Source organism: Chlorocebus sabaeus, chromosome 2, assembly GCF_047675955.1.
Source record: "Chlorocebus sabaeus isolate Y175 chromosome 2, mChlSab1.0.hap1, whole genome shotgun sequence".
NCBI lineage: Eukaryota > Metazoa > Chordata > Mammalia > Primates > Cercopithecidae > Chlorocebus > Chlorocebus sabaeus.
Window position 1 is genome coordinate 536896 of NC_132905.1, and position 66510 is coordinate 603405.

Sequence of the window (66510 nt, forward strand, 5' to 3'; positions counted from 1 at the left end):
AAAACAACGTAGATGCTTATTTTATTTATTTATTTGTTTTGAGACAGAGTCTTGCTCTGTCACCCAGGCTGGAGTGCGGTGGCACAATCTCGGCTCACTGCAACCTCCGCCTCCTTGGTTCAAGCAATTCTCCTGCCTCAGCCTCCTGAGTAGCTGGGACTACAGCTGCCCGCCCCCACCCCTGGCTAATTGGATGTTTACTTTAAACAACATAGACATCTAACATCTGGGCGTGGTCTAGGTGGGAGGGTTAGGCCTCAGGGTCTCCCTGAGATGGCAGTAAGGCTGGGGCTGGGACTCGAGCTGCAGGTGGGCTGGAGGCCTCAGCTCTTCCATGGGGCCTCCCCACAGGGCTGACCCAGAGCCAGTCCAGAGAGCAAAGCGCCAGGCATGCTGACTCTGGGACCCGGCGGCCACTTGGCCATTCCTGCCATATCCTGGTTAGTGACAGAAGGGACTCGGGGTCGGAGCAACACCAGGGCCACAGACAGGTCCTGCCGGTCAGGGGACCCAGGCTTCCAGGTCAGCTGAGCCTGGATTTCTCCAGGGCTGATGGTGGAGTCACCAGGCCCTCCTGCCGTCCAGGGCCGGGAAGGGTCTCACCCCTTCCGCCTGGCACACCATTGGGGCGTCTCTAGTGTGTAAAGGGGCTGGACGGGGCGTGGGGCCCTGGAGGGGTGCGGGAAAGGAGCCTCCACCCCCAGCCATCCCCGCCTCCGACGGCACTGGTCCTTTAGGGAGGGGCGCCCTTCGCTCGCTGGCGCTTCCCCGAGGTTCCCTCTCAGTGGGGGCCGAGCTGTCGCTGGAGGCGGGGCAGGGCGGGGCGGGGCGGGGGGCGGTGAGGTAATTTCCGCGATCGGCGTCAGTGCCCGGGGCAGAATCGAAACTGAGAGCTCCTGGGCAGGCTCGCAGGGCAGGCAGCTCCAGGAGGGTGAGCGCAGGCATCCTAGGGCAGAGGGGTGCGGGCACGGGGGCCCGGGGGCAGCTCCAGGAGGGTGAGCGCAGGGGTCCCAGGACGGAGGGGCGGGGGCACGGGGGTCCAGGGGCAGCGCCAGGAGGGTGAGCTCAGGGGTCCCAGGGCGGAGGGGCGGGGACACGGGGGTCCAGGGGCAGCGCCAGGAGGGTGAGCTCAGGGGTCCCAGGGCGGAGGGGCGGGGGCACAGGGGCCCAGGGGTGGCTCCAGGAGGGTGAGCGCAGGGGTCCCAGGGCGGGGGCGCGGGGACACGGGGGTCCAGGGGCGGCTTCAGGAGGGTGAGCACGGGGTCCCAGGGTGGCGGGGCCGGGGGCGCGGGGGTCCGGGAGGGCGAGTGCAGCCGGGGGTGCGGGGTCCCAGGAGCCGCAGACCCAGCCCGGGACAGTGCAGCCCGCCCGGGACCGGTGTGCTCCACAGCAAGCCCCAGCCCCTGTGGTCTGTGCACCCACTGGAGCGCAGGATTTTGGGGTCTCGGCTCCTGTCCTTTTTGGACGGCAGACTCGGATGTTTTCTCAGAGGGGTCCCCGGGGAGTGCCGGGTTCTCATACTCAAGTCTGCCTCCAGTCTGTTGCTTTTAAACTTCCTCTTTTTGTTGCATCTCAGCTGCATTGGGGACCCGGGGACCCATCTCTTCCTGGCACCCTGAGCTCTGGTGAGCACTGCACCCTCCTCTCCCTGAGGCCCCTCCCCAGGTGCAGATGTCGGGACCTCTTTTCCTGGGGACCAGTGGTCACTTAACAGAAAAGGAGATTCTGTGTCCTTAGAAGAGTCAGGAGCCTGAGGCCCTGCGGTGCACAGGACCCCCGGCTGGGGCAGAGGGGTGCGACCTCCTGGGGGCGGCACTGTGCCAAGGGCTCTGCCCCCTCCAGGGCTCCACAAGCAGCCACCTTGGCTCCTTCTAGGCGGGGCCTAAGACCCTTCAGGAGGGAAGGTCTGTCTGTGTCCGGGTCAGTGAGCCCTGACTCCCTGACAGGACACAGCTGCTGCCAAGGCCTCAGCCTCAGGGTGGGCAGAGTCCCAGCTCCTTGCTTGGTGGAGGGGCCATGCTTCTCAGCTGGGCCTGGAGCAGATGTCCCCCAGCCTCAGTCTCAGTCTCACCTGCTCCTTCTGTCGCAGGCTTCGAACCGTGGCCAACAGTCCTAGTGGACCACGTGGACCCGTGAGCTCAGGCGCCTCGGACGCTGTCCCGGAGAGCCAAGCTGGTGTTCGAGGTGGCGCCTCCAGGGTCCAGCCTGCTGCCCAACAGCCCCGCAGCCACCAGGGGGCCGTCCCTGGCCCGGCTGTGTGCCCTGGTGGACCTGTGTCTGGGCTGCTCCCGCTGCACCCAGCGGCTCAATGAAAGCACCTACGTCCTCCGCAGGGTGGAGCATGACTGCTCCCACGAGATCCTGCTGGCCCGCTTCAAGCAGGCCACCAAAAGCAAGGTCTGGCGCATGGTGGGCTGCCGGCCCACCTTCCCAAGGCCCTTGTGCTACCAAGTCTGCCGCTACTATAGCCCTGGGCTCGGCTGCCGGCGCCACCGAAACCGGTGCACCTTTGCCCGCAGTCGCGAGGAGGCCCTGGTCTGGACCTTTGAGCGTCAGCACAACCTCCAGCGCCTGTGGCTGAAGGCGGAGGTGCAGGGCAGTGGGGCCCAGGGAGGGGCAGGCCGGGCGGCTGATGCCATCCTCACGGAGTTTGGCGGCCGCTTCGAGCTGCTCTGCTCCCTCTGCTTCAGGCGCTGCCCCCCACGTGTCTGTCGCGTGGACCCCCAGGGGCAGTGCCCTGAGCATGGAGCCTGCCCCTCCCTCCTGGCCCATGTGAGCGCTGAGGGCCGCCGCAAGCAACAGTTTGTGACGGTGAGGCCACAGCCCCGGGCTGGCCAGCCTCCCGCCTACTGCAGGTTTGTGGGGCGCGGGCAGCCATGCTGGCGTGGGGAGTCCCGCTGCCAGTTCGCACACAGCGCTGTGGAGATGGCTGTGTGGGAGGCCGAGCAGCTGGGTGGTCTCCAGCGGGGGGACCTGCTCACACCCCCTGCCCCTGATGGCGACGGGCGCACGGTCCCCCTCGGCCAGCCCCCTGGGGCCCAGCTGTACTGCCCGGCCTGCTTGGTCACCTGCCACTCTCAGGAGGCCTTTGAGAACCACTGCGCATCCTCGCAACACACACAGATGGTGGCCTTTGACCAGGCCGTGCCCTGGGAGCACCGTTCCCCACCCCCGGGACTCTCCAAGTTCGAGCTCTGCCCAAAGTAAGGATGCCCGGGGCAGGAGCTTGGGGTGGGGCATGAGCCCACTGTAGGCAGAGCCAGAGGCTCCCAGGTTCAGTGGACGGTGGCCTCCCTGCCACCTGCTGGGGGCTGAAACCACGGTGGCCTCTGAAGACCTGGATAAGGGAGGCTCATGTTTGGGAACTGCTTGAGCCAGGTCTTGTCCCGGGAGCACAGGAGTGGGTGGGAAGAATAAAGCCCCTGCTCCCTGCAGAGGCCAGTATTGGGCTGAGGGGGTCCCGGCCTTTGAACTCAGCACGGTGGCTGTGCCTCCATGTAGCCCTGCCGACCTCCCTGTCCCCCAGGCCTGACCTCTGTGAGTATGGCGATGCCTGCACCAAGGCGCACTCAGCACAGGAGCTGCAGGAGTGGATCCAGCGCAGGCGGGCTGTGGAGCTGCGGGGGCAGGCGGCCTGGCAGGACGGGCTGGTGCCCTACCAGGAGCGGCTGCTGGCCGAGTACCAGCGCAGCAGCAGTGAGGTCCTTGTGGTAAGTGGGCCCTGGGAGTGGGTGGGGTGGGGTCCAGGCCTCCTGCTGAAGGCTAGACTTCCACACAGCTGGCAGAGACCCTTGATGGAGTGCGTGTCACCTGCAACCAGCCCCTGATGTATCAGGCCCAGGAGAGGAAGACCCAGTACAGCTGGACGTTTGCCATCCACTCTGAGGTGAGCAGAGAGCAGCTTCTGTTGGGCAGAGGGAGCCCTGGGGAAGTGGTGACCTCAGCCCGGGCGGACGTCAAGAGTCTAGGTCATGGAGCTAATACCAAGGCACCACCACTTAGTGCCTGCGTGACCTGCGGCAGGTCCCTTAGCCTCTCTGCCTCAGTCTCCTCACCTACAGACAGGGGGGCCGGGAGAGTCCTGCCCTGGTAGGGTTACTCTATAGAGTAGCCGGGTTAAAACAAGGATTTGGCCAGGTGCTGAGGCTCACGCCTGTAATCCCAGTACTTTGGGAGGCCAAGGCAAGTGGATCACTTGAGGTCGGGAGTTTGAGACCAGCCTGGCCAATATGGCGAAACTCCGTCTCTACTAAAAATCCAAAAAAAAAAAAAAAGAAAAAAAAAATTATCCTGGTATTTGGATTATCTACTAAAAATCCAAAAAATAAAAATAAAATAAAATAAACTCATCATTGTGGTGGGTTCCTATAATCCCATCTACTCAGGAGACTGAGGCAGGAGAATCACTTGAACCCGGGAGGCGGAGGTTGTAGTGAGTTGAGATCACGCCTTTGCACTCCAGCCTGGCGACAAGAGCGAAACTCCGTCTCAAAAACAAAAACAAGGATTCACCAGGGTCTGGCACCTGGAGAGTGGGTGGTGAGGCCTCAAGCTGCCCATATTGCCCCACGGAACCTCCACAGGGGCCCCAGGAAGGTTCAGCGACCCCCATTTAGCACAGGAGGAAACTGAGGTTGACAGAGGCCAGGTGACCTGCTTGCGTTCCATCCAGGAAGTGGCAGGGCCGGGACCTGAACCCTGCACTTGGGCTACACTGGCCAGGCTGCATCTCAGGAGGGTCAGGGGGAGTCCTGGGCCCTCCTCACTGTCCGGCCTCCTCTCCAGGAGCCCCTGCTACATGTGGCCCTGCTGAAGCAGGAGCCTGGCGCTAACTTCTCCCTGGTGGCTCCCGGCCTCCTGTCGGGCCGGCTCTACGCACGGGGTGAGCGCTTCCGTTTGCCCAGCTCCGCTGCCGACTTCCAGGTGGGAGTGAGTGTGCAGGCCGCCTCCTTTGGCACCTTTGAGCAATGGGTGGTCTTCGACTTCGGCCGCCGGCCGGTGCTGCTGCGGAAGCTGGGGCTGCAGCTGGGCCAGGGGAGTCACCCAGAACCCTGCAGGAGTCTGGCGCTCGGCCACCCTGAGGAGATGGAGCGCTGGCACACTGGCAACCGCCACGTGGTACCTGCCGTGGAGCGGACGGCCAAGCAGACAGCCCTGATGGCCAAGTACAAGGACCCTGCCCTGGCCCTAGAGTTCAACCGCAGCGGCCTGGCCTCGGGCCCCATCTCACCAACAAACTATCGGCAGAGGATGCACCAGTTTCTCTATGAGGAGGAGACAGCTCAGCAGCAGCTGGTGGCCAAGTGAGCTGGGGGGCAACGGGAGCGGCTGAGGGTAGCGGGAGCAGCTGGGGCAACGGGAGCGGCTGGGGCAACGGGAGCGGATGGGGGCGTGGACTTGGCAGTAGGGCTGGCAGCTGTGGCCCCATGACCCAACCCAGGCCATCCTGCCAGGCTGACCCTGCGGGGCCAGGTGTTCCTGAAGACGGCATTGCAGACGCCAGCGCTGAACATGCTCTTCGCGCCTCCGGGAGCACTGTACGCAGAGGTCCCCGTCCCCCCCTCCCTGATGCCAGACACAGACCAGGGCTTCCTGCTGGGCCGGGCGGTCAGCACAGCCCTGGTGGCCCCCGTCCCTGCACCCAACAATGCAGTGTTCGAGGTGCGGCTGGAGAAGCGGGCCAGCTCAGAGCAGGTGCTGTGGCTGCTGCTTCCCACCCACTGCTGCTTGGCCCTGGGGCTGCAGCCTGAGGCCCGCCTGGTCCTGGAGGTACAGTTCCAGATTGACCCGATGACCTTCCGCCTCTGGCACCAGGCAGTGGACACGCTGCCTGAGGAGCAGCTGGTGGTGCCTGACTTGCCCACCTGCGCCTTGCCCAGACCTTGGTCTGTCCCACCCTTGCGGCGTGGCAACCGCAAGCAGGAGCTGGCCGTGGCGCTCATCGCGGGCTGGGGCCCTGGGGATGGGAAGCGTGTCCCCCCACTGCTCATCTATGGCCCCTTTGGCACCGGCAAGACCTACACGCTGGCCATGGCCTCCCTGGAGGTCATCCGGAGGCCTCAAGCCAAGGTGCTCATCTGCACACACACCAACAGGTAAGCCCGAGCCTGGCCTGCCCCCCCTCACCTGATGCCCGACCCAAGCCGACACTGGGCAGGCAGTCAGCCCCTAGGCATGCTGCAGTCCTCTGATTCTGCAGGGACCTTCCCTGTAGCCGACCAGCCTTGGACTTTGGCTTTATCAGACCTAGCTCAGGGCACGCAGGGTGGCCAAGTCTGCTGTCAGGTGAGGAGCTGGGTGCCTCTGCCGGGGCCCTGGCCCAAAGACAGAGTCACGGGGAAGGCTGCAGCATGGTCCACCCAGCAGTTCCTGGAGATGAATCTTGTTTTTGGTTTTTATAGAAACACAGATTTTTGTCCTAACCACAAAGTTCCCCTTTGGTTTATGTGGTTTCCTCGGGTCCCTGCCACCACCAGCTGCCCAGACCGGGGCCTCCCCATCCCTGCACAGTGGGGAGTGGGAGGAAGAGCCTGGGACAGTGGCCATACGTCCCGGGCTGATTTCTGGATTAGGGGTTCTGGGGTCTGGGAGGCAGGTGTCTGCAGTGTCAGAGGGGCTGCTGGGCTCGCCCAGGTGTTACCCAAAGCCCTCTGTGGCCTCTTGCCCCTCGGACTCCTGAGAGTGGGGACACCAGCATTTGCTGCTCACCTCTGACAGCCAGACAAGGGCTGTGCTCAGGGGCAGCTCGGCTGGGCACACAGTAGGTGCTTTAGCGGACAGCACTGAGGCCCCCATCAAGAAGCCCATGAACTCCTCCCCCTCACGCAGCGCTGCCGACATCTACATCCGGGAGTATTTCCACAGCCACGTCAGCGGCGGCCACCCCGAGGCCACTCCTCTCCGTGTGATGTACACGGACCGGCCACCGAGCCACACGGACCCGGTCACGCTGCAGTACTGTTGCCTGACCGACGACCACCAGGCTTTCCGCCCGCCCACGTGGGCAGAGCTGGCACGGCACCGGGTGGTGGTCACCACCACCTCCCAGGCCCGCGAGCTCAGGGTGCCGGTCGGCTTCTTCTCCCACATTCTCATCGACGAGGCGGCCCAGATGCTGGAGTGTGAGGCCCTCACCCCGCTGGCCTACGCCTCACGCAGCACCCGCCTCGTGCTGGCAGGCGACCACATGCAGGTCACGCCCCGGCTCTTCAGTGTTGCCAGGGCCCGGGCAGCCGAGCACACGCTGCTGCACCGCCTCTTCCTCTACTACCAGCAGGAGACGCACGAGGTGGCACGGCAGAGCCGCCTGGTCTTCCATGAGAACTACCGCTGCACGGAAGCCATCGTCAGCTTCGTCTCCCGGCACTTCTACGTGGCCAAGGGCAACCCCATCCACGCCAGGGGCAAGGTTCCGCCCCACCCCCGGCACTACCCACTCATGTTCTGCCACGTGGCGGGCAGCCCAGACCGGGACATATCCATGACGTCCTGGCTGAATCTGGCTGAGATTGCCCAGGCCGTCGAGAAGGTGCAGGAGGCCTACAACACCTGGCCCAGCTGCTGGGGTGGCCGTGAGCAGAGGCACATCTGCGTCGTGTCCCACGGTGCTCAGGTGAGCCCGGCCAGCCCCCCACGGCACCCCTGCTGCAGGAGGGGAGGCTTGCCGGCTGACGGACGAGCCCACTGCCTCAGTGATGCCATCTGTAAGAGGGGCTGCAGTATTTACCTCCCAGGGCTGATGTGGGGCTTGGCCCCTGAGGTGTCTGGAGCTTGGTGGGGGTGCCGTTTCCTGGTCGGGGGTGGCGGAGTCCTCACTGCGTCTGGCGCTCATCCCCGGCCCTGCTGCGTCTTCAGGTCAGTGCGCTGAGGCAGGAGCTGAGGAGGCGGGACCTAGGCCAGGTGTCTGTGGGCAGTTTTGAGATCCTGCCAGGTGGGTGACCAGCGGGGCCGAGTGCTGCCAGCTGCCCCAGGATGCCCCGGGTGGCTCGGCCCACTCCTCAGCCTGGCATCGGCGGGGGTGGGGTTGGTCCCATCGTCCGGCGTGCCCAGCCTGACCGCGTGCCCTCTGCAGGGCGGCAGTTCCGGGTGGTGGTGCTCAGCACGGTGCACACCTGCCAGAGCCTGCTCAGCCCCGGGGCACCGGCCCCCGAGTTCTTCACCGACGCCCGCGTGCTCAACACCGTCCTGACCCGCGCCCAGTCCCAGCTGGTGGTAGTGGGGGACGCCGTGGCCCTCTGCTCCTTCGGGGCATGTGGCAAGCTCTGGGAGAGCTTCATCCGCGAGTGCGTGGAACGGCACAGCGTCTGCCCCGAGGGCCTGTCCATGGAGCAGGTCGAGCAGGGCGTGGCGCAGAGACGGCGCCGGCCCCCCCGAGGCACACGAGCTGGGGCAGCGGGGAACTGGGAGGCTGCCCCGGAGCCAGTAGGGGACCCGGCCGAGGAACCAGCGACTGTGGTGACGGCCACAGTGAAGGCAGAGCCGGGAGATGAGGCTCTGAGCCCAGCCTCCGGTGACACCACGGCAGCCACAGCGCAGACGGAGGCTGCGGCAGCGCCAGCGGAAGACGCAGTGAAGGAGGACGCGGCGCCCGGGGCCTGCGCGGCGGGAGCGGCCGCTGCGGCAGCCGTGGAGTCCACGGAGCCCGAGGACGCGGAGGCCGACTTCTGGCCGTGGGACGGGGAGCTCAACGCTGACGACGCCATCCTGCGGGAGCTGCTGGATGAGAGCCAGAAGGTGATGGTGACCGTCGGGGAGGACGGGCTGCTGGACACCGTCGCCAGGCCAGAGTCCCCGCGGCAGGCCCGGCTGTACGAGAACCTGCCCCCGGCTGCACTGCGGAAGCTGCTGCGTGCGGAGCCAGAGCGGTACCGTCACTGCACCTTCGCGCAGGAGACCTTTGAGCGGGCGTCCGCCATCCCGCTGGACGACGCCTCCTCGGGCCCCATCCAGGTCAGGGGCCGCCTGGACTGTGGGATGGCCTTCACCGGGGATGAGGTGCTGGTGCAGCTCCTTTCGGGAGACAGGGCCCCCGAGGGGCGGCTTCGGGGCCGCGTGCTGGGCGTGCTGAAGAGGAGGCGGCACGAGCTGGCATTTGTGTGCCGCATGGACAGGTGGGACCCGCGCATCATGGTCCCCATCAATGGCTCCGTGACCAAGATCTTTGTGGCCGAGCTGAAGGACCCATCGCGGGTCCCCGTCTACGGCCTCCGGAAGGGCCGGCTGCAGCGTGTGGGGCTTGAGAGGCTCACGGCGGAGGCGCGGCACAGCCGGCTCTTCTGGGTCCACATTGTCCTGTGGCGGCAGGGCTTCTACTACCCGCTGGGCATCGTCCGGGAGGTGCTGCCTGAGGCCAGCACCTGGGAGCAGGGCCTCCGCATCCTTGGCCTGGAGTACAGCTTGAGGATGCCCCCGTCGGACTTGGCTGCCATCACCAAGGCACTGCAGAAATACCAAACGGAGCTTGGCCGGGTTGCCGGCCGCCGAGAGGACTGCCGCGCCTTCCTGACCTTCACTGTGGACCCCCAGGGCGCCTGCAACCTCGATGATGCCCTCAGTGTCCGAGACCTGGGTCCCCGGTGCGAGGTGGCTGTGCACATCACTGATGTTGCCAGCTTCGTGCCCAGGGACGGGGTGCTGGACGTGGAGGCCCGAAGGCAGGGTGCTGCGTTCTATGCCCCTGGCAGGGAACCAGTGCCCATGCTGCCTGCCAGCCTCTGCCAGGACATCCTCAGCCTCCTGCCGGGCCGGGACCGCCTGGCCATCTCCCTGTTCCTCACCATGGAGAAAGCCAGTGGCCAGCTGAAGAGCCTGTACTTTGCACCCTCCGTGGTCCGCTCTGACCGCCAACTATCCTACGAGGAGGCAGAGCAGGTGATCAGGCGGCACCCGGGTGCCGGCCGTGAGCTGCCAGCCCACCTGGACTCTGTGGACGCCTGCGTCGTGGCCGCGTGCTACTTCTCTCGGCTGCTGCGCCGGCACCGCCTGCAGTCCGACTGCTTCTACGAGCAGCCGGACGAGGACAGCACCCTGGGCTTCCGCGCGGCCCACATCATGGTGAAGGAATACATGATTCAGTTTAACAGGCTCGTGGCAGAGTTCCTGGTGGGCAGCGAACTCACGCGGACGGTCACGCCTCTGCGGTGGCAGCCAGCACCCCACAGCCAGCAGCTCAAGGCCCTGTGTGAGAAGCATGGGGAGCGGGTGCCCCTGTCACTGCACCTCAGCCACCACCTGCGTGGCAGTGGGGGCAGCGCCCCCGACACACAGCTGCACCTCCTGGCCTCCCTCTGGAAGCAGGTCCAGTTTGCCGCCCGCACTCAGGACTATGAGCAGATGGTGGATTTAGTCACCACGGACGACATGCACCCGTTCCTGGCTCCTGCAGGCCGCGACCTCCGCAAGGCCTTGGAGCGCTCGGCGTTCGGCCGCTGCACCTGGGGCCACCAGCAGCAGGGTGGTCACTACTCGCTGCAGGTGGAATGGTACACATGGGCCACCTCGCCCATCCGCAGGTACCTGGACGTGGTGTTGCAGCGGCAGATCTTGCTGGCACTGGGCCATGGGGGCTCCGCCTACTCTGCCCGGGACATTGATGGGCTCTGCCAGGGCTTCAGCCTCCAGCATGCACTTGCCCAGAGCTATCAGCGGCGGGCGCACAGCCTGCACCTGGCCGTGCAGCTCAAGGCCCAGCCTCTGGACAAGCTGGGCTTCGTGGTGGATGTGGAGGCAGGCTCCCGCTGCTTCCGGCTGCAATTCCCCAGCAACCGGGAGACGCTGCCCGATCCCTGCCCCGTCCCCTACAGCTCCCTGCAGCTGGCCGAGCACCCCCACGCCCTGGCAGGCCGGCCGGGCATGCAGCTCCTGTGGCGGCGCCGTGTCTACTCAGTGCAGGGATCTGGCCCGCCCTTGCCACTGCCTGGCACTGTGCTGGACCCACACACCTGGGCCGTGGAGACGGCTCTGTGGAAGCAGCTGCTGGCGCTGGTGGAGCTGCAGCGCTGGCCGGAGGCAGCTGCTCTCATCCAGGAGAAGGGTGAGGCGTCCCCACGGCGGGGGCTGGTGCAGGTGCAGCGGAGCCGCTGTGGCCATTTCCTGGAGGTGGCCCGGGAGCTGGGCAGTGGGGACACCTTGCAGGTGCAGCTCGGCGCCAGCCTGCAGCACGGCTTCCTGGTACCGAGCCCTCAGCTCTGGACCGTGGCACCCGGCTTCAGCCTCTGCCTGGAGCATGTGGAGCGGCCCGGAGACTGCTTCCTGGGCCATGTGTACCAGGCCCCGCGGGACCGCTATCGCGACGTGGATGAGTACACCTGTGTGTGGGAGCCATTCTGCGCTCTGGAGTCGGCCACTGGTGCGGTTGCCGAGAATGACGCTGTCACACTTCAGCACCTGAGTGTTTCCTGGGATGTGTCACGGATGCCGCAGGGGCAGCTGCAGGGCGCCTTCCGCCTGGAGGCCGCCTTCCTCGAGGAGAACTGTGTCGACATCAACCTCGGTTGCTGCTACCTCTGCATCCGGCTCGAGGGGCTGCCGGCTCCCACGGCCAGCCCACGCCCCGGGCCCAGCAGCTTCGGCCCTGGTCTGAGTGTCGACCCCGGCACATACACCTGGGTGGCCCACGGGCAGACGGAGGACTTGGACCAGGAGCGCCGGGCAGACCGGCAGGAGGCTCCTAGACAGGTGCACCTCTTCATCCACCACATGGGCATGGAGAAGGTTCCGGAAGAGGTGCTGAGGCCGGGCACCCTGTTCACCGTTGAGCTGCTGCCCAAGCAGCTTCCTGATCTGTGAGTGGCTTCCACCAACGGAGGCTGGGCTGGGGGACCACCCATGGCTCCTCCCTTCTGGGAGGGGGGTACCTCGTGGGGCAGCAGTCCCTTTCCTGGGAGTCCTGTTGGTTTTCCAGTGTCTGCCTTCACCCCCAGCCGCAAGGAGGAAGCCGTGCGTGGGCTAGAGGAGGCGTCCCCGCTGGTCACCAGCATCGCACTGGGCCGGCCTGTCCCGCAGCCCCTCTGCAGAGGTAGGTCTGCCCCACCCCTCCAGCTTCCCCTCTGACCCCCAACCCCACCCTGCGTGAGTGCTCAGGGAGGCCGCCCGGCTCTCAGTGATCCCCAGCAGGTTCCTGGAGCGGCAGACCTATGACATCCCTGGAGGCCGCCACAAGCTGAACCCCAGCCAGAACAGGGCGGTCAGGGAGGCTCTGGAGAAGCCTCTCACAGTCATCCAGGGACCGCCAGGTAGGGCCCACGCAGGGGGAGCTGCGGGCTGCCTTGGGCTGCCTTGGGCCACAGGGACCCCGGGGGTGGGCTACAATCTCCTGTTCTCCGGCTGCAGGTACAGGGAAGACGATCGTGGGCCTCCACATCATATTCTGGTTTCATAAATCAAACCAGGAGCAGGTGCAGCCCGGAGGCTCCCCCCATGGGGAGACGCAGCTGGGGGGTCCCTGCATCTTGTACTGCGGCCCCTCCAACAAGTCGGTGGATGTCCTGGCAGGTGTGCCGGGGTCGGCGGTGGGGGTCTCTGGGGTGCTGGCACGTGGGGCTAGACTCACGTCCCCCCACTGCCCTCAGAACTGCTCCTGAGAAGGATGGAGCTGAAGCCTCTCCGGGTGTACAGCGAGCAGGCCGAGGCCAGCGAGTTCCCAGTGCCGCGCCTGGGCAGCAGGAAGCTGCTCAGGAGGAACCCCCGGGAGGGGAGGCCGAACCAGAGCCTCAGGTGTGCCCGCTGTCTTTGGGGCTTGGGCCAGGTGGGGCCGAGCTGTCCCGCCAGCCCTGTGTAGGTGGGTCTCACTGAACTCTGCCTCCGGGATGTCCTGCGTGACAGGGCTCACTGTGTTCTGCCCACCAGGAGCATCACCCTGCACCATCGGATCCGGCAGGCCCCCAACCCGTACTCGTCGGAAATCAAGGCCTTTGACACCCGGCTGCAGAGCGGGGAGCTTTTCTCCAGGGAGGACCTGGTCTTGTAAGTGGCAGGGGCCCGGGGGTGGAGCTGCCTGCAGCGTGGGGGCCCTGGGGTGACAGGCAGTGTCCCTGTCAGGTACAAGAAGGTCTTGTGGGAGGCTCGGAAGTTCGAGCTGGACCGGCACGAGGTCATCCTCTGCACCTGCTCCTGTGCAGCCTCCGCCAGCCTCAAAACCCTGGATGTGAGGCAGATCCTTGTTGATGAGGCAGGCATGGCCACAGAACCTGAAACCCTCATCCCCCTGGTGCGGTTCCCACAGGCCGAGAAGGTTGGTGGGGCGGGGTGTGTGGGTAGCACGGGCAGGCGTCCCTGGCACAGTCTCGCACCTGAGGCACCCTGTGTGTGCAGACGTGGGCGTTGTGTGGGGCTGGGGTCCTTCTGGGTCTAGCAGTGTCAGGGCCAGGCCTGCCTATTCCTCCAGGTGGTTCTTCTTGGAGACCACAAGCAGCTGCGGCCTGTGGTCAAGAATGAGTGGCTGCAAAACCTGGGTCTGGACCGGTCTCTGTTCGAGCGGTACCACGAGGATGCACACATGCTGGACACTCAGTACCGCATGGTGAGCCTGCCCCGCTCAGCCCCCAGCCCACCTGCAGCCCCTGGGGGGCCACAGCCCCATGTGGCAGCTCCGGCACCTCTGACCAGTGCACATCCTTGCCTGCAGCACGAGGGCATCTGTGCCTTCCCCTCAGCGGCATTCTACAAGAGCAGACTGAAGACGTGGCAGGGCCTGAAGAGGCCGCCCAGTGTCCTGGGCCACGCTGGCAAGGAGAGCTGCCCTGTCATCTTTGGCCACGTGCAGGGCCACGAGCGGAGCCTGCTGGTGTCCACGGATGAAGGGAATGAGAACTCCAAGGCCAACCTGGAGGAGGTGGCTGAGGTGGTGAGTGTCTGGTGCCTGGAGGTCAGGGAGGGCTTCCTGGAGGAGGGCAGGAGAGGCACCAGGGTCCACTCTACCTGCCCCCTCGGCCCCTCAGGTCCGTATCACCAAGCAGCTGACCCTGGGGAGGACCATAGAGCCCCAGGACGTTGCCGTCCTCACGCCCTACAACGCGCAGGCCTCTGAAATCAGCAAGGCCCTTCGGCGAGAGGGCATCGCTGGGGTGGCTGTGTCCTCCATCACCAAGAGCCAGGGTGAGGCTGGGGGCTCATGGGTGGGGCCAGGAGGGTGGGCGAAGTGGCCGCAGGGCCTCACTTTCCATCCTGCAGGGAGCGAGTGGCGCTATGTGCTGGTGAGCACTGTCCGCACCTGTGCCAAGAGCGACCTGGACCAGCGGCCCACCAAGAGCTGGCTCAAGAAGTTTCTGGGCTTCGTTGTGGACCCCAACCAAGTGAACGTGGCTGTCACTCGGGCCCAGGAGGGGCTCTGCCTGATCGGTGAGGGCAGGGCTGGGCTCTTCCTGGTGGGAACACAGGTGGGGCCAGGGCTGGGCTGGGGAGCTGCCCGACTCCGCCTGACTCCTGCCTGACCCTGACCCCTCCCGTCTGACCCTAACTCCTCCCGCCTGACCCTGACTCCGCCCACCTGACCCTGACCCCTCCCGCCTGACCCTGACTCCTCCTACCTGACTCTGACCCCTCCCGCCTGACCCTGACTCCTCCGGCCTGACCCTGCCTCCTCCCGCCTGACCCTGACTCCTCCCGCCTGACCCTGACTCCTCCGGCCTGACCCTGCCTCCTCCCGCCTGACCCTGACTCCTCCCGCCTGACCCTGACTCCTCCCACCTGACCCTGACCCCTCCCACCTGATCCTGACTCCTCCCGCCTGACCCTGACTCCTCCCACCTGACCCTGACCCCTCCCGCCTGACCCTGACTCCTCCCACCTGACCCTGACCTCTCCCGCCTGACCCTGACTCCTCCCACCTGACCCTGACTCCTCCCACCTGACCCTGACCCCTCCCGCCTGACCCTGACTCCTCCCACCTGACCCTGACTCCTCCCGCCTGACCCTGACCCCTCCCGCCTGACTCCCACCCTCATAGGAGACCACCTTCTCCTGCGCTGCTGCCCCCTCTGGCGTAGCCTCCTGGACTTCTGTGAGGCTCAGCAGAGCCTCGTGCCTGCCGGCCAGGTGCGCATCTGCAGGAGGCCAACTATGCCTTCCTGAAGAGCCCTCCCCACCCGCAAGCTGCCAGGACTGGGAGGGCAAGTCCAGGGTCCCCCCAACCTCCCCACCGCCCTCCACCATCAGCCTGCCTGGGCCAGCCTGCCTCCTGGCCTCGGGCTCTCCCTGGGGCGGGAAGTGGGCAAACTTGGAGGAGGAGGAACAGTGAGGGCCGGTCCCCACACCCCTGCTTCTCCTGGGGATCTGGGGACAAGGACACCTCTCAGGGTGGCCAAAAGGGGCTTCTTTGGGACCAGTGCATGGTAGTTCTGCTGTCCCTGGGAAGTCTCAGAATCAGGAAGGAAAACCTATGGAGGCTGCCCTTTGACCTTTCGATGCCACCTGTGATCACTCTGGATGGCGTCTGTGGAGTTCAGGTTTATTCTGTATTTAAATGAACTCAAAGCCAGCATCCTGCCGGGCGTGGTAGCTCATGCCCGTAATCCAGCACTTTGGGAAGCCAAGACGGGGGGATCACCTGAGGTCAGGAGTTCGAGACCAGCCTGGCCAACATGGTGAAACCCTGTCTCCACTAAAAATACAAAATTAGCCGGGCGTGGTGGCGTGCACCTGTAATCCCAGCTACTTGGGAGGCTGAGGCATGAGAATTGCTTGAATCCAGGAGGCAGAGGTTGCAGCGAGCTCTGATCGCACCACTGCCCTCCAGCCTGGGTGACAGAGCGAGACCTTGTCTCAAAAAAAAAAAAAAAAAAAAAACCAGCATCTATTACTGGAACAGAGACCTCAGCCTAAGCTCAGGACAAGGAGGCCCCCCTGGCAGAGGGGCCTTTTTCCCACCACCACCACCTGTGTCCTTCAGGGGCTGCTGAGGGCAGCCCAAAGCCAGGGCCACCCCGCCCCACCCTGCCCTCTAAATGTGAAAAGCCTGCAGTCTTCCCTCGGGCTGCGCGGTGGGCTGGGGGCGGGGGGCCGGGGCGATGCTTCCACCCTGGACTCCGTGCTCTGGGACAGCCTGCTCAGCTGCATCTGTTTCTTGAGCGCTGCCGCCTCGGGGCAGCTCTGCCCCTCCTGCTGCCTCCAGTCCTGAGGGAGGGGCTTGCCCCACCTTCTACATTCCAATTTTTATATCATTGAATTATGTGATTAGATATTAATTTAATGATAAAAGCACTCTGAAAGCTCTTCTCACTCCTGGGTGTTTTGAGGTTGGCTGGGGGGCAAAAGTGGGTGGCTACTGTGCTGGGGACGCGGCCGTGGAGGCTGTCGAGGGCCCACTGCAGAGTGCTGGGCGCAGGGGTGTGGGGAGGGCGGCGACCCCCCCTGCAGGGCTGGTGGCTTGGGCTGCCTGTGTCAGGAGGGGAGGGCCGGTGCCTGGTGTGGTGAGGACAGGCCACAGCTCCGGAGCTGCTCTGGTGTCACCAGACTGGCCAAGTCCAAAGTCCCTGAGGCCACCAGCCTTGACTGTCCTGTTGGTCCCACTTTTGAAGCTGCTCCCCAGGACCCCCTGGCCGCTGTGAGCTGGGGTCCCTCCGCACCTGGCCCATTCGTGACCACAGGGGCTCCCGTGGTCTCCCAGAGCCAGCTCGGGGGTCAGATGTTCGTGGGGGCTATGGTCACTGTGGGAAAAGAGGTTCTGGGCGTCTGTGGAGGGAGGGGCACAGCATGGAGTCTCCAGGACGGTGGCCTCCTTGGTGTGCTGGACGGGCCCTGCCTTGAAGACCACATCTATTCTTGGGCCGTCATGAAATAGTAGTTTGCAATAGCTTGAGAAGTGCCTGCAGAGAGGATGAGAAGGCACCTCTAGCAAAGGGGACTTGGGGACCTCACCAGCCTGCAGCCAGGGAAGGCTTCTTGGAGGAAGGGGCAGCTGTGGTCCTGAAGGTGAGCGGTGGGGGAAGCAGAGGCTGGACGCCTAGCAAAAGCAGCTGATCCTGGAGGAGAGAGGGAGCTCGGGGCTGGGACGGCCCTTGAGGAACAATCGGTGGGCGGGGCACGGAGGGGCACAGCTGAGCTGCTCACAGCCAGGGATCCCCGGTTGTGCCTGCTGCTGCCTCCTCCGGGGTGCTGGGCTGGGGCTGGGGTGGTGGGACGCACTTCGGTCTAGAAGTGTCATCCCCTTAGGGAGGCCCCCAAGCCAGGAAGTTGGGTAAGGCAGGCCGGAGCTCGGTCATGGTGATGGGTGTGGCGAGGAGAGGCGGGGGCTGGGACCGCCCTGTGGAGCAGCTCTCGTCATGGGAGGAGGCCCCCAGGTTCAGGGGCTGGCACTTCTTGCTCCAGGTTCAGCTGTCGTGGGAGGTCCGGCCTGGGGCTTGGCATGTTTTGAGCCAGGAAAAACACTGGTGGCTGCTGCCTTTAAAACATAAATAGGTTTGTGTCTTTAATTCCGTATGTGCATTTACACTCCTCTTTATTAGTGGATAAATATTAGAAAATCATCTCTCGGACAGAGTGGCTGAGGGTGGGCCCCTCCAGGGGCCCCGGCTTGGTCTGCAGGGTGAGGCTGTCCCTCCAGGGCTCGTACACCAGCGTGGAGGTCTCGGCCCTCTTGATGGTGAACTTGTAGGAACGGTTGGGCAGCAGGTTTCGGACGTCGAAGGTGCAGGCAGCCACGGGGATGACGCCACACTGGGCGCACTCCTGCTGCGTCCGCGGGTCCAGCAGCCTGAAGCGCAGTTCATACTGCTCCGAGGCGGCCGGCTGGATGGTGACGAACCAACGCAGCCGGGCCCAGTCCTGGTGGGCCGCCGACTCTTTTCTGTCAAACATGACGGGCATCTTGGTGCTCAGCATGAGCCATATGTGCGGGATCTTGGCGGCACTGACATCAGACACCAGGCGGTGTTTGACGTGCAGCCGTCCCGGCACCATCATGGTCAGGAAACTGTCCATGACGGCCGACACGTCCGCCAGCCGCCGCTCCACCAGCGCCCAGTCGGCCAGGAAGGGCCGTGGGTCCGGTGACTGGAGCAGGGCGTCCAGCTCAGCACGGCCATGGTCCAGCTGCTCCAGTAGGTCCCCGAGCAGCAGGAGCTGGATCTTGGTCTGAGCTGTGCCCACCTTCTTCATGCGCTGGAACTTCCAGGGGTCGATGAGCTGGAACACGGCGCTGGGCAGCACCAATGGGTTCTGGTCGCCCAGGGCTAGATGCTTGGGCAGGACCTCGATGTAGTAGGAGCACTTACGCAGCAGCTGCATGCGGGCGTGGTGGCGCTTGAGCAGGTGCGGGCTCAGGTCCGAAGTCAGGAACTCACGCAGGGCATTGCGGCGCTCGGTGTAGGTCCTCCACGCCTCTGGCTCCAGCAGCTGCTGGTCATCTGCCTCCTCCTGGTCTAGGAAGGACTGGGGATTGCCCAGCTTCATCTTGTCCAGGCCCAGGCCTGCCATGTGGGAGCTCATTATCCGGGAGCTGGGGGGAGGGCTGGGTGTCAACTGCCAGGCAGGCTGGCCTCCCCTGGGCCGTGGCACGCTCGGGGGATGGATTCAGCCCACTGCCCCCATGCTGGGCCTCTGTCCTTCCTCGGGGGCACAACTCACTGGGAAGAGGCTGCCTGGAGGGCTGGATGGGCAGGCTACAGATCTGGACACAGTTTATGCTGAGGAGCATAAACCTCTACTGACAACCGGTGGCCTGCGGGACAGGACAGGGAAGAGCTAGGACTGCGGACTTCTGGCCAGAATAGCCAGGGCAGAAACCCCAGCCTTGACCTGTGGCCTGGCAAGGGCCCCAGTTCCTAGCCCTGGTACTGAAAGGGGGTGCTGGCACCCTCAGGGCCGTGGAGAGGGGACAGTGTGGTCCTAAGCAGCCCAGAACCCCCTTAGGGACACTTGTGGGCCATCTTCCCACTCCGGTTCTCCGTGGGGACTCTCTACGCCTCACCGCAGTCGTAGAGCAGAGACGGGCCTCACCAAAGGCTAGGCCAGCTGGCCAGTCAGCGTGGGAGGAGGGCGGCCAGGCCTGGACCCGGAGGAGCAGCCCTCCTCCTACACTGTGGGCCCTCGCTGTGGACCCGGGACCCTGTCCCTGGTGAGCTCACGGACCCCACAAGCAACACTCTGTTTCCCAGATGGAGCCTGAGGCTAAGACGCTTGGTTCTTGCCCTCATCCAGGGTTTCAGCCCAGTGCTGAGCCGAGTCTGACCCTCTGTCTGTGGGTGCACCGGCTGAGTGCAGCTGTGGCCCCAGCCTCTGCCGATGCTCCCTTGAGAGCAAGCCGCACCCTGGCTGCTGCCCTGGCTCCCAGCAACCCTGGGGATCTCAGGCTGTCACAGCCACCAGGGCCTGGGATGAACCGCAAATGAGAGCTAATCGGTTGTGTGAGTTCCCCAAGGCCACACGGGTAGGTGGCAGCCATGTTTGCCTCACGCCCAAACGGACCACCCTTGACCTTCCTGGGGCAGCGGGGTGAGAACAGGACCCTGGGACAGCAGGGAGTGTGTCTAGGGTGAGGTGCCAGCTGAGAGCAGGACCCCGGGACCCCAGGCCTAAGCCCTGCTCTGGCTGGAGGCTGGGGTGGATTTCACCACTGGAGGGAAATCGTGCCTGTGACTGTGAGAGATGTTTTCCAGTCTCCAGTAGCTGCCCAGGTGGAAAACCCAGAGGGGCTGGTCGTGAACCCTGGAAAGCGGTTCTGAACCCCTGGCTGCTTCCCACACACCCCTGGTCCCAGGCCCGCTTCCCTGAGACCACCAGGTGCCCGCACCCTACCTCCTCCACCACACTCCCCTAGGCTCCCCTGGCCCGGGCCCACCTCCCCGGCCGCTGCCTGCCCCTTACCTTCCTGAGATCCCCAGCCCTCCTTTCCCAGCCCCCGCCGCCGCCCCAGACCCGCGCCCACTTGCCCTGCCTCCGAAGCGGAGCCGCGCGCGGACTTCCCAGAGCCCAGCCTCCCTCCGCGCTCCGCGGGTTGCCCTGGGGACCAGGGGCTTTTGTGACGCTGCTGCCCGGGGTCGGGGCGGGGGTGGGGACCCAGGACCCCGAGCCGAGGAATCTTCCATCCGCTTCGCTTCCTGGGGAGCCCCAGACTTCTGGGGGCCCGCGTCCCCGGCTTGGGGGCCACCTCGGGTGGCTGGTCCAAGAGCCGGGCTCCAAGTGGGGTTCCCGTCCCCACGCACCCCCGGCTTCCGGCGGGGCGCAGGAGCCTCAGGTGACTGGGAGGGGGTTCCTGCTCAACCCCCCAGTCCTAGTGCACTCCTCGGAATCCCTCGGAGGAATCTGGGAGCCAGGCAGGGCCCGGTGACCTGGCACATGGACCACCCAGTGCAGAGGAGAGGGGCGGCCCCGCCCAGCAAGGCCCCGCCCATCACAGGCTCCTCCCACCTCAGGCTCCCCCCAATCCCGCAACCGCCCCTCCCACCACAGGCTCCTCCCAGCGCAGGCTCCTCCCACCACAGGCTCACCCCACACGGCCCCTCCCACCACAGGCTCCTCCCACCACGGGCTCCTTCCGTACGGGGCGAGGGGTCTCCCACCTGGGGCCGCCCAAGCTCAGGCCCCGACCTGACTCTGGATAAATGGGGTCTTCATAGCTCCAGGGAGCCCCACAGAGGAGCTCTGAGGCCATCTGGTCCCGTCTGTATCCGTTCCATTGGGCTCAGGGCCTCTGGGATCCTCCCCTTCCCCCACAGCACACCCCAGCTACCTGGGGTTCTCCGGGGGTGACAATCTCAGACACCCCAAGGTGCCCCTCCTTCACCTTCAGGAAGATGCTGGAGGAAGACACTCTTTCCATCCTCCTCATCTCCATCCCCACGGAGGTCAGTGCTGGGGCCTCTTCCAGGATGGGCGTCTTTGAGCCCCTCCCAGGCTCTTCTGTAACCTGAGCTTCCCCCTCCTCCCGGCGACCCCACCTCGGAAGAGCTTTCCTTTGGCGCTTGGAGGCCCCAGGGGTTAGGCCTGGCAGGAAGTGGGTGGGTGTGGGTGGTTTTATTTTGAGATAGCGTCTTGCTCTGTCACCATGCTGCAGTCTCCACCTGCTCACTGCAGCCTCCACCCCTGAGCTCCAGTGATCCTCCCACCTGGGTCTTTCTGAGCCTTTAGGATTACAGGTGTGAGCCCCGCGCCCAGTCCTGTTGGGTGCTGTTTCTGCCTTGCCCTCCCTGCCTGGGCTGGAACTCAATAAATGTCAGCTATTGTTATTGTTGTTGTTGTTATTTAGGGCTCCAGGGGACGAAGCCAGGTTGTTTGGAGAAGGGGGTGCTGTCTGACACAGAGGGTTGGGAAGCAGTAGGAGTTAGACCCCTTACTCCCCACCCTGCAGCCCACTCACAGAGAAGCAGGGTGGGGGCAGAGCAGCCTCCCCTTCTCTTCTGGGGCCAGGCAGGTCCTGGATGTCTGCCCTCTCCTGGGTTCCACCCTATCCTCTTTCTTTCAATTTCTGATTTCTAATCTAATTTTTTTTTTTTTGAGACGGAGTCTTGCTCTGTCGCCCAGGCTGGAGTGCAGTGGCACAATGTTGGCTCACTGCAAGCTCCGCCTCCCAGGTTCACGCCATTCTCCTGCCTCAGCCTCCCGAGTAGCTGGGACTACAGGCACCCGCCACCACACCCGGCTAATTTTTTTTTGTATTTTTAGTAGAGACAGGATTTCACCATGTTAGGCAGAATGGTCTGGATCTCCTGACCTCATGATCCGCCCGCCTTGGCCTCCCAAAGTGCTGGGATTACAGGCATGAGCCACTGCACCCAGCCTCTAATCTAATTTTTTAAAGTTAAACTTTTAGCCAGGCTGGGTGGCTCAGGTCCATAATCCCAGAACTTTGAGAGGCCGAAGTGAGAGGATCCCTTGAGGCCAGAAGTTTGAGACCAGCCTGGGCAACATAGGGAGACCCGTCTCTACAAATAACTTGAAAAATTAGCTGGGTGTGGTGGTGTGCACCTGTGGTCTCAGCTACTTGGAAGGCTGAGGCTAGAGGATCACCTGAGCCTGGGAAGACTAGGCTGCAGTGAGCCAAGATGGTGCCACTGCACTCCAGCCTGGGTCACAGAGGGAGACCCTGTCTCTAAAAAGAATAATAATGGCTGGGTGCAGTGACTCACACCTATAATCCCAGCACTTTGGGAGGCTGAGGCAAGCAGATCACCTGAGGTCAGGAACTCGAGACCAGCCTGGCCAACATAGTGAGTGAGACCCAGTCTCTACTAACAGTACAAAAATTAGCCGGGCATGGTGGCGCATGCCTGTAGTCCCAGCTACTCGGGAGGCTGAGGCAGGAGAATCGCTTGAACCCAGGAGGTAGAGACTGCAGTGAGCCGAGATTGTGCTATGCACTCCAACCTGGGTGCAGGAAGACAGAGACCTGTCTCAAAAATCATAATAATAATAAAGTTAAACTTTTAGTTTTAAGATAATTGTAGATTTACCTGCAGTTGTAGGAAGTAACACAGAGGTCCCGTTACCCTCTACTCAGCGTCCCCAGTGGTAGCATCTTGCAAGACTGCAGTGCACAGTCACGCCAGGACCTTGACACTGATACAGACGCAGGACAGTGCCACCCCCATGGGACCCCATATGTTCTTTATGGCCATGCTGCTCCCTCCCACCCCTCCTTAACCCTGCAGCCACTCATCTCTCCGGCTCTGTCTGGTCGTTTCAAGAAGGTCCTGTCAGTGCAGGCTTTCAGTATGCAGCCTTGGGACTGGCTTCTTGGGCTCAACATAGTCCTCTCCGTGCAGAGCCAATGGTCACTCCTGTTCACTGCTGGGCACCAGGGGCCAGTTTGTGCTCAGTCTTGCTCAACCCTGTTTGTGGCCACCAGGGCATGGGCAGTGAACACTTTGGGTCTGTTGTCCCTGGTGGACACAGCTTCCCTGGGCCCTGAGGATGGTGAAGCCTGGGGATAGTGGGGCCAGTCATGGGGGAGAGAGTGCACCCTGACTGCTGAGACCCTCAGAGCTGTACCCTTCAGACGCATAAACCTGGGTGGGGGTGGCCTGCCACCAGCCTCCATCTAAACACTAGGAAGGGCCTGCACCCCATCCTCCTGGTCTGTATCCTCACTGCTGTTGTAAGCTCAGTGCTCTTACAGATGGGGAAACTGAGGCACAGGGAGGTTCAGCACTGTGTGCCCAAGGTCATGTGGCCAGTGAGTCTGACAGCAGAATTCCAGCCCTGGTCTTTTTTTTGGGGGGGGACGGAGCCTCACTCAGCTGCCGAGGCAGGAGTGTAGTGGCACCACAATCTCAGCTCGTTGCAACCACCGTCTCCCAGATTCAAGTGATTCTTCCGTCTCAGCCTCCCAAGTAGCTGGGATTACAGGTGCCCACCATCATGCCTAATTTTTGTATTTTAGTGGAGACGGGGTTTCACCATAGTTGCCTAGGCTGGTCTTGAACTCCTGACCTCAGGTGATGCACCCTCCTTGGCCTCCTAAAGTGCTGGGATTACAGGTGTGAACCACCGTGCCCGGCCTTTTCTTTTTTAAAAAAATAGAGATGGGAGTCTCACTATGTTGCCCAGGCTGGTCTTGAACCCTTGGGCTCAAGCGATCCTCCTGCTTGGCCTCCGCAAATGCTGGTATTGCAGGAGTGAGCCGCCTCACCTGGCCAAGCCCCAGTCTCCTGACCCCGTCCAGAGTGATCCTGTGCCCAGGCCCCTTTCCTCACTCCCCTCTGTGCCACCCATCCGGTTAGAGCTGAGGGACGAGGTGAGTCATGGGTGAGGGCACAGCAGGCAGGGAAGGAGCTGCTGACACGGACACCTGGCTGTGTTGCACCTGGTGGGTGAGGTGAGGAAGGGGTGGATGGGCGGGCACAGCTTGGAGGGCAGTGGGACAGGGTAGCTGGGCCTGCGGGGCCGGGGAATCTGAGGACCACCAGGGAGGAGCTGGATGGAGCTGGCCTTGGCTGCCTGCCAACCACGCTCACTGTGGCATGTGTGCAGTGCAAGGGCAGCAGGTGCAAGGAGGGGGAGATGGGGCGGACGTGGGGAGCTGATCTGTGGGCCGGTGGGGTAGTGGGGGTGAGACATGCCTGGGCAGAGGCCCAATGGGGCCCTAACCCTGACAGCCAGGCCTGCCTCTGGCTCCGGCTGGGCATGGAATGTGCTGAGTCCTATGCCATGATCCCGTGGCTCTAAGGGACAGGGAGTGTCTGGAAGGAATCTGCATTCAGTGCCCTGAACACCTGACCCCAGTGTGGTGAGCACAGGAGCCTTCCACGGCCTGAGGAGGCCTCCCTGGGGCTCTGCGGCCTTGGTGTTGTAGGAAGGAGGAGTCACATCCTGGGGGGGATTTAGGAGAGCTGGTGGCCACACCTGTAGTCCCAGCACTGTGGGAGACAGGAGGATCGCTTGAGGCCAAGAGTTCAAAACCAGCCTGGGCAACATAGTGAGATCCCATCTCTACAAATAATAAAAAATTTATCTGGGCATGGTGGCACACCTGTAGTCCGGCAGGAGGATAGCTTGAGCCCAGGAGATCGAGGCTGCAGTAAGGCGTGATGGTGCCACTGCACTCCAGCCTGAGCGACAGAGTGAGACCCTGTTTCAAAAAAAAAAAACGTAAAAGAAAAGAAACTGGGCCGGGCGCGGTGGCTCAAGCCTGTAATCCCAGCACTTTGGGAGGCCGAGAGGGGCGGATCACAAGTTCAGGAGATCGAGACCATCCTGGCTAACATGGTGAAACCCCGTCTCTACTAAAAAATACAAAAAACTAGCTGGGCGCGGTGGTGGGCGCCTGTAGTTCCAGCTACTTGGGAGGCTGAGGCAGGAGAATGGCGTGAACCCGGGAGGCGGAGGTTGCAGTGAGCCGAGATCGTGCCACTGCACTCCAGCCTGGGCAACAGAGCGAGACTCCATCTCAAAAAAAAAAGAAAAGAAACTGGTGGGCAAAAACCCCACCTGCATGTGTGATGGGAGGAGAAGGCGCCTGGGGAGGGGAGGAGACGGCGCTGGAGAAGGGAGAGGAAGATGCTGGGGCCCCTCAAAGGCCACCCCCAATTTAGTATTTACAATTATCCACATTTCTGAACACCCTCCCCTACTCCCAGCAGGACACCTCTCTGGGGCAGAGCCTGCCTTGAGCCTGGCAATGTCCAGCCTCCCAGGGCTCCTGCTGGCTCCAGGCCGTCAGCTCGGACACAGCTTGGTCGCTGGGGTGCCCTGAGAGCCAGGCCACGGGTGTCACTGCCACCCCACAGTGCACACACTGGTCCCCAGACATGAGACTGCCAAGAAGCCCATCTGTGGCTCCAGGACAGGCAGGTGCGAGAGGGTCTTGTCATTGGCTGGACACTGGTCATGCCTGTTGGAGGGATGTGTTCAACCCACGCATGAAGTGTGGGCATTGATGTGTGTGAGATGTGGGGAAGGGGTGTGAGGCTCCATGAAGGCCACCCAGGTGCTGCAGGGGCTGCTGGGGGGAGGCCGGGGAGAGGAGCAAGAGACTGCAGATGGGCCCCCACCCCACCCCCACTCGGGACCCCACCCCAGCCTGGCCTGCGGCTGAGCTCCCCACAATCAGCATCTCGTTTTACTGCATGAAAGCTGGGGTGCTGACAGCCCCTCACTCGCTTGTCGTTGGCCTTCCTTGTAGAGGCCGGAGGCTCAGCGCCTGGTGCGGGGTTAATGATGTTAAAATATCTGGCCAACATTTAAGTAAGCACTTTTCACCTAAGGGCAGCTCAGGCTTGGCAACCACTGCAGGTGCTGAACAGCAGCACCCTTCCGTGGACCCCCCACTTCTCCGCGGGCACGGTGGCTGATGGACTGTGGTGCCCTTGGGCATGGTCTGGGCTTGGGTAGGCAGAGCCACTCCGCCTGCCTGGGCCTTGCAGAGAGCAGGAAAGAGGCTGGCCCCGCCCACCCCACCCTCCTAGGCCCCTCCTGGGGCCAGCCCCCGCCCCCGCCCCCGCCCCCGCCCCTGCCGAAGCTGCCCTCTGCCCTCCGGTCGGGGAGGGGACCGTGCACTCCAGAAGCCAAGGAGGTAGAATAGGAGGGGCTGTCGGTGTGTCTGAGGCAGGGGGTCCGCCCTGCGCCCCACCCAGCCCGAACGCCAGCCTGGACGCCAGTGGGAACGGTGTGCCTCCTGGATCCAGGGGACCTCTGAGTGACCACAGGGCCGGGGTCCCCTGTCGCCCCACGGCCGGTGCAGGGAGCGCTGGACACCGGGTCCCACCGGCCCCGCCAGTTCCTCCTCTGCGCTCGTGGGCTCCCATGGCCCTCGGCCCAGCGCGGTGACCCGGGGGGATGGAGCCCTTCCTCAGGAGGCGGCTGGCCTTCCTGTCCTTCTTCTGGGACAAGATCTGGCCTGCGGGCGGCGAGCTGGACCTTGGCACCCCCGGGTCCACGGACCCCAGCACCGACCCAGTGCCCGCGCTCCCCAGGGAGCCCTGCGGCCCCTTCCCACAGCTCTTCCTTGCGCTCTACGACTTCGCGGCGCGGCGCGGGGAGGAGCTGAGTGTCCGCCGCGGGGACAGGCTCTGCGCCCTGGAGGAGGGGGGCGGCTACATCTTCGCGCGCAGGCTCTCGGGCCAGCCCAGCGCTGGGCTCGTGCCCATCACTCATGTGGCCAAGGCTTCTCCCGAGACGCTCTCAGACCAACCGTGAGTACCTCGACCTGGAGTCGGAACCTGCCTCGCCCTAGTCTGGGGAGTCTGGAAAAACGGCAGGATTTTGAGTTTGAAATCGCATGTCCGTGGCTATCTGTTCATTCATTCGTTCATCCATGCATTCATTCAGGGACAGTTGATGAGCCGCGGGCCGGCAGGTAGGGTAGGAAAACAGCAGAGTCTGCTGTGCGCTGCCAAGAGGGAGAGGAGGCTCCACAGGCCTGGTCAGGTCCAGGGGACACCAACTGCACCAGCCCAGCACCCAGCGGGCGGTTCCTCCAGGACCCTGCCTGGCTGGCCAGGCCCTCCTGCCCTCACACAGGGAGTCCAGTGTTCATGGAGTGTTCTTGGAGTGGTCACTCCTTGGAGGGCAGGGGCTGGGGGCTGGGAGGCACCAGATGACATAGGGGCTCATGCTCCAGGAGCTCTGGGTGAGGGCAGGTGAGCAGGGGCTGCAGAGGCACCTAGTCCAGATGCCCAGTGCAGCTGCTCTGAGCAGCTTCCTTGGTCCTGTGTCCAGCTGGGCCAGGCCTGAGCCCTGGAGACCTCCGGGTCAGCCTTGGTCAGGGCCACTTCCAGCCTCCTGGGGGACCCTTGGCACTCACACATCGTCCTGAGGGTTGCATGGGGTGGGTGAAGCCAGAGTCATAGGAAGGTGTCTTCTGAGAGGCCCCAGGCCCTCACCCCACACCTGCCTCGCTTGCCCTGAGCAGTGGTTGGGGGCAAGCAGCCATTGTGATGGGAAGGGGTTCACAGTCACCGCAGGTATGGAGGGCAGATCCCTTCAGCAGTTCCTGGAGGGCAGGGCTCAGGGTAGAGCAGTGCTGTCCATAGGCAAAGCTAATGACTATTTGCCTAGGCTGGAGATTAAAAGACTAACCACACTCAGGTGTCATTAGCTCCAGACACCTGGCCCCACGCCCCAGGGAGAGACCTCAGGCACATCCCCTGCATCTCAGCGTCCACACAGGGGCCCACCTCCGACCCCCAAGCCCTGATATGGGTGTCAGAGGGGCTGGCAATGTGTTGGGGAAACACCTGTGTCTCCTGCCCACACTCCGCAGTGCCGGGAGGGGCCTGAGTCCCTTCACACGTGAGAGGGTTGCGTCTCCCTGCCAGCAGACCCCAGAAGGCAGGGGCCCTGGCTGACAGAGCATCCATGGAGCCAGCGTCTCAGGCCGCCGCCTCCTGATCCCTGGTCCCACAGCTCTTCTTCTCCATCTTCATTCCTTTCAACCTCAGCCCAGCCCCACGGCCCTGGCCATGCCGGTTTCTGTTCCTGCTGCCCCCATTGCCCCCCAGGTCCCCGGGGCAGGGGTGCCAGACTGTCCTCCATCTTGCCCAGTTCCAGCAGCCACGTCTGCCCAGGATGGCTTGGCTGTACCCCAGCCCCGAATCTTGTGTTGACTCTGAGGCCCGCCTTGGGTCCTCTCCTAGTCCCACTCCCCGGGTGGTTTCAGCCCCACCCTGACACCCGGCTCACTCTGCTTCCTCCTTCTGGTGCTTACAGGGTGTGCCCTGGGGTGGGGGAGTGGCAGGTATCCCTCCCTGGGTCCCAGGAAGCTCCAGGGTGGGAAACTGAGTCAGGTGTGGAGTCCCTGCCTTGGCCTTCAGAAGCAGAGATATGTAGTCGAGGTGGGGCTGGGAGCGTTTCTGTCTTCCTTCCAAGGATGCCTCTGGCTCCCAGGAGTGAGCAGATGTGACCTGATGGGTGACCCACCTGGACAGGGGAGCCCCAGCAGGCTCCTCTCCTGACACCCGGTGTGGGCTCCTCGTGTTTGGACATCTGAGGAGTAGGTGCCTGGGAGCTCCCGGCCACCGTGCCACCATGTTCAGAGTGGTCTCACCTCCACCTGGCTTTTCGGAGGGGGTGTCTGTGTGGACAGAGGCCAGTGGGCTTGGGGCCATCGTGTACTGGGCACAACTCTTCAGAATAGGATGCAGGATGCTTTGAACGTTCGCCCAGCAACCCCCCTGCAGCCGCCCATTGGCTGCCCCTCCTGACCTCCTGCCCAGCCTGGCTTAGGCCGCCTCCTCAGGACAGAGCTCTGCATGGGCCATCCCCACTAACCAACTGCCTGAGGCAAGTGGGCTGTGCCCAGCCAGGTGGCGCCTGTGGCCCTGTACGACCACACCAACAGCCCAACAGTGCTTCCGGGCAGCTCATCAGGCCGTCGGCTCCGTGTCCGCGCAGGGGCTCAGCGAAGCCGAGTTTGGAGGCCTGTGGCCTATGGCCAGGGCTGACTGTTAACCTGTGGCTGGGGCTGGCGGTCACTATGAACAGGAAACTGGAGGTCATGCCCAGGAGGGCTAACAGACAGCCCACGGCCAAGGTGAGGACGCTCAGGGCTGAGCAGGAGGATGGGAGCTGAGGCAGTGCAGACCTTGAACTGGGACTCCAGCCCTGCCACAGGGTGGACCTTCTCCCTGAGAGGCAGTGGGACGGCCGGGCTCAGCCCTGCCACCAGCATGGAGGAGAGCATGTGGGGCCACTGGCTGAGGGGACTGCAAGGTGACTGCCTCACCTGCTGTTTTCAGCTGGTACTTCAGTGGAGTCAGCCGGACCCAGGCACAGCAGCTGCTCCTCTCCCCACCCAACGAACCAGGGGCCTTCCTCATCCGGCCCAGCGAGAGCAGCCTCGGGGGCTACTCACTGTCAGGTACCTGGGGCGGCCCCTCCTGCCTCTGTCCCCCACCAGACCAGTGCTCTTGACCTTGGGGCGGTTGGTCTCTAGGCGGTGCTGGGTCCTGAATCACACCTGGTGCCACTGAGGGCCCAACAGCAGATATACCTGTCACCTCCTGCATTTGCTCACTCACCCATTCATTCATTCATTCATCTAGTCATTCATCCACTCACTTATTTATAACATCACTCATTCACTCGTTCATTCATTCCTCATTCACTAATTCACTCACTCATTCACTCATTCATTCATCGTTCATTCACTCCTCACTCACTCATTAATTCACTCATTCATCCATTCATCCACTCATTTGCTTGTTCATTCACTCCTCACTCACTAATTCACTCATTCATTCATTCACTCATTCACTCATTTATTCATTCACTCACTCACTCATTTATTCACTGATTTGTTCACTGGCTTATTCTTTCATTCATTTGCTTATTCATTCACTCATTCACTTTTTCCTTCTTTCCTTCCTTATTCCTTCATTCATTCACTGAATCATGGACTCATTCATTCTACAAGTATTTATTAAGTGCCTACTCTGCGCACACTGTCAGCAGAAAAGCTCCAACCTGGACCCCTCTCGCTGCCCACCCCAGCCTGTGGCTCCCACACTCCCTCCTCCACACAGCTCTGGCTGTCTCAGGGTCCCCAGCTAGGTCTGAGCCAGACCCCTGCGGTGGGTTGTGGCCAGCACCCTCTGGGGTGGGAGGGTCGGGGCAGCTGGCAGCCGAGGCAGGGGTCTCCATCTCTGAACCCTTCCTAGTCCGGGCCCAGGCCAAGGTCTGCCACTACCGGGTCTCCATGGCAGCCGATGGCAGCCTCTACCTGCAGAAGGGACGGCTCTTTCCCGGCCTGGAGGAGCTGCTCACCTACTACAAGGCCAACTGGAAGCTGATCCAGACCCCCCTGCTGCAGCCCTGCGTGCGTCAGGTGGGCCTGTGCCTGCCAAGCTGCCCCACACTGGCCTGAGGCCTGGCCCTGTTCTAGGTGCTCCTCCCCACTCCGTCTCAAAGCCCCTGCCCAGGCCGGGGAACATGGGGCATCCCAGCGGCCCCTGCACATGCTGCTCTTTGCTGGTGTCTCCGAGGGCTGTTGGGATTCCTGGGGGGCTGGGAGTGGGGAGAGGAGACCTGTAGCAGTGCCCGGCTCTGCAGGGAGCAGCCGGGAGGGTGGGGCCAGTTTGGGGAAGGCACTCAAGGCTTCCCCAGGCCCCAAGGGTGGAAGCTGTGGGAGGAGACGAGGATCACAAGATGCTGCACCTGGGCTGGAGCTGCTGGATCCCGGGGACTGTCCCCGATGTGAGCCACCCTGCTGAGGGCCAGGGCAGCAATCTGGTTTCTCTGGTCTCATAATGACAGCCCGGCCAGCAGCAGTAATGAGCATGTGTAGACGGATATCCGGCTGGGGCAAAGGTGCCACTTAGGCCCCCAGAGCAATGAGATCCCGCAGGGCTGGGCCGGGCCTCCAAGTCCAGCACCCACTCCCCTTTGTCCCGGCCAGGGTGGGGTGAGTGTGTGCTGGGGACGGGGGTGCCCGCTGGAGGCCTGGTGTGGGGGCTCTGCCTGGGACAGAGCACAGGGGCCCATGCTGACCAGCCTCCCTGCCCACACTTCCTGGGGGGAGCGGGCAGGGCACTGAGCTCCCTGCTTTTCTGCTTTCCTGCAGAAGGCCCCGCGGCAGGATGCGTGGGAGCGACCACACTCCGAATTTGCCCTTGGGAGGAAGCTGGGTGAAGGCTACTTTGGGGAGGTATGGGAAGGCCTGTGGCTGGGCTCCCTGCCCGTGGCGATCAAGGTCATCAAGTCAGGTGAGGCCCCGAGATCCTGCGCCACGGCCGGGCCCCACACCCGCTGTCCAACCCTCAAGCCCTGGGACAATGATGTTCGTGGCGTGGGCCAATCCTGGAGCCATACCCTGTCTTGCAGCCGACATGAAGCTCGCTGACCTCGCCAAGGAGATCCAGACGCTGAAGGGCCTGCGGCACGAGCGGCTCATCCGGCTGCATGCGGTGTGCTCGGGCGGGGAGCCTGTGTACATCGTCACGGAGCTCATGCGCAAGGGAAACCTGCAGGCCTTCCTGGGCAGTGAGTCCCTCCCTGCTGCCACCCCTTCCCTTCCGGGCAGAGCTGAACCTGCCGGGGTTCCGAGGTGAACCGGGCCTCTCTACCGGGAGCAGGTGGCCCCGGCTCCAGATCCCATCCCTGTCTGGTCTCCAGCCAACAGAGGGCTGGGGCCAGGTCTGGGCCAGGCCAGAGCCTTGTGGTTCCAGGGCTGGGGCTGGGGGAGTGCGGTCCCATCTGGGTCATCAGCCTTGGTCTGATGGGATGTGGACCCAGCCCAGCCTCTGGCTCTTCTCTGCCCCGGTCTTTATTAGGGGCCTAGGCCGGCTGCCAGGTCACCGTGGTGAGTACAGCACCCTCCCCCTGTCTCACTTGGGGCTTCCTGCAGCCTTAGCCGGCCACGCCATCCTCATCATGTCTTAGAGATGAGGAGGCTGAGGCATGGGGGAAGGTGACGTGGGTGGACGCTGGCCTCTCTGGTTGTTGGCCCTGCGCCCTGAAAGGCCCCGTGCTGTCTCCTGCAGGCCCCGAGGGCCGGGCCCTGCGTCTGCCGCCGCTCCTGGGCTTTGCCTGCCAGGTGGCTGAGGGCATGAACTACCTGGAGGGGCAGCGCATCGTGCATCGGGACTTGGCCGCCAGGAACGTGCTTGTGGACGATGGCCTGGCTTGCAAGGTGGCTGACTTTGGCCTGGCCCGGCTGCTCAAGGTCAGCGGAGGCTCTGGGCCCCTGACTGCTCGAGGGGGTGGGTGAGGGGGGGCCCCAGTCCACCTGTCCTACCAGGGGCCTTCCCTGCCCCCAGGATGACATCTACTCCCCGAGCAGCAGCTCCAAGATCCCGGTGAAGTGGACAGCACCTGAGGCGGCCAGTTATCGTGTCTTCTCCCAGAAGTCGGACGTCTGGTCCTTCGGCGTCCTGCTGTATGAGGTTTTCACCTATGGCCAGTGTCCCTACGAAGGTGCATCCCCGGGCAGCCGCAGGGAGGAGGCAGGCTCTGCCCAGGAGTCACTGGCCCTGGGCCTGGACGCTGTTAGCAGGGGATTGGAGGGTCTGGCCAAGGGCAGGCAGGTGACATGGGGGGCTATGGGAGGCCTCCACTGGGACCCCCAGGCAGAATCAAGGCAGCTCTTGCCCCACGCCTCCCAGGGATGACCAACCACGAGACGCTGCAGCAGCTCATGCGAGGGTACCGGCTGCCGCGCCCGGCTGCCTGCCCAGCAGAGGTCTACGTGCTCATGCTGGAGTGCTGGAGAAGCAGCCCCGAGGAACGGCCCTCCTTCGCCACGCTGTGGGAGAAGCTGCACGCCATCCACAGATGCCTTCCCCGGGTCCTCACGTGACTCAGGGCTCCGGGCTCCACCAGGCCAACCCCTCCTCCCTGCAGAGCGTCAACTCGAAGGGATGCTGGTCGGCCGGACCGAGGAGCCTCTGGCTATGGGCCTCAGGCACCAGCGTGCACATGCATTTGTGCACCAGGCAGACACGTGGCCGTGGGCCTCAGGTCCTGGCGTGCACACATGTTTGTGCACCAGGCAAACATGTGCAGACGGTGGAGGGCTCACGTTCTCTGTGCAGTGTGACACGTGTCCCTGGCGTCTCAAGAGAGACAACAGCACAGGAAGGTGGGGAGAGGCCTCGGAGGCTCTAGGCGGGGACCCCGAGCCCAGTGTTTCTCTTGTCCGGGTCCCCTGGACTCCCTCCCAGGGTCAAGAGCCAAAGGCCCAGTTCTCTCCCCAGTCCCATCTTGGGTTTGTGGAAGTGACCAGTGCTGGCTCCCAGGCAGACCACGGTGTTGACCCCACTGTGTGCGTGGTGTGTAGGCACGGGGAAGCACCATCACCAGCCCCTCACAGACAGCTGGCGGCCTGTGCGCAGACCCACTCATGCACACGGCACTCAGTAAGCTGGGACTGACCCACGCAGACACATGCACAGGCTCACATCACACACAGGCTCAGCCCCCAAACTCAGACCCAGGAGCTGGAGCACGGGAGTCCACGTGGCTAGAAAATGCAGGTTGGAGCGGCCCCTGTGCGGCCCAGACCCCCAGCCCAGGACATCACGCTGCCCAGACAGTGTGAACCCCAAGGGCATTGGCGGGAGCTGCCTGAGCTGCCAATTCCATCTCCCTGGGCGGGTTCCAGGGGGCACAGGAAGGGGGGGCCGGGACGCTTGGTGGCCTGGGAGCTGCCCTTGGAGGCTATTTCCAGGGGCCTCAGGTTGGGCCCTGGGGGACTTGGAGTCTTCTGGCTGTTCAGGATCAGGCAGGGTGGGTCGGGGAGTCAGAGGTAGATACCGTGGTGTGCTGGGCAGCAGCTGGCTCAGGAAACCTCTGGGTGTGAGTCCTTGGCGGCCACCGAGGCAGGAGGGGGCAGGGATGTGCAGGGTCGGTCCTCGCTCACCCCATGTCTGGCTCAGGGAGGCTTCTGCTCAGGTCTTTGTGAAATCAGAAGCAAGGGGGCCGGCGGGGTCTGTTTGGCGTCCCCGGAGACCCTGCCCCCCACCCTCCTGGGAGCCCAGGTTGGCAGTTGTGCCCCAGAAGGCTTTCGGGGACAGAAAGTTTGGAGACAAGTTCAGGCCTGACTGAGTTCCTTGTTCCCTAGAGTTAGGATCAGCTTTGCACCTGCCGAGCCAATGCGCTGATGGCCACTGTCCACAGGCCAAAGCCTGACTCGGGAGGCAGCTAAGAGATGAGACTCCCATGTGCAAAGGTAAGTGGCCCCAGGGAGGGAAGAGGCCACTCGGAGGCTCAGAGAACGGAGGCAGTGCAGGGGCTTCCTGGGGCCCGTGAGCAGGAAGAACAAGGCCAAGCAGAGGGAAGCAGCAGGAACCAGAACCCCTGCAGATGGTGGGGGCAAGAGGCTTTCTCTGAGCCGTTTGGGACCCTGGCCAGCTGCCCAGTTCCATCTGCGTGGGAGAACGTAGGGGAAGGGCTGGCTCTGGTACCTGGGCCCACTGAGGCCTTGAGCTGAGCTTCCGATTTTGGCACGTCCCCAGCACCGCAGCCTGGGGGCTCCTCTGGCACAGAAGGCCTTGCTCTCTGTGCTTTCTGTGGCCGCCACTGGGATTAAGGGGACCAGGTGTGTCTGTGGCATCTGTGCCCTCCCAGGCATCTCACCAGCCACCAGCTGAACAGGTTTGGTGCTCCTGGATATCGGGGAGGGGCCAGGGACGTTCCTGCCTCCTGGTGTGGCTTAGACTGAAAGTCCTGCACATCCGAACTCAGGGACACTCGAGGCTTCCTGGACACAGACTCACGGCCCAGAGGCCCAAGGCTCGAGGACACCCGGGCGGTGGCAGAGCTGGTGGGCTCTGAGGGATGTTGCCTGGGCAGATGCCCCAGCGCCCTCCTCCGGCATGCCCCATCTCCACCCCTCCCCCTGCATCTCTCCCGACTGACCCCCGGCAGAGCTGGCAGGGCCTGAGGGACACTGCCCAGCCCGGCACCCCGCTGCCCCTCCCTACCTTGGTCAGCCCTGAGCTGGGCTGCCCAGAAATCTATGAACCTGTTAAATAATTATTGTTCTTAATCTCCAAACAATGAGCGGAAGGTTCCATTATTTCTCTTTGCAATAAAAATAAAAGTTCAAATACGCAGAGTTTAGGACTTTCCCTGCCATTCCTTGCAGACTTTGAATTTCCCTCCTCACCCCTTCCTACCCCCTGAGGCTGCCGATCCAGGCCCCTGCGTTGGAGCCCCTGGTGGACACAGGAGGGTCAGCGGGAGGGTGGGGCGGGCAGGGGTTCCTGGGGAGGGGGTGTCTTGAGTCTCAGGGGCTGGGGGGCAGGCGGCCTTTGGGTGCAGGTGAGGGTCACGCCAGGGCTCACTCAGGCATGGGTGGGGAGAGGGGAGGTGAGCTGGAAGGGAGCAAGGGTCACAGGGCTGGGCAGGAGGCGGCAGAGGCTGGAGGCTGGAGGAGCTGCCTGGGAGGGAGCTGCACCCCGGGCCCCAGCGCTGTGGGCGCTTCCAGGCCACACTCACGGTCCTTCCCTGCCCCCTGGCGTCCGTGTGGAGGAAGGCAATGCCCGTTTCTTCAGCTGCGGGTGCCCCTGGCTCTGCCTCCCCAGGGATCCCCAAAACCCTCGGGCCCTCCTCTTCCGGGAAGTCCTCCCGGCCGACCCACACAGCTGTCACTGCCCTGACTCCAATCCGTCTTCCCTGCTTGGCCCTTACCCGAGGGCGGGCCTGCCCATGAGGCGGGTCTCAGGATGCCCGCCCACAGCAGCTCCTGGCATTGGGCCCCGTGCTCCGGGGTGGAGTCTGGGGCTGGGTGAGGGGAGGCACCAACGGGCGGAGGAGAAGCTTCCAGAAGTGGGGAGAGAAGCCCCCACCTGTGCCCCCACAGCTCTGAGGGTTGGGAAGGCAGCACCTGCAGCCCTCACCTTCCTGCCTTCAGGCTGCAAGGCTCATTCCCAAGGGGGCCCTTGGGTTCCCTGAGTGCCTGAGTGTCCACAGGTTGGACCCCCGAGAAGTCCCAGCTGGGGAGTACTCCTCCCTCCCTCGTCTGTGCTCAGGCGGCCCTGTGGCTGCTTGCCCAGCAGGTTCCCGTGGCGGGGGCACTAAGTGCCCAGATGGGCCCCGGGGGGCGTGAGGACTTGTGGGGCCGGCTGGGCCCTCAGGAGGAGCTGGGGTGCTCTCGAGCGCCTGTGGGTGCTGGGTGTGGCTGCTTCCCTGCCTGTCACGAGGAAGTGGGACCGCCTGCCTGCCACGCCCAGCCCTAGGTGCTCCAGCTGGGCCACAGCCTGGTCCTGCCACTGCGCCAGCCATGGCGTCCCGGGACCAGGCTCACCTGGGCCCCAAGTATGTGGGCCTCTGGGACTTCAAGGCCCGGACGGACGAGGAGCTGAGCTTCCGAGCGGGGGACGTCTTCCACGTGGCCAGGAAGGAGGAGCAGTGGTGGTGGGCCACGCTGCTGGACGAGGCGGGTGGGGCCGTGGCCCAGGGCTATGTGCCCCACAGCTACCTGGCCGAGAGGGAGACCGTGGAGTCGGAACCGTGCGTGTCCTGAGCTCCTGGGAGCTTTGGCGCAGGCCACCCTCTAGGCACAAGGGAGGGACAGGGCTCTGGGCTGGCCCCAGGGAGGCCCAGGAAGGTGGGGACCCCGGCTCCATCTTCCTGTACCCCGAAGTCCAGGCTGGGCATCCCACTTGGTCCTCGCTCCAGGCCCCATGTGCTGGCACCTGGGAGTGCCCACAGGACTGTCGCTACAGGAGTTGGAGCAGGGGGCTCAGAGGACATGGCCCCTCCCTTGGGCTCATCCTTGTCACAGCTCGGTGGTGGACACTGCTCTCCCAGGACCCAGGGAGGACAGAGGTCCAGGGTGGACTTCTGGGGGTCCGGTGGCCAGTGACAAGGTCTGTTGGGGCGTTCCAGGGCCTTTGGGGGAACGAAGCTTGCTCAGTTTCCAAACTGTCAGAACCAGACACGCGACCTAGTTAGGGGAGCAGGCCGGCTGCCAGGCACACTTCCTGCCTGTTGTGCCCTGCGAGGAACCAGACGGCAGCTGGTGTGGTCTGGCCTCGGCTTCCATGGCTGCTCGGAGCTCAGGCTGGGGAGGGTCTGGGGGAGGGGTTTCTACGAATCACACTCCTGAGATCCCGCTTTTCTCATCATTGATTGGGTACCTACTGTGTGCGTGCATGAATCATGGGCTGTGTAGGGTTAATTCCTGGGGGACCCAAGCAACAAGCAGGGGAGGCTGTAAAGAGGCCATTGGGCAGGGGCCCATGGCGGAAACCCCTGTGTCACATCCAGACCCACCACCTCGTTAGGGAGCAGGGGTGCAGGGATAGGGTCTGGCCAGAGGCTGGTCAGCTCCCAGATGCAAAGACCCTGAGGCCCTGAGAACTTGCCCAGGTGAGGAGTGGGAAGGAGGCCAGGTGATTGGAGGGGTGAGTGGGGCAGTGCTCCCAGCTGTGCAGAAGCGGAGGTAGACCCCAGGGGTTCCATGCTGGGCGGTGGTCTTCATCTGGGGTCCGTGTTCCAGTGGCCCAAGGGAGTCAGAGAGACAAAGGGCTGGGCACAGGTCACCTGGAGCTTCTGTGATCTCCACCTGGAAGTCCACAGTCCAGGGCTGGCCCACACCCTGCATCCGGGAGTTAGTGTCTGTGAGTGACTGTGTGTGTGTGTGTGTGTGAGACTGTGTGTGTGTGTGTGTGTGTGAGTGACTCTGTGTGTGTGACTGTGTGTGTGTGTGACTGTGTGAGTGACTGTGTGTGTGAGTGACTGTGTGTGTGTGAGTGACTGTGTGTGTGTGTGTGACTGTGTGTGTGTGTGACTGTGTGACTGTGTGTGTGTGTGACTGTGTGTGTGTGAGACTGTGTGTGACTGTGTGTGTGAGTGACTCTGTGTGTGAGTGACTGTGTGTGTGTGACTGTGTGTGTGAGTGACTGTGTGTGTGTGACTGTGTGTGTGACTGTGTGTGTGGTGTGTGTGTGACTGTGTGTGACTGTGTGTGTGTGACTGTGAGTGACTGTGTGTGTGTGACTGTGTGTGTGTGACTGTGTGTGTGACTGTGTGTGTGAGTGACTGTGTTTGTGTGACTGTGTGTGTGTGTGTGAGTGACTGTGTGTGTGTGTGAGTGACTGTGTGTGTGTGTGTGAGTGACTGTGGGCAAGTGAGCCCGCATGCGTGTGTGTGTTCAGTGTGCGGGTGAACCATGTGCCTGTGTGGGGGTAGCCCACATGCATGTGTGTGTGTGTGTTCGGTGTGCGGGTGAACCATGCGCATGTGTGGGGGCATGCAACTGTGTGAGTGCATGTGTGTACGTGTCACACATGGGTGTGTGTGCAGGCAGCTCTGGGCAGCCCTACTGCTCAGGTGCCCTCCCCAACTCCACCCTAGGCTCTGACCCTTAGACACGGGCCTCTCAGGGCAGGGTGTGGTCAAGCCTGCCCCTCCCCCCGCTGGGTCCTCAGGGGCCTGTCCTGGCAATTTGGGACATTTAGGGCGTCTGGGTCAGCGACAGCTCCCAAGAGCAGCTGTGGTCAGGGCTGGGAGCTTAAGGTGGCAGGCAAGGCAGACTGGGGCCCGCGGGGGGTCCGTGTGGGGTGGGCCCAGGTCCGCGCGGGCTCAGACTACTCCTCCCCTGCAGGTGGTTCTTTGGCTGCATCTCCCGCTCAGAAGCTGTGCATCGGCTGCAGGCCGAGGGCAACGCCGCCGGCACCTTCTTGATCAGGGTCAGCGAGAAGCCAGGCGCCGACTACGTCCTGTCAGGTGCGGCCGGCCTCCGAGCCTGCGGGGGCTCCTTGCTCTAAGCCCTCCCATTCACGTGGTGAACCCGGCTCCCTCGGGCTGTGACTGGGGACATGGGCTCCTCTCCAGGGAGCCACCATCCCCTCCGCCCACCTGGCCCGCTCCTCCCTGGGGCCTAGGGCAGTCGTGGGGCAGGGCCCCTCCCCGGGAGGGCAGGGGCTTCTCCAGCCAGCCCTGCCTGAGGCACTCATGGGAGGTCCTGGCACCTGTGGGAACCTGGTCCAGCATGAGACCCTGAGTCCGGGGTGCACGAGGCGCGAAGAAACCCCATTCTTGCCCCTGAGGATCTCAGTGTGGCTGGGATTTCAGGCAGCTGCCATCCAGGCAGAGGCCATGGGCTGCCTGGCACGGGGGCAGGAGGGGCCAGAGAGCTTGGCCAGAGCAGGCAGGGCAGGAGGGAGCTGTTTCAAGGGAGGGGACGCAGGGGTGGGTACTGAGGAAGCACCAACAGCAACTACGGGGACCCAGAAGCTCTGAGCAGGTGTGGCCAGCAGGGCTGGGGACGCGCAGGGAGGCGTTGGAGCGGGGTGGTAACACCGCTCACGCTCTCCCTCCCAGTGCGGGACACGCAGGCTGTGCGGCACTACAAGATCTGGTGGCGAGCCGGGGGCCAGCTGCACCTGAACGAGGCGGTGTCCTTCCCCAGCCTGTCCGAGCTTGTGAACTACCACAGGGCCCAGAGCCTGTCCCACGGCCTACGGCTGGCCGCGCCCTGCCGGAAGGTAGCCGCTTCGCCCTGACTTGGTCGTACAGGGTCAGGCTGAGGGGTCACAGGCTGGCGTTTCCTACTGGGAGAGGTTGGCCAGGCAGCATGGGAGGGGTCCTGACTCACTGAGCTGTGGCCGGCTGGAGGCAAGCTCGTGGTTCTGCAGAACACAGGTGTTTGCCTGAGTTGGGGGTGGGGCCAGGAGACCACCCCTGGGCCTGGCCACTCTCGGAGAGGCCAGCTGCACTCTGCAGGGTCCTGGCTTCAGTCTCTCCGGGTGTTTTGTGCTGGGCTTGGGGCAGCCACCGGGAGAGTCCAGCCTCGTGTCAGACACTCAGAAACCCCCAACCCAAGCTGAACATGGCCCTAAATATGAGGCTAAATCCAGGCTCCCTGCGCTGGCTTCAGACTGGCAGTTACTGAAGGATGAGCCCCTCTGCCCTGTGTCCCCGACTCTCCCTCCAGCATGAGCCTGAGCCCCTGCCCCACTGGGATGACTGGGAGAGGCCGAGGGAGGAGTTCACGATCTGCAGGAAGCTGGGGTCTGGCTACTTTGGGGAGGTCTTCGAGGGGCTCTGGAAAGACCGGGTCCAGGTGGCCATTAAGGTGATTTCTCGAGGTGAGTGAGCCCCGGTCAGGGCTCTTTGTGGCCCCGTGCCCGCCCTGGGCCACCCTCCCGCCCCGCCAACAGGGACCTCCGGCCTCGAGCCCCACGCAGCACCCACAGCATCCATGCGGAAGTGGTTCCCTTTCAATTGCACCTAAGTTTTTACCTAAATACATTTATTGTAAAAGAAAATGTTAGGCCCGGCACAGTGGCTCACACCTGTAATCCCAGCACTTTGGGAGGCCGAGGTGGGCGAATCACGAGGTCAGGAGTTTGAGACCAGCCTGGCCAACATGGGGAAACCCTGTCTCTATTAAAAATACAAAAAAATTAGCCGGGCGTGGTGGCGGCGCCTGTAATCCCAGCTACTTGGGAGGCTGAGGCAGGAGAATGGCGTGAACCCGGGAGGCGGAGCTTGCAGTGAGCCGAGATGGCGCCACTGCACTCCAGCCTGGGCGACAGAGCGAGACTCCCTCTCAAAAAGAAAAGCTTCCCTGGAAATTGCCTGGGCCCCAGCAGAGGTTGGGCCTCCACGTCAGAGGTCTGGGCCGGGGGCAGGAAGACATCGGGGGGCCACCACGGCCCCATGGGTACGCCAGGCTGGGGGCTTGTGGGGCCGGCTGTGTCCACCATTTCGTGGCCTCGGGAGCCAGGTGCCCTGTTGGGGGCAGGAGGTCCGTGTGTTCTGCACAGCTGCTGAGTGTGTGGGCAGAGCCTTGCCTTGGCCTCTTCCTTGGGGCCAGGGGAGGGTCAGGGGCTGCACCCGCCAAGGCCACCCATCCCCGCAGACAACCTCCTGCACCAGCAGACGCTGCAGTCGGAGATCCAGGCCATGAAGAAGCTGCGGCACAAACACATCCTGGCACTGTACGCTGTGGTGTCCGTGGGGGACCCTGTGTACATCATCACGGAGCTCATGGTCAAGGGCAGCCTGCTGGAGCTGCTTCGTGGTGAGTGGCACAGGCCGGGGCTTTCGCTGGAGGTAGAGGGGGTGCATGAGGAAATAAAGTGCACACACACCCCCACGTCTGCATGCACACACACACACGCAGACACACACAGACACACACACGCAGACACCTAGACAAACGCTCACAGAGACACATGCACACACACAGACACACATGCACACAGACACACACAGACACATGCACACACACAGACACACACAGACACACGCACACACACAGACACACATGTAGACACAGACACACATGCACACACAGACACACAAACAAGACACACAGATCACACGGACACACACAGACACACAGACACAGATCACACGGACACACCAGGCACACACAGACACACACAGACACACAGACACAGATCACACAGACACACACACACAGACACACACAGACACACACAGACACACAGATCGCATTGGCTCAAAGACTTCATCGTCTCTAAGTTCCATTATTTCCTTTATCACCAAAATCAAAGACAATCGCTGCCAGGGAATTGAGATGCCCGTGTGTGAAGACGCAGTTTGGATTCCGATGTTAGAATGGGAGGGAGCGTTGTGGTGGAGGAAAAATGCCGTGTGTGTCTGAGGAGAGCTACAATGAGGCACCACTCACGTTTGAGCTCTGAGTGAAAGGCTCTGTGATCATCTCAGACGGTCCCCACACCCTTCAGGGTCCTCCGGGATGGAACGCGGGTAACAGGCACCACCAGGCCGCACGCTGCTGTCACTCAGCCATTCTCCTGCTCGAGTTCCCGCCGCCTACATCACGCAGTCATGAGCTTCTTCGCTGGTCCTTCCGCGTCGAGCTCCTCCCGCGTCATAGCAAACTTCCAGAAAGGAAATCGCTGGGCTAGGCCACTAGGAACCGCTCCTTGGTTCTTTTTTTTTTTTTTTTTTTTCTGAGACGGAGTCTCACTCTATCATCCAGGCTGGAGTGCAGTGGCGTGGTCTCGGCTCACTGCAAGCTCCGCCTCCCAGGTTCACACCATTCTCCTGCCTCAGCCTCCCGAGTAGATGGGACTACAGGCGCCACCACCACGCCCGGCTAATTTTTTGTATTTTTAGTACAGATGGTGTTTCACTGTGTTCACCAGGATGGTCTCGATCTCCTGACCTCGTGATCCACCTGCCTCAGCCTCCCAAAGTGCTGGGATTACAGGTGTGAGCCACCGCGCTTGGCTTGCTCCTTGGTTCTTGACACACAGTTTGCCTTCCACAAGGGCGGTGGCTGACCTGCAGTTCCAATTTTCAACCAGGCCAGCTGCCCTTTGACCCGGCCCCTCCTCTGAGGCCGCAGAGCCTGGAGGCAGATGAGACACAGCCCAGCCTCCCCACCCAGTCCCTACCGGAGCTGGCTCAGCTGACCCCAGGCTCCACTCGCCTCTGCAGATTCTGATAAGAAAGTCCTGCCCATTTCGGAGCTGCTGGACATAGCCTGGCAGGTGGCTGAGGGCATGTGTTACCTGGAGTCTCAGAATTACATCCACCGGGACCTGGCCGCCAGGAACATCCTTGTCGGGGAAAACACCCTCTGCAAAGTTGGGGACTTTGGGCTAGCCAGGCTCATCAAGGTAGGGCCCCCGGAGGGCGTGGCCGGAAGGCTCGGGGGCTTCCTGTGTGTGGAGCTGGGGACTCGGCTGGGAGCAGGATGTGGCCTCTGCCCTCGGGAGCCCAGGCTGAGCAGGGAGGTGGGAAGCCACCGTGAGTCCGGTGGGGACCCCATTCCGAAAGGCGCACACAGCAGGGCCCACCATGCAACCGCTGCCTCGTTCACTGGCCCAGTCCTGGGCCCCTCTGACGGCCTGGGAGCCTCCCAGTTCCCTGACCCCGGGCCTTCTCATCCCCACGCACCTGGAATCCCAGGGGAAGCTGGGCTCCTGAAGGTGGTCAGGCCCTGGTGCGGTCTTAGCTGCAGCGGCCGTGCGTGCGTGCTGGGGCAGTGCGGCCACTGTGCCCGTCATGCTTCGGGGGCAGGGCACAGGCAGTCCCCCGCGGCCCACTCAGCGCAGCCTGATTGCAGGAGGACGTCTACCTCTCCCATGACTGCAACATCCCCTACAAGTGGACGGCCCCCGAAGCGCTCTCCCGAGGCCATTACTCCACCAAATCCGACGTGTGGTCCTTTGGGGTTCTCCTGCACGAGATTTTCAGCAGGGGTCAGGTGCCCTACCCAGGTACTGCCCCCAGTGTCCCTGACTGGGCGTGGGAGACAGAGTGGGGGAGGTCCTGGGTGGCCAGCAGGGATGGTGGTGGGTGCTTCCCCCACGGGCTGCAGGGCCCTCTGCTGCCAGCCATCACCTGAACTCCACACCTGCACCATTCTCTGAGCACCCAGGCCAGTGCCGGGAGCTGCCCGTTGGAGCCCCATCCAGAGGGAGGTGTTAGCAGCGGACAGTGTGCTGGGTGGTGCCAAGGCACAGCCGCTGAGGCTGCGGGGAAGGCCCCAGGGAGGTGCAGTGGGTGGCTGGTATGGCTTCCTGGGGAAGGTGGACAGGTGGGCCCCAGCTCTTCTCATCCCTGTCGGCCGCAGGCATGTCCAACCACGAGGCCTTCCTGAGGGTGGATGCCGGCTACCGCATGCCCTGCCCTCTGGAGTGCCCGCCTAGCGTGCACAAGCTGATGCTGACATGCTGGTGCAGGGACCCTGAGCAGAGACCCTGCTTCAAGGCCCTTCGGGAGAGGATTTCCAGCTTCACCAGCTACGAGAACCCGACCTGAGCTGCTGTGGAGCGGGCACAGCCGGGCCCTGCTGAGGAGGGCCCTGGGCAGAGGGCCTGCACCTGGGGTCAAGGCCCACGCGCCACCCTAGGGTTTACTGAGGTGATGGGTGCAGGAAAGGTTCATAAACGTGGAGTGCCCGCGTCCCACACACGCGTGTGCTCTCGTTCCTCCGTCGTGTGAAACGTGGAGTGCCCGCGTCCCATACACGCGTGTGTGCTTGTTCCTCCGTCGTGTGAAACGTGGAGTGCCCGCGTCCCATACACGCGTGTGCGCTTGTTCCTCCGTCGTGTGAAATGTGGAGTGCCCGCGTCCTATACACGCGTGTGCTCTCGTTCCTCCGTCGTGTGTGCCTTGGGTCTCAGCTGCTGACAGGCAGCCTGCTCCGGAGCCTGCAGGTGAGATCCCGGGAGACTGACACGAAGCCAGCCGAGGTCAGAGGGGATTCTGACCACAGCCTGCTCTCTGGATGTCTGTCTGCAGTACCTGGCTGAGGGTGGGAGGCAAACACGTCTTGCCCCTGCTTTTCCCAGCTCAGCTTGGCAGGAGAAAGTCATTCGTACGGCTCGCGACTCTTGTGTAAATTTGGTTTTGGTGCCCACAGGTGCTTTCCTCCCGGGGACAGGTGTTTCTTTCCTGTTTGTCTTGTACCTCGAGAGCCTGGCTTTGTGACCAGTGAGAACTCTCTCCCTAGTTTCCGCCAGCCCGAGCATCACTGCCCAAGGCGCCAGCTCTTAGGGGGTTTGTAACAAGAGGTTCCCCATCCACGAGGGGCTTTTCCCGCCTCCACCTTTGTTGCTGGGTCAGTGCTGAAAAGCACTTCTGACTCCTGCCCTGAGAAGGACCCTTCTCTGCTGTCTGTGGGGCGGTTCCGGGCTGGGGGGCTGCCTCCTTTGCACCTGCTTTTGAAGGTGTCTCTTTCATCCATGATTAAGTCATAAAAAGCTGATTGGTTTTGGTTTTGACTCACCTGAAAGTCTTTTTTGTTTAAAAGAAGAACAGGCTGGGCACGGTGGCTCACGCCTCTAATCCCAGCACTTTGGGAGGCCGAGGCGGGTGAATCACGAGGTCAGGAGATCGAGACCATCCTGGCTAACACGGTGAAACCCCATCTCTACTAAAAATACAAAATTTAGCCGAGTGTGGTGGCGGCGCCTGTGGTCCCAGCTACTCAGGAGACTGAGGCAGGAGAATGGCGTGAACCCGGGAGGCGGAGCTTGCAGTGAGCCGAGACCACGCCACTGCACTCCAGCCTGGGCGACAGAGCGAGACTCCGTCTAAAAAAAAAAAAAAAAAAAGGTAGAACAAAAAAGAGTTCAGCATGGCCACAAATAACACTTACTGTTTCTTCCAGCAGAAATAGGATAATAGGATATTTGAAAGGATTAAAAAAAAAAAGTTTTCTGGTCAAAAGTTGACTTAATGAGAAACTTATAGGTCATATATATAATCTTTGTTTGTTGTTTGTTTTGAGACAGTCTTGCTGTCACCCAAACTGGAGTGCAGTGGCACGATCTCAGGTCACTGTAATCTCCGCCTCCTGGGTTCAAGCCATTCTCCTGCCTCAGCTTCCCGAGTAGCTGGATTACAAGCACCCGCCACCACGCCTGCCTAATTTTTGTATTTTTAGTAGAGATGGGGTTTCACCATGTTGGCCACGCTGGTTTCAAACTCCTGACCTCAGGTGATCCGCCCACCTCAGCCTCCCAAAGGGTTGGGATTACAGGCGTGAGCCACCGTGCCCAGCCCCAAGGCCTCTCTCTTCTCTCACTGGCTCCTGCTTCTCCAGCTTCTCGGTCACAGGAAACTCTTCTGGAAGCCCTGGGGGCGTTGGCTCTGCCAGCTCTGCCCACTCCCTGCTGGACCTTCCTGGCGCCCATGGGAGCTTCCGATGGCCACTCCTCTGAGCCTCTTCTCTCCAACTGCTTTCACTCCTCCTTCCTCCTTTTGCCAGCTCTGTTCTCCTGTCTGCCCGCTCCAGTCCTCGCCATGTCCTCTTTCTGCGTGGCTCTGACAACCTTGTCTCCCCCAACCAGAACTCCCCCTTCCCACACGGGCCCTGGCACCGGGACTTCAGGGCTTCCTGCTCCCAAGAAGCAACTGCCTGAGGCTGGCAAGGCTGAGCTAGGCTGCGGCTCCTGGAGCTCTCCCACTGGCTCCTGGAAAGCCAGTCCACGGCCTCCTCAAGGATGGCCTCTGACCTTAAACATGTCCCTGACTTCTTCTGAGAACACAGGTTTTTCTCTGTCCCTTCGAGATGTAAATTTTCTACCTCGTCTCTTCTAAAAACTGAATCTTCTTTTTGAAAATACAAACTTCAGGGAGATGACTGTCCTCGGGGGGAAAAAAACTTATTGAAAACTGGGCAAATAAAAAATCTTAGAAGTCTTTTCCACAAATATTAGTAAACAGCTTTAGCCATCTGAGTGAGGAATCTTAACTTGTCTCATTTTGGCCAGAAACACACCTTGGAGAGAAATATGAGGAAAGACCAGCTTAGGCAGCAGAGACAGACCCCATCTCTACCCCCCGCAAAAAAAAAAAAAAAAAAAATTAGCCAGGCGTGGTGGCGTTCACCTGTAGTCCCAGCTACTCATGAGGCTGAGGCAGGAGGATCCCTCGAGCCCAGGAGGTCGAGGCTGCAGTGAGCTGTGATTGCACCACTGAACTCCAGCTTGGAGACCCTGTCTCAAAAAACAAAAAAAAATTGAAGAGACACCTATGTTTTACCGACTTGAGAATAAAAATTCTAAAACAATAGCTGTAAGATCTGTTTTGTATCTGTTTGTGTATTCTTTATGTATATATGTGTTTATATTATGTATTCGTGATTTTCTCAGATGGTATTACCAAATTAATTTATAAAATATCTTTAAAAAGTTATATTCAGTTTGGCTTACAGATAAACAAGTACTTATGTAAACAAAATATTCCTAAAATCTGAGAAATATAGAAACTAAGCCACATTTTTTTTTTTTTTTTTTGAGACGGAGTCTCGCTTTGTCACCCAGGCTGGAGTGCAGTGGCCTGATCTCGGCTCACTGCAAGCTCTGCCTCCCGGGTTCACGCTATTCTCCTGCCTCAGCTTCCGAGTAGCTGGGACTACAGGCGCCCGCACCACCATGCCTGGCTAATTTTTTTGTATTTTTTAGTAGAGATGGGGTTTCACCGTGTTAGCCAGGATGGTCTCGATCTCCTGACCTTGTGATCCGCCCGCCTTGGCCTCTCAAAGTGCTGGGATTACAGGCGTGAGCCACTGCGCCCGGCGCCAAGTTTTTAAAATAAGTGTTTGTGATCTGGGATAATCTTTGGTAAATAAAACTAGTTTTAAGAATGTTGGTAAAATTAAAAAAGGAATGGCTTCAGAATTGTCAGCATTAAATACAATGCAGGTATAATTTGTTTTGGTCTGGGCTTAGTAGTAAAACAAGTTTATGTTACCACCACTCAGTCTTTAAGATCATAAAACTATAAACCCAAACTAAGAGCAGAATACACAGTAAAAATGAATTGCTAATGCAGGTCAGCTGTGGGAGGAGGAGGGTGCGGGGAGGAGCAGAGGGGAAAGAGGAGCGAGAATACCATGCTTTTCTTTTTAGTTTCTTTTTTTTTTGAGATGGAGTCTTGCTCTGTTCCCCAGGCTGGAGTGCAGTGGCACTATCTCGGCTCACTGCAAGCTCGGCCTCCCGGGTTCACACCATTCTCCTGCCTCAACCTCCCGGGTAGCTGGGACTACAGGCTCCACCACCACATCCGCTAATTTTTTGTATTTTTAGTAGAGATGGGGTTTCACTGTGTTAGCCAGGATGGTCTCGATCTCCTGACCTCGTGATCCGCCCGCCTTGGCCTCCCAAAGTGCTGGGATTACAGGCGTGAGCCACTGCGTCCGGCCCTAATTTCTTTGCTTCTGTGATGTTTTTGATATTTGTGGTCACTAAGGAAAATAACTCACGATGATGGCCAGTTTTGTTTAATGTCTCATGAAATCTTCATGAGCAGTTCAATCATAATTGTTAAGAACAAGTGAATTAGGTGAATATAAGTGGTATAAGAGTTTATAAATACATTTCTAAATACTTTTTTGTTTGAGAAGGAGTCTTGCTCTCTGGCCCAGGCTGGAGTGCAGTGGCATGATCTCGGCTCACTGCAACCTCCACCTGCTAGGTTCCAGCGATTCTCCTGCCTCAGTCTCCTGAGTAACTGGGATTTCAGGCGCCTGTCACCACATCCAGCTAATTTTTATGTTTTTAGTAGAGACAACATTTCGCCATGTTGACCAGGCTGGTCTCCAACTCCTGACCTCAGGTGATCCACCCGCCTTGGCCTCCCAAAGTGCTGGGATTACAGGTGTGAGCCACCACACCCAGCCTAAATCAAATTTTTTTTTTTTTTTTTTTTTTTTTTTTTAGACGGAGTCTCGCTCTGTCGCCCAGGCTGGAGTGCAGTGGTGCGATCTTGGCTCACTGCAAGCTCCGCCTCCCGGGTTCCCACCATTCTCCTGCCTCAGCCTCCCAAGTAGCTGGGACTACAGGCGCCCACCACCTCACCCGGCTAGTTTTTTCTATTTTTTAGTAGAGACGGGGTTTCACCATGTTATCCAGGATGGTCTTGATCTCCTGACCTTGTGATCCGCCCGTCTCGGCCTCCCAAAGTGCTGGGATTACAGGCTTGAGCCACCGCGCCCAGCCAAAATTTTTTATTTTTAGTTTTTAGAGACACCATTGCCCAGGCTAAAGTGCAGTGGTTTGGTCGCAGCTCACTGCAGCCTCCAACTCCTGGGCTCAAGCGATCCTCCTACCTCTGACTCCAAAGTGTTGGGATCACAGGCATGAGCCACCATGCCCGATATAAATGAACTTTTTTTTTTTTTTTTTTTGAGACGGAGTCTCACTCTGTCACCCGGGCTGGAGTGCAGTGACCGGATCTCAGCTCACTGCAAGCTCTGCCTCCCGGGTTTACGCCATTCTCCTGCCTCAGCCTCCCAAGTAGCTGGGACTACAGGTGCCCGCCACCTCGCCCGGCTAGTTTTTTGTATTTTTTAGTAGAGACGGGGTTTCACCGTGTTAGCCAGGATGGTCTCGATCTCCTGACGTAGTGATCCACCCGTCTCGGCCTCCCAGAGTGCTGGGATTACAGGCTTGAGCCACCGCGCCCGGCCATAAATGAACTTTTAAACAATAATTGTTTTATAAATTCTGTCTACTTATAAACAGTTTCTAAAATCTTTTTGGTAATTTGCAGCCTTAAAAGTTATTTTATACTTTAGGAGGTCAAGGCAGGAGGATTGCTTGAGCCCAGGAGTTTGAGACCAGCCTAGGCAACATAAGGAGATCCAGATATCCCATCTTTAAAAAATATAAAAATAAAAAATTAGCCGGGTGTGGTGGCACCTGCCTATGGTCCCAGCTACTCTGGAGGCCAAGGCAAAAGGATGGCTTGAAACTGGGAGGTCGAGGCTGCTGCAGTGATCGCACCACCGCACTCCAGCCTGGGCAACAGAGCGAGACCCTGTCTCAAAATAAAATAAAAGTAAGTAAATAAAAGTTATTCTAAGTTAAATTAAGTAATAGATATTCAATGTCTGGGCCATTTCTTTTTTTTTTTATTTAAATTTAATTTTTGTGGGTACATAGTAGGTGTATATATTTATGGTGTACACGAGTCACGTCAACCCAGCCGTACGCTGTGTAATAATCACATCAAGGTACATGCAGACCCCTCGGCTCCATCAGGCATCTTCTCTTTCTGTTACAAACAATCCAATTCTACTCTTAGTTATTTAACACGTACAATGAATTATTGACCGTAGTCACTCTGTTAATTCTCTACTAAAGCAGAATGACTGGTTCTTCCGGAATGAGATAAAGAAGATGGAGGAGGAAAATGAAAAGCTGATGGAGACGTTTAAAAAAAAAAGTGGTAAAGGTTTGCGTAAAACAAATCTTTGAAAATGAATCTTACCTTGCGTAGTCAAAGCTGGCCAAGATTGACTGAAGTTATTGATAAAGTTCTCTTTAAAATTAGCTTCAGTGTTAATAGTATACTGATGCAAAACCAGAATTTGGTATTACAAAAAGTTTTATCTTTTAAATAATTGGGCTCTGAAACAACAATTTTATGTTTTAAGATAATTTTAAGATAATTTCTTGTGCTTCATGTTGTCTTTTTTTTTTTTTTTTTGAGACGGAGTCTCGCTGTCTCCCAGGCTGGAGTGCAGTGGCGCAATCTCGGCTCACTGCAAGCTCTGCCTCCCGGGTTCACACCATTCTCCTGCCTCAGCCTCCCGAGTAGCTGGGACTACAGGCGCCGCCACCTGGCCCGGCTAGTTTTTTGTATTTTTTAGTAGAGATGGGGTTTCACCGTGTTAGCCGGGATGGTCTCGATCTCCTGACATAGTGATCCACCCGTCTTGGCCTCCCAAAGTGCTGGGATTACAGGCTTGAGCCACCACACCCGGCCCATGTTGTCTTTTATTAGGTCTTTTGTTACTTGAGGAAACTGTCTTCTCAACATTATAACAGCTAAGTTTGGCTCATAACTATGGAACCTACTGTATTTGCCTTTTGAAATCATTGTCACTTTGATTAGATAGCCAAGATCATATTTAATCAAGGGTTTTTACCTTTTGACATTTTTGACAACTCCCTAGAGTCAAATTCTAAATTAAGTATTTTTAGGCCAGGTGCGGTGGCTCATCCCTGTAATCCCAGCACTTTGGGAGGCCGAGGTGGGAGGATCACTTGAAGCCAGGAGTTTGAGATCAGCCTGGACAGCAAAGTGAAACCCCATCTGTATAAAAACAAAAATAAAAAACGTAGCCAGGCATGGTGGTGTGAGCCTGTAGTCCCAGCTACTTGGGAGGCTGGGATGGGAGGATCACTTGAGCCTGGGAGTTCAAGGCTGCAGTGAGCCTTGAAAAATAATTTTGGGAGTTTCTAGAAAGGTACTAGGATTTCTCAAAAGGATTTGTCTTCTGCCTTGTGAAAGGGAGATGTCAAACTGATCAGGCTTATTTGATGTGCTGCATTAGATGGAAAGCCTGTGAAATAATAAGTGACACTGAGTCTTCTGGAGGTTCTATTTACGGGTTTGTTTTTGATATGAGTGTTGCAGAAACTCTATAAAATTCCTAGAAACCTGATATGTTATCCTATGATCTATGTCCTATCTCATATGTTATTCCGAGAAATCTGGTACAATGTTATCAGTCGTAATTTTGGTTATTACATTAAAATGCTGTACGCCACAGAAATAACCAAGTTTCCTTGCCAACTGTGTCATGAATATAATAAACTCTCATCAGACCCTGAGTCATGGCTATCTTAAATCTTTGGTCATTCAGAGTTATTATCTTACTTTTATTTTTTCTGAAAGCTTTGCAATCAGCTAGTCCCAAATTGTTTCTTCTTCAAAGAGATTCGTGGGAAGGATTCTGACAGGTGCTGCAAGCACAGGTTTCTGGTTCAGATCATACCCTCGGACTGGGTAAGAATTTCCAGAACTCGGAGGAGGAGCCTGGCAGGTCCATGAAAGTGCTGTCCCAGATCAACCAGAACAAGAACTAATGACATGGGGATGAATGAACTGACGAGGATGTTACTGTTTAATGACTTTTGTCTGAAACATTATGGTTCTTTCATATTTTGCTTTCCAGATTTAAGAAACCATTTTTTATTTTTGATTTTATTTTTGAAGACAGGGTCTTGCTCTGTCACCTGGGCTGGAGTGCAGTGGCGTGAACACAGCTCATTGCAGCCCTGAATCCCCAGGCTCAAGTGATCCTCCTGCCTCAGCCTCCTGAACAGCTGAGACTACAGGAATGCACCACCACACCTGGCTAATTTTATTCCTTTATTTATTTCTGTAGATTCAGGGTCGTGCTATGTTCACCAGGCTGGTCTCGAACTCCTGGGCTCTAGCAATCCTCCTGCCTCGGGACCCAGCCTGGGCATGAGAGCTATCTGTACGAGAGTTGCTGGGCAGATTTCTCTGAAGTCTGTATCAAGTAGGGCAGCTTCAGCTTACAGGGCTTCAGAAAAAGAGCAGCTTTAATTTTCAGTGACTCCATGAGGAATGGTGGAAGAAAAAATGGAAAGAATGGTTTGGTGAGCTGTAGGCAGATATCGGAGGAAACTGAAGTTCAGGACCTGGTCTGGATCACAGGTGGGCGACAAAACCTCCAGACAGTGAACTGGGCTAGAATCTAATAGCGGGGGCACGATAGTTTTATTTTAAAACATAATTTTTCTCTCTGCAGTCAACAACTTTTTTTTTTTTTTTTTTGAGACGGAATTTTGCTCTTATTGCCCAGGCTGGAGTGTAGTGGCGTGACCTTTGCCTCCCGGGTTCACACCATTCTCCTGCCTCAGCCTCCCGAGTAGCTGGGACTATAGGCGCCCGCCACCACGCCCAGCTAATTTTTTGTATTTTTAGTAGAGACAGGGTTTCACCGTGTTAGCCAGGATGGTCTCGATCTCCTGACCTCGTGATCCGCCCGCTTCGGCCTCCCAAAGTGCTGGGATTGCAGGCATGAGCCACCGCACCTGGCCTACTGGAACTTTTTATAAGGAATCTGAGATTGGGCTTTTAAAAACCTCTTGAGGCTAGGAAGCCATCGCCAAGACTTGCCATCAGACTTTGCCTGCAATAAGTACAGATTTAGGGGAATTCCTCTCCTCTTGAGGTCTCCAAAAGTATCTTAAGATTCTGGGAGCTGCCAAGGAATTGACATTCCTTACTCATCTGGGGAACCACGTATGTGAGGTACCAGGCCAGCTTTTTTCCAAGGGGCTTTATTGGACCATGCCGTCAACCCTAGCTCCTTTAGTCATATCTGAAAATAGGACATTCCAGTCAGAGCCTTGGTAATATAACCAATGTTTTCAATTGTGCCCTATTACAAGGAGAACATATTCTTTTTTTTTTTTTTTTTTTTTTTTGAGACGGAGTCTTGCTCTGTGCCCCAGGCTGGAGTGCAGTGGCGCGATCTCGGCTCACTGCAAGCTCCGCCTCCCGGGTTTACGCCATTCTCCTGCCTCAGCCTCCCGGGTAGCTGGGACTACAGGCGCCCGCCACCACGCCCGGCTAATTTTCTTGTATTTTTAGTAGAGACGGGGTTTCACTGTGTTAGCCAGGATGGTCTCGATCTCCTGACCTCATGATCCGCCCGCCTCGGCCTCCCAAAGTGCTGGGATTACAGGCTTGAGCCACCGCGCCCGGCCCGGAGAACAGATTCTTACTGAACTTACGTAAATCTGCTAACAAGATTCTGAATTCTGGAGGGATTGGGGAGGAAGAAAAAGATAAATATTTCACTGTTGAGGCCATTCTCGCCTCCCTGCCCTTCTTCCCTGAAGCAGGCCATAAAACCCAGGAAGGCCACTCCCCGGACTCTCACCCTGCAGACCGTCACGTGGTGTCCCGCCCCTAACCAGAGGAAAGGGATGTCAGAGTCCAGAGTCACACCCTTCCGTCCTCCGCTCACTCCTGCTCCATTGTGAAATACAGACCCCCATTTCTTTGGTCTTTGTTTTGAAGGGGCCCACATCACATGGAACTTGCATTAAATACATTTGTAAGCTTTTTTTTTTTTTTTTTTTTTAAGACAGAGTCTTGCTCTCTGACACCCAGGCTGGAGTGCAGTAGCGCAATCTTGGCTCACTGCAGCCTCTGCCTCCCAGGCTCAGGGGATCCTCCCACTTCAACTTCCCCAGTAGCTGGGACTATGGGCATGCACCACCACGTCTGGCTAATTTTTTGTGTGTTTCGTAGAAACGGGGTTTTGCCATGTTGGTCACTATCACCAGGCTGGTCTTGAAGTTCCTGCATCTAGTGATCCAACCGCCTCAGCCTCCCAAAGTGTTGGGAATATAGGTGTGAGCCACCGCCCCCAGCTTAATTTGTCTTTTGTTCAAGGGTCTGTTGGATACAGTAAGTTCTAGATGTCTCTTTGAGGAATTAGCGTGTCAGTATGTGCAGTTCTTTGTTCTCCATTTTAAAGTTTAACTTCCACGTGGTTTCAGTAAACAACCTTTTCCACCAGTTTTAATCAATAGTTCACATCTGTTCCCCTGGTCACCTGCTTCGTCCTGACTCATCCTGGTCACCTTTTTTTTTGAGATGGAGTGTCACTCTGTCGCCCAGGCTGGAGTGCCATGGCATGATCTCGGCTCACTGCAAGCTCCGCCTCCTGGGTTCACGCCATTCTCCTGCCTCAGCCTCCCGAGTAGCTGGGACTACAGGCGCCTGCCACCACGCCCGACTAATTTTTTGTATTTTTAGTAGAGACGGGGTTTCACTGTGTTCGCCAAGATGGTCTCGATCTCCTGACCTTGTGATCCTCCCAAAGTGCTGGGATTACAGGCGTGAGCCACCACACCCGGCCCCTGGTCACCTGCTTTGACCTGAGTCACCCCTGGTCACCTGCTTTGACCTGAGTCACCCCGGTCACCTGCTCTGACCTAAGTCATCTTTAGCTAACTGTTCCTAACTATCCTTCCTACCAAACTACTCACCCTACCACTCTGGCTCACACCCCTGCTCTCTTTAAAATAGCCAATCAGAATTAGCTTAGAGTGTGCGGTCCAACCCCACCCAATAGGGGAACGACGCAGCAATATAGGATATCTGCGTCAGGAATAAGAACCCCTTCCCCTCCCTTGTCTAGGTGTGCTCTCGCCATTGCTCCATCCGCGAGTTGCACCCTTCTTTTTTTTTTTTTTTTTTGAGACGGAGTCTCGCTCTGTCACCCAGGCTGGAGTGCAGTGGCCGGATCTCAGCTCACTGCAAGCTCCGCCTCCCGGGTTCCCGTCATTCTCCTGCCTCAGCCTCCCGAGTAGCTGGGACTACAGGCGCCCGCCACCTCACCCAGCTAGTTTTTTGTATTTTTTAGTAGAGACGGGGTTTCACCGTGTTAGCCAGGATGGTCTCGATCTCCTGACCTTGTGATCCGCCCGCCTCGGCCTCCCAAAGTGCTGGGATTACAGGCTTGAGCCACCGCGCCCGGCCACGCACCCTTCTATAGAAGTAAAAATGGCCTTGCTGAGAAAATTAATGTTCGAGTGCTATTTCTTTGTGGCACTGAGAAAGTATTTTGTTTCTAACAGGTCTCAGCCATGAAGCTTGTGATGGGAGAGGAAAAGAAATGACTTCTCCCCCTACAGAGAATCTGATGAGGATGCAGCTCCCAGGAGCAGGCCATGGACACTCCCAGGGTCGTGAGGTCCTCCAGCCAAGGGGCCCCCTGACCTGAGGCAGGGGACAATGCCCTGGGCAGCCTGGGGCTTGACTGCTCCCTCCTCCCAGCTGCCCCTTCCAAGACACCAGCTCCTGGGCAGTGCCCCTTTCCCGCTAACTCCAAAAACCAGGCACAGCTTCTTTCTAACTGAGCAGGGTGGACCCACCCTTGGTTCTGACCCCAAGTCCTCCAGCTCAGCCAAGGGCAGAGCCCTCCCAGGCCACATGTGGTGGGGACCTGAGCGTGGCTGGGCTCTCTCTTCAACACCAACTCCTGCTACCCTCACAGCTGTGTGTGCATGGAGAGGATCTCTGTGGGCTTCATCTGGACACTGCAAAAGATAAGACTGCAGGGAGCTCAACTGCCATTGGGAGCAGCCTCCCACTCCTGGGTCCATCAGAGGCTCCCCACCCAGCCTCAGCACTGACCACTGGCTTGGATGGCTGGGTGAGGCTGCCCCCACCCTGCAGACAGGACAAAGGCTGAGCCATCAGAGGCCACAAGCCAGATGCCTTCCCACCAGCTTCCCACCAACGGGTGCAGCTATTTATAGTGCAGTGAAGCAGGGTACCAGGCAGGGAGCACCCACTGATCCCCACCTCTCCCCACAGAGCCCCTCCCCTCCCCCACTGAATCCCACCCCTTCTCAGAGAGGTCCCTCCACTCCTGAGCCCTACCCTTCCCCACCCCACGGCGGCCCCTCCCCTCATCATGTCCCTGGCCACACACCAAGTCTCCAGCTATCTGACCGACTCCCACCTGCTCACTAAGCTGCCTCTCAACAGAACTGAGTCAATCCCTGTGGACCCCTGGAGGTGCGGTGACACCACCCACCTTGGTTATGGAGGAGTCTACTGAGCTCACAGCCCACGCGCTCCTGTGTGTGGACCCCCACCCCTGCTGGACTGCAGCACTCCCGGGCTCCAGCACTCCATGCCTGTACTAGGCCAGAAAAACGCAGCCATCCTCCCAGTTCCTGCACCCTCTGACCTTTAAGCTGGGCTGCCTGTGGCAGGAAGACCCCTCCAGGGTGCCTGCAGCTGCTACCCCTCAGCCTGTCTTGGGGCAACACCCCCGTGGGAGGCCCTTGGGAGACAGCCCTGAAGCTGCCCAAACCCCGCCAGCAGGCACCAGGTCCCTCCAGAGTGAGGGTTTCCAGCTCACAGCCAGAGGCTACTCCCCCCGCAGCTCCGGGGAAGGGCCCCGAATCCCTCAGAGGACAAGCCCTCCCTGCTCCCTTCCCCCCGGCTGAAGGTGACACAGGGGCCCACCTCAGTGGCTGCCCTGGGGCCTGCTTGTCCAAGGGTCCCCGGAAGCAGCGGCGAATCCCGTCCTTCTCAGTCCCAGCAGCGACCTCACAGAGTGAGGAGGCCCAGGAAGGCCTGGGAGCAGGGCCAGCCTGCATCAGGGAGTGAGGTCAGAAGGGATTCAGCCATTTCTCACACTCAAACGGAACCTCGGGCCGCACAGTTCAGTAACACACCATCGGGGTACTGGCTGCTTGGAGTTTATTTTCTGCTTGGTGCCAGGTGCACAGTTCCAGATGTCAGGAAAGCTAGCGAGTGCCAGGGCCGGGCGGTAGAGAGCGGGGCCCTAACTCCTATTTGGTGTCTGCTGTGTTGATGCGAAGGTCTGCTTGCTGCAGCCGCCTGGTCTACAGGGTGGGGAGTGGGAGGTGGGGAGGGGTCGGGGGGCGGGGAGCGGGGAGGGGCTCTGGTGGACTAGCGCCTCCGCAGGCCTCGGGCTGGTGGTAACCGCTCAGGTCAGGACGGGGGTCCAGCGCTGGCTGTGCTGGACTGACCGCCGGGCTGCTTCCTCGGGGCGTCCCGAGCCAGGCCACCGGTGGTCATGCTGCTGGAGGCCTGGGGGGGTTCCGGGTGCTCTGCGGACTCCAACACCGTGGCCATGAACGGGAGGGTGGACTTCCCGAAAAAGAAGCTGGCCCACCAGTGACCCGGGTCAGCCTTGGGGAGACCTGAGAGAAGCAAAGTGGGGTCTTGATGCTGCCAGCTCCTGGGGAGAGGGGCAGAGGGAGAGAGGAGCGGTCCTGCACTCACCTGGGGGGTGGGGAATGGCTTCCCCGGGGCACTCGGTACTGCTGCAGGAGCTGTTGCTGGAAGTGGAACCCAGGCGGCCTGGAGAGGAGAGGTCCCGTCAGCAACGCGGGGCACAGAGCCCCCCCCAGCCCACCGGCCTTCAGGCCGAGCGCTGGTTCCGCAGGCTGCACGGGGGCGGCACTGGCGCTAACAGAGCATCTACGTGGGCGGGAGGCAGAGGCTACTCACGCCGGTAGTAGTCGTGGGTGGCCACGAGCGAGCCGCTGGAGGGGATGGCCGCCATGCTCTGGCTTGCTGGCTGGTGGGACCTGCGCATGGGGGTCGGGGAGCCCCTCGGATCAGCGGGATTCCCTCAGGAAGGGCGCTCCCCAGCGGGTGGAGCCGCCACGCTGGGTTCTTTACCGAGGCGGGGCTCCACAGCTCCCGGGACCGCCTTCGCTGCGCGGGGTGCGGGCGGCTCCAACCAGCCCGAACCGGCCGAGCGGGTGGAACAAAGGCGCTTTGTGCGCGGGGCACCGGCCCGGACGCCAGGAACCTGGTAGGCGCCGTCCCAACCCGCCCGACCCGGGAAGAGCCCGCCCGGGATCCCGCGCCCAGTGCTTGCTAGGCGGAGAGGAGAGGAGCCCCGGCCGCGCCCAGCGCCCCCCGCTCCTCCAGCCTGCTCGTCCCATCCGCGCGCCGCGCAGCGCCCCTCACCTGGGCGGCAACCCCTCGCGGGCCTCGGCGCACGATCACGGGTGGCGGGGACGGGGACGCTAGGCCACGGAGCCCATTTGCAGAGGAGACCGCGGGACACCGCGCCACGAGAGAGACGCGCGCGCGCGCACGCGCGGACGCGCCCACTTATTTGCGCGGGGGCCGCGGCGCGTCACGGAGGGCGGGCACACCGGCTCCTCCCCGGGTCCCACTCGGCCCCGCCCCCTCCCCGGGCCCCACTCGGTCCCGCCCCCTCCCCGGGTCCCGGAGAAGCCCCGCCCCCTCCCCGGGTCCCGGAGAAGCCCCGCCCCCTCCCCGGGCCCCACTCGGCCCCGCCCCCTCCCGGGCCGCACCCGGCCCCTCCCCGGCCCCCACTCGGCCCCGCCCCCTCCCGGGCCGCACCCGGCCCCTCCCCGGCCCCCACTCGGCCCCGCCCCCTCCCCGGCCCCCACTCGGTCCCGCCCCTTCCCCGAGCCCCACTCGGCCCCGCCCTCTCCCCGGGCCCCGCTCGGCCCCGCCCCTTCCCCGGGCCCCGCTCGGGCCCGGCCCTCAACTTCCTCCTCGGTGCGACTCTCGCCGTCTGGCGTGGGCTGAGCCCAGCACCGTGGCGTTCGTTCTCTTGGGGCGGCCCGGCCGGGCCTGGGTCTGCAGGGGTCAAAAGACTCCGGGTGCGGGAGTCCGGCCCCTGCCCCTCTCCCGGGCCCAGGCCCCCGTCTCGGACTCGTCTCGGAGCCCAGCCTGGTCCAGCCCGCCCCGTCCTCTTCAGCCCCTGTGGAGGCAACGGGGGCGCCGCGCGGGCCAAAAAGTGCTGCGTGCGCGGAGCCCTCCGGCCCGGCCTCCAGGGACTTCGCAGCCAGAGGAACCTGGATCCCTCCCGAGCCCGCCTCGCAACTCTGGCAGCTCCGGAGCCTGCACCCCGGTTCCCCAGCCCCAGGCCGCGCCTGCTGCCCGCAGGGGGCGGTGAAAGGGTGTGCGGATGAAGGGGCAGTGGGAGGCGGGGCCTAGACGGAGAACGCGGCGGATATGGGTGGGTGAGGTGAGTCTCCAGTCGCTGGAGGCAGAGGCTGGGCCCCACTGCTCAGAGACCCCATGTTTGGGGAACCCAGAGCGTTCCTGGCAGGGCCCTGGGGACGGTCCGCCATGCCCTGCTGTTAACTGTCAATCAGGAGGGGGCGCGCTTTTCCTTCCCAGGTAGAAAGGCGTCCGTCCCCCCTCTGCCCCCACCCCCAGCTGAATCCTCCCCACACCTCCCTCGGCCCCGCAGGGGAAGTCGGCCTGCCCCTACGGAAGTCCCGTTTCTTTACACACCTGGTCCTGGCTGAGCGGTGTCTTCCCCGCGGCGGAGAGGGTCCAGGAGGTCCGTGTGGCAGCGCAGTCCGAGGGCTTCGGGAGTCAGCCGGGTGGATTTGTTTCGTGGCTCTCGTTGCTGGCTGAGACGGCCGTGTGCCTGTGTTCCGGAGATCGAGGCCAACGGATGCCGGACTCTGCCCTCGCCAGGTGCTCAGTGAGGACCCAGAGCTGGGCAGGGACCCTGGGAGGACCCTGAGCAAGACTTGGAGGGACGCCCTTGTGTCCCCGAGCACGTGGGGAAGGCGCTGCCCTGGGCCCTGCGCCGCTGTGTGTGTTCATTGCACGAGTGTGTTAAGCACCTACTATGTACTCATGGCCAAGCCGAGGGCAGGGAACGGTGAACCAGGGAGAACGGCATTCCCGCGGGGAGCAGTGCAGAGGCTGCGGGGCGTGGAGGGGAGAGGGTTCAGGTTTCAGCTGAGGTCTGCGGAAGGAGGGCAGGGAACCGCCCGACCCCCACCTGGGATGGGGAGCTCTGTGCTGGGGAGCAGTGCCAGGACCTGCAGTGGGAGAGGCGTGCAGCCCCAAGGGGTCACTGATGAGGCAGATGGGTCAGTCGGGTTGACACTGGGAGGGTGGAAGTTTCTGGCAAGACCTGGGCTTGTCTCTGGAGGCTTGCACTGCCGGCCCAAGGACTCACAGCCCAGGGCTCGCCCACCACAGCCTCCTGCATCCGTGTGGGCTACTGGTACTTCCCCAGACAGCCCCTCACATAGGCCTCAAACTGACTGCGCCTTCAGGGTCAAGACAGCGCATCGGCCTGGGCAGGGGAGGGGAGACACTTAAAGTCCAGAAAGTGGGGATGGGGCCTGGGAAGCAGGACACCCCATCTCTGAAGCTGTGAGCTGCCCCTGCTGAACCCAGGGCATGGTGGTTACCTGAGCCGGGGTACAGCTGGGTGGGGTGAGGGCTGGTGCCAAACCTTGGGGTCCTGGCCAGGACTCTTGGAGCAGCACTGCCCCAGTGTGGGCAAAGGGAGTGGGACCGCCGGGTCAGAGCTCCTGTGGCTGACCCATCCCATGGGGGCTCTGAGCACAGAGGGCTGGGCCTTGGGGAGTTCCCTGGAGAAGGGTGCTGGACCGGCCACAGTACCTGTGGGCAGAGATGGGGTAGCCAGGGGGCCCCACCCTTGCCCGTGGCAGCTCAGGAACTAAGGCTGGGTAAATGCAGTGTGAACACTAGAGCAGCGAGGGGCTCCGGGCAGGAGGGCCAGCGTGTGTGAAGGCCTCGGGGCCTGTAGGAGCTGTGGTAGTGGTGGGTTTGGGGAGGCTGGATCCAGGTTCTGCGTGGACAGCATCTGCTCCCCAGTGGGACTGAGGCTCTGTTCCTCCCTGTGGCCTCCCCAGGCTGGCTCAGGCCTGGGCAGCTGTCAGGGGCAGTGAAGGGAAAGGGGCCAGGCAGAGTGCTAACTCACCGCTTTGCTTGGGGTCCTGAGACCTTCCCCTCTGGCCTTTAAGAAGCCGCAGAACTCCCACCCCCGACACAGAGCTGTGCCCACCCTAAGGATGGAGGCACCTCGACCATCCCAGAAGAGGGCCAGGGCTGCCGAGGGGCTGTGAGACTAGGGGGACGCTCAGGACGCCCCTCTCTCAGGTTGGAGTTGCAACTCCCTCGAGTGGGGACTGGGAGACCTGCTGTTCTATCTTCAAGAGCCAGTCATTGGCAGTTAGTGGGGAGCCGTTTGGTGCTGTTGGATTAGATGGGGCTCCATTCACACTGACCTTGCAGCTCTGGCCAGCAGCGCCTCCCATGGCCAGCTCCGGACGCCGACACCTTGTCTCACTGGGGGCAGGCCTATGCTGGGCAGGGATACCAGGCAGGGTCACAAGCTACTGCCTGTCTCTAGCCGAGGGCAAGGCTAGCTGTGCGCCGGGGTCAGCCTGTGCCAGGCCAGGTCTGGGACCCTGCAGGGAGCAAGGTGCTCAGTCGGCCGCATTGTCGTCACCTCCTGACAGGGGCTCTGTCCTGTTAGACCTGTACCAGGCCAGTCCTCGGGGCAGACACTGAGACAGGGTTTGGGGTACAGGCTGAGTACTGGGGATCAGCACCTGGGAAGGGGTGGGGAGGGTGCAGGGCCCAGCAGGGACTGTTGGGGTGGCCTGCGTTGGGCTCGGCTGGCATGGCCTTTGTGGCTTGCTTGGACCCAGATACGGCTGCCCAGGGACGGGAGACCCTGGTGAGGTGTCTGTGGCCCAAGCCCACCCTGAAGGAGCCATGGGGCCATCTGCTGATCACGCTGGACAGCAAGGCCTTCTCGGGTCTCCCGCTTCCCTCTAGGCCGGCCTGACCCAGCTCACCTCATTCTCAACCTCACCAACCAACATCAGTCACAGAGTCTGAAAGGAGGGATTTTCATTTTCCTTTAAAGGGAAAAGGTGAAAACTGCATTTAACAAGCCGGGCCAGTGGGGGCTCTGTGAGCCCCTCTGCACAGTAAGCCTCAGAGACGCTGCATGGTGGTCCCGGGGCATCCTGGCCAAGGTGGGAGAACGCTGCCAGGCCCGTTGGGATCCCCAGCCTCTGTGAGGACCTGCGGGATGCCCTCAGGGGCTGCCCCCTGGATCTTGTCTCCTCTGAGGTGCAGTGGAGGTGGCAGACGATGCTGACCCACATCCTTGTTAGGCAGAGGACCTGCCGACTGGCCACTGGCTGTGGCTCTTCCTGGGAGCCTCGTGGCCTTGGCTTGGACCCACGTCCACCTCTCTCAGGCTGCCTGCTCTTGCCAGTGGCTGAGCCTGGCTTCTCCCATGACAGTGGCTGCAGACAGAGGGGACCCGTGCCACCAGGAAGGGTGAGCTCAGGAAACGCCAGCTGTCCTCTCCCCTGGCTCTGAGGGGTTTGGTGGTGCCCTTGGTGTGTCTGGGGGCTTTGGGGAGGTCCCAGGTCTTCACAGATGGGCACTGGTTCAGGAAGCAGGAGGAGGGAGAGACACTGCACCTGAGCCTCCCCAGCTGCAGGAAATGGGTACAGAAAAACTAAGCGGATGGAAGATGCCTTGTACACAGGCTACAGGAGGCTGGTCCAGCCTCAGTTGCTGCCGGGATGTGATCATTGGCAGGGATGAGATTGACGGGGACAGTCAGCTGGGGAGGACGGCCACAGGCTTCCCGCAGGACGGGAGGGAAAGGTGTCCAGTCGTACTCATAAGCGCTGCCTGCTACTCTGTAGCCACTGTCTCCTTCCTTGTGGACGGGGTGATGGAGGCACCTTGTTAACCAGTGTGTGGGGAAGACTAGATGGGAGAGGCCCCTAGCTCGGCGGCTCACAGCCTTGCTCGGCCCCTGGGAGCCGTCGCCACCTGCACTGTGCTCCTCCCACAGGTGTCTGGGGGTGAGGTGAGAGTTCTGCCAAAGCCAGAGCCAGGGTTGGACCCCGCCGAGCTCCTTTGTCGGCCCCTGGAGGGAGAGTGGTGTGTTCGGACCACGGCCCCAGTGGTCCAGCTCTGCCCATCCTCATCCCGGGTGGCAGCTGCTGTCCAGCCCTCTGGCTGGTGCCTTTTAGCTGGTGTCTCCATCTGCAGAAGAAAACAGAAGTGCTGACTAATATTTGATGAAGGCCTGCTATGCCGGCAGCACCTGATGCGGCAGGTGGAGTCTGGGGGGCAGCGGCTGAGGCTCCCTGTTCCTCAGTGTCCCTGCCCGTGGGACGGACATAGCTAACTCCTGGGGCCACCTTGAGGGTAAGATGCTTCCTGCAGGTGCTTGGACCAGTATGTGGCACAGGGCAGATGCTCAGTGACAGTTCCATATTAATCCCTGCACTTTTCACTATTGGAAGTAAACTCAGGACGTTGGCTTGGTGATTACACAAGCACTGTGGGAGAAGGTGGCCTATTTGTTCACCCTGGGTCCCAGTGGTTGAGGCAGAGCCAGCCCTGCAGGAGGCAGGCGTCCAGTATGTATAATGGATGGAAGATTGAATTTCATAATAAAATATAGTAGAGATTTCTAGAGTAGAGGGGTGAGGAGGTCAACAAACCCTCTCCCCAGAATGTACCTGTAAATCTGAACAAAAGTCAGAAACAACCCTTTCAGTTCTTTGGATTTTAACCAAAGGCAAACGGCAAACCAAGGAGTGTTTATTCGTCAAAGAGCCAGGCGCTGTGGTTCCAGCCACTCGGGAAGCTGAGGCGGGAGGGTCACTGGAGCCCAGGAGCTTGAAGCTGCAATGAATTACGATCGCACCACTGCTCTCCAGCCTGGGTGACAGAGAGAGACCTCATCTCTAAAAAGAATAAAACCCTGGACTTTAGGACAAAATCCAAAATTACTTGGCATAAGTGAACCAGGAAAATCTCAACTTAAATGGAAAACGAGGCCGGGCGCAGTGGCTCACGCCTGTAATCCCAGCATTTTGAGAGGCCAAAGCGGGCAGCTCACGAAGTCAGGAGATCGAGGCCATCCTGGCTAACACGGTGAAACCCCATCTCTACTAAAAGAATACAAAAAAATTAGCCGGGCGAGGTGGCGGGCGCCTGTAGTCCCAGATATTTGGGAGGCTGAGGCAGGAAAATGGTGCAAACCCAGGAGGCAGAGCTTGCAGTGAACCGAGATCACGCCGCTGCACTCTAGCCTGGGCGACAGAGCAATACTCTGTCTCAAAAATAAATAAATAAAAATAAGAATAAAACCCTGGACTTTAGGATTGTAGGGTCCAGCCCCACAGGGTCGGTGGATTTTTCTCCCTGTGTGCGGAGACGAGAGATTGTAGAAATAAAGACACAAGACAGATAAAAGACAGCTGGGCCTGGGGGACCCCTACCACCAAGATGTGGAGACTGGTAGCACCCCAAATGCCTGGCTGTGCTGATATTTATTGGATACAAGACAAAGGGGCAGGGTAAGGAGTGTGAGCCATCTCCAATGATAGGTAAGGTCATGTGGGTCACGTGTCCACTGGATGGGGGGCCTGTCCCTGCCTGGCAGCCGAGGCAGAGAGAGAAGGAGAGAGAGAGACAGCTTATGCCATTATTTCTGCATATCAGAGACTTTTAGTACTTTCACTAATTTGCTACTGTTATCTAAAAGGCGGAGCCACGTGTACAGGATGGAACATGAAGGTGGACCAGGAGCGTGACCACTAAAGCATAGCATCACAGGGAGACGGTTAGGCCTCCAGATAACTGCGGGCGGGTCTGACCGATGTCAAGCCTTCCACGAGAGGTGGAGGGGTAGGGTCTTCTCTGAACTCCTCCGAGGAAAGGGAGATTCCCAGTCTGCTAAGGAGCAGGTGTTTTTCCTTGACACTGATGCTATCGCTAGACCATGGTCCGGGGGCGTCTTCCCAGACGCTGGCGTTACTTCTAGACCAAGGAGCCCTCTGGTGGCCCTGCCCGGGCATAACAGAAGGCTCACACTCCTGTCTTCTGGTCACTTCTCACTATGTTCCCTCAGCTCCTGTCTCTGTATGACCTGGCTTTTCCTAGGCTATGATTGTAGAGCGAGGATTATTATAATATTGGAATAAAGAGTAGTTGCTACAAACTAATGATTAATGATATTCATGTATAATCGTACCTATGATGTATATCTAGTGTAACTGTTCTTATTCTATGTGTTGTATCAGACGCGCAGCTCGTGCCCTCCGTCTCTCACCTTGGCACCTGGGTGGCTTGCTGCCCACAGGTTAAGATCCACAATTACTTGGCATAGGTGAATCAGGAAAATCTCAATTTAAATGGAAAATGAGGCTGGGCATGGTGGCTCACGCCTGTAATCCCAGCACTTTGGGAGGCTGAGGCAGGCAAATCACCTGAAGTCAGGAGTTTGAGACCAGCCTGACCAACATGGCAAAATCTCATCTCTATTAAAAATACGAAAATTAGCTGGGCATGGTGTCAGGCACCTGTAATCCCAGCTACTTGGGAGGCTGAGGCAGTAGAATCTCTTGAACCCGGGAGGTGGAGGTTGCAGTGAGCCGAGATTGTACCATTCCAACGTGGGCGACAGACCAGGACTCCATCTCCGAAAAAAAATAATACAAAATTAGCCAGGTGTGGTGGCGCATGCCTGTAATCCCAGCTACTCAGGAGGCTGAGGCAGGAGAATTGCTTGAAACCGGGAGGTGGAGGTTGTAGTGAGCTGAGATCGTGCCATTGTACTCCAGCCTGGGTGACAAGAGTGAAACTCCATCTCAAAAAACCCCCAAAAAACAAACAAATGGAAAACGAGAGTCAGCAAATGCTAACACTGAGCACAGATGCTGGGATTTGTAAAAATGCACCAATATGCAGTTGTAAGCCCCTTACATCCAGTGATGGGCAGTGAGCATTTGACAACATTTAGCTTGCGTTCACCGTGGACATCTGAGCAAAGCAGGAAGAAAAAACAACTCCTTCAATCTAAGAAAGAGCTCTGACGAAGTATTTACAGCCAGCGCTGTACTGAGGTGAGAGACTCCTTTCCCAGGACCCAGAGCAGGACGAGCACATCCACTCCTGCCCCTATTATCAACATTTACCCACCGGGCACGGTGGCTTACACCTGTAATCCCAGCACTTTGGGAGGCCAAGGCGGGTGGATCATTGGAAGTCATGAGTTTAAGAGCAGCCTGGCCAAAGTGGTGAAACCCCATCTCTACTAAAAAACAAACAAACAAACAATGCTGCGCATGGTGGTGCGTGCCAGTAGTCCCAGCTCCTCAGGAGATTGAGGCAGGATTGCTTGAACCCAGGAGGTGGAGGTTGCAGTGAGCCAAGATCATGCCGCTGCACGCCAGCCTGGGTGACACAGTGAGACCCTGTTTCAAAAAACAAAAACAATAACAACAACAAAAAAACCGTCTATTGGAAGTCTTAGCCAGTAAAATAAAACAAGAGATTTATTTGCATACAGATTGAAAATGAAATAAACCTGCCCGATTCCCAGACAACATGATTGTCTATGTAGAAATCCCAAGGAGTCTACAAAAAAGCAAATTCGATGAATAAGTGAGGTTAGTAAGATAGCAGTATACAAAGTCAACGTGCAAAAATCCACTGTATTTGACATGACTTGGCTCTGAGTCCCCACCCAAGTTGCATGTTGAGTTGTGGTCCCCAGTGTTGGAGGTGGGGCCGGGTGGGGGTGATTGGTCATGGGAGTGGTTTCTTTTTTCTTTCTTTTTTTTTTTTGAGAGAAAATCTCGCTCTGTCTCTGAGGCTGGAGTGCAGTGGCCTGATCTCAGCTCACTGCAACCTCCGCCTCCTGGGTTCAAGCAATTCTCCTGCCTCAGCCTCCTGAGTAGCTGGGACTATAGGCGTCCGCCACCACATCCAGGTAATTTTTTTTTTTTTTTTGTATTTTTAGTAGAGACAGAATTTCACCATATTGGCCCGGCTGGTCTCGATCTTCTGACCTCGTGATCCACCTGCCTCGGCCTCCCAAAGTGCTGGGATTGCAGGCATGAGCCACCGCGCCCGGCCTCATGGGGTGGTTTCTAATGGTTTAGCACCATCCCCGAGTGCTGTCTGGTGAGAGTGTTCTCAGGAGACCTGGTGGTTTGATAGTGTGTAGCAACTCCCCCTTCACTCTCTCTCTCCTGCTGCCACATGAATATGTGCTTGCTTCTCCTTTGCCTTTCACCACGATTGTAAGTTTCCTGAGGCCTC

At 60.2% G+C, this 66510-nt stretch overlaps 5 protein-coding genes across 9 annotated transcripts; 3 read left to right on the plus strand and 2 right to left on the minus strand.

Moving 5' to 3' along the window:
- Positions 1–853: 853 nt before the first annotated feature.
- On the plus strand, positions 854–16215 carry HELZ2 (helicase with zinc finger 2). Of its 4 annotated transcripts, XM_008010790.3 has the most exons (21): positions 861–931; positions 1577–1625; positions 2090–3203; positions 3527–3710; positions 3779–3886; positions 4786–5303; positions 5454–6095; positions 6829–7612; positions 7855–7930; positions 8072–11783; positions 11922–12016; positions 12102–12233; positions 12331–12492; positions 12570–12714; positions 12847–12963; positions 13039–13231; positions 13385–13519; positions 13625–13843; positions 13938–14094; positions 14170–14337; positions 14945–16215. In XM_008010790.3, the coding sequence occupies exons 3-21, from the start codon at positions 2407–2409 to the stop codon at positions 15067–15069; spliced, it is 8469 nt and encodes a 2822-aa protein (XP_008008981.3). In that variant the 5' UTR covers positions 861–931; positions 1577–1625; positions 2090–2406; the 3' UTR covers positions 15070–16215. The 4 variants fall into 4 exon arrangements, 3 of the variants coding, with proteins under 3 accessions (XP_008008991.3, XP_008008981.3, XP_072861322.1); XM_008010800.3 differs by lacking the exon at positions 1577–1625 and having other exon boundaries at positions 854–931; XM_073005221.1 differs by lacking the exons at positions 13938–14094; positions 14945–16215 and having other exon boundaries at positions 14170–14310.
- A 1163-nt stretch (positions 16216–17378) lies between these two features.
- FNDC11 (fibronectin type III domain containing 11) lies at positions 17379–21066 on the minus strand. Its single transcript, XM_037983025.2, has 2 exons — positions 20720–21066; positions 17379–18433 (listed from the first exon to the last, which is right to left on the minus strand). The coding sequence occupies exon 2, from the start codon at positions 18421–18423 to the stop codon at positions 17452–17454; it is 972 nt and encodes a 323-aa protein (XP_037838953.1). The 5' UTR covers positions 18424–18433; positions 20720–21066; the 3' UTR covers positions 17379–17451.
- A 5142-nt stretch (positions 21067–26208) lies between these two features.
- On the plus strand, positions 26209–33691 carry SRMS (src-related kinase lacking C-terminal regulatory tyrosine and N-terminal myristylation sites). Its single transcript, XM_008010923.3, has 8 exons — positions 26209–26564; positions 29109–29230; positions 30030–30196; positions 30932–31073; positions 31192–31350; positions 31851–32032; positions 32127–32283; positions 32472–33691. The coding sequence occupies exons 1-8, from the start codon at positions 26209–26211 to the stop codon at positions 32663–32665; spliced, it is 1479 nt and encodes a 492-aa protein (XP_008009114.1). The 3' UTR covers positions 32666–33691.
- Positions 33692–35652: 1961 nt separating this feature from the next.
- Positions 35653–43584, plus strand: PTK6 (protein tyrosine kinase 6). Its single transcript, XM_008010911.3, has 8 exons — positions 35653–36321; positions 38420–38541; positions 39139–39302; positions 39752–39905; positions 40682–40843; positions 42256–42437; positions 42887–43040; positions 43397–43584. The coding sequence occupies exons 1-8, from the start codon at positions 36092–36094 to the stop codon at positions 43582–43584; spliced, it is 1356 nt and encodes a 451-aa protein (XP_008009102.2). The 5' UTR covers positions 35653–36091.
- A 12721-nt stretch (positions 43585–56305) lies between these two features.
- On the minus strand, positions 56306–57728 carry PPDPF (pancreatic progenitor cell differentiation and proliferation factor). Of its 2 annotated transcripts, XM_008010938.3 has the most exons (4): positions 57574–57728; positions 57106–57185; positions 56878–56955; positions 56306–56795 (listed from the first exon to the last, which is right to left on the minus strand). In XM_008010938.3, the coding sequence occupies exons 2-4, from the start codon at positions 57158–57160 to the stop codon at positions 56584–56586; spliced, it is 345 nt and encodes a 114-aa protein (XP_008009129.2). In that variant the 5' UTR covers positions 57161–57185; positions 57574–57728; the 3' UTR covers positions 56306–56583. The 2 variants fall into 2 exon arrangements, with proteins under 2 accessions (XP_008009129.2, XP_072861333.1); XM_073005232.1 differs by lacking the exon at positions 57574–57728 and having other exon boundaries at positions 57106–57359.
- Positions 57729–66510: the final 8782 nt, after the last annotated feature.

What these genes read in the sequence shown, in the direction of transcription:
- HELZ2 (XM_008010800.3), top strand. Translation starts at nt 2,407, where the DNA reads ATGGTGGGCTGCCGGCCCACCTTCCCAAGGCCCTTGTGCTACCAAGTC. An exon ending in AGTCATCCAGGGACCGCCAG is followed by an intron (nt 12,234 to 12,330) that starts GTAGGGCCCACG and finishes CTCCGGCTGCAG; the next exon opens with GTACAGGGAAGACGATCGTG. An exon ending in TCCAGGGAGGACCTGGTCTT is followed by an intron (nt 12,964 to 13,038) that starts GTAAGTGGCAGG and finishes TGTCCCTGTCAG; the next exon opens with GTACAAGAAGGTCTTGTGGG.
- FNDC11 (XM_037983025.2), bottom strand. Translation starts at nt 18,423, where the DNA reads ATGAGCTCCCACATGGCAGGCCTGGGCCTGGACAAGATGAAGCTGGGC.
- SRMS (XM_008010923.3), top strand. Translation starts at nt 26,209, where the DNA reads ATGGAGCCCTTCCTCAGGAGGCGGCTGGCCTTCCTGTCCTTCTTCTGG. An exon ending in GAGACGCTCTCAGACCAACC is followed by an intron (nt 26,565 to 29,108) that starts GTGAGTACCTCG and finishes TGCTGTTTTCAG; the next exon opens with CTGGTACTTCAGTGGAGTCA. An exon ending in GCCTGGCCCGGCTGCTCAAG is followed by an intron (nt 32,033 to 32,126) that starts GTCAGCGGAGGC and finishes CCCTGCCCCCAG; the next exon opens with GATGACATCTACTCCCCGAG.
- PTK6 (XM_008010911.3), top strand. Translation starts at nt 36,092, where the DNA reads ATGGCGTCCCGGGACCAGGCTCACCTGGGCCCCAAGTATGTGGGCCTC. An exon ending in TGGCCGCGCCCTGCCGGAAG is followed by an intron (nt 39,303 to 39,751) that starts GTAGCCGCTTCG and finishes CTCTCCCTCCAG; the next exon opens with CATGAGCCTGAGCCCCTGCC. An exon ending in CATTAAGGTGATTTCTCGAG is followed by an intron (nt 39,906 to 40,681) that starts GTGAGTGAGCCC and finishes CCATCCCCGCAG; the next exon opens with ACAACCTCCTGCACCAGCAG.
- PPDPF (XM_073005232.1), bottom strand. Translation starts at nt 57,193, where the DNA reads ATGCGCAGGTCCCACCAGCCAGCAAGCCAGAGCATGGCGGCCATCCCC. An exon ending in CACCCACGACTACTACCGGC is followed by an intron (nt 56,956 to 57,105) that starts GTGAGTAGCCTC and finishes TCTCCTCTCCAG; the next exon opens with GCCGCCTGGGTTCCACTTCC. An exon ending in AGCCATTCCCCACCCCCCAG is followed by an intron (nt 56,796 to 56,877) that starts GTGAGTGCAGGA and finishes TGCTTCTCTCAG; the next exon opens with GTCTCCCCAAGGCTGACCCG.